The 71,431-nt window shown below is 50.9% G+C and overlaps 2 protein-coding genes across 2 annotated transcripts; both read right to left on the reverse strand.

The window, feature by feature from the left end:
- Window positions 1-16,389: 16,389 nt before the first annotated feature.
- LOC136116254 (olfactory receptor 14J1-like) lies at window positions 16,390-17,361 on the reverse strand. Its single transcript, XM_065862452.1, has one exon. The coding sequence runs from the start codon at window positions 17,359-17,361 to the stop codon at window positions 16,390-16,392; it is 972 nt and encodes a 323-aa protein (XP_065718524.1).
- Window positions 17,362-29,778: 12,417 nt separating this feature from the next.
- Window positions 29,779-30,723, reverse strand: LOC136116270 (olfactory receptor 14J1-like). The gene has a single exon (XM_065862467.1). The coding sequence runs from the start codon at window positions 30,721-30,723 to the stop codon at window positions 29,779-29,781; it is 945 nt and encodes a 314-aa protein (XP_065718539.1).
- Window positions 30,724-71,431: the final 40,708 nt, after the last annotated feature.

Raw genomic sequence — 71,431 nt, forward strand, 5'->3', positions numbered from 1 at the left:
GCTCCATATTTATACAGCCAGTGGGTTGAGAAGGAAAAGCAGACAGTGAGTTAGAAAGGGGATGAAAAATATAAAAGGATTTATTAAAAAATAACCACTAACACCACACACACACACAGATCTGGGCCTCTAATAAGGTCCATTAAAACTGTTATCCATTAAAGAGAAGATGATGAAAACTTTATTATTTTTTAAATGCATCCCGCCATTAGTTTCCTCAGGGCATACTTGAGCTCCTTGTTCCTCATGCTGTAGATGAGAGGGTTCAATGTTGGAGGTATCAACGAGTATAGAACAGACACCAGCAGATCCAGGATGGGGGAGGAGATGGAGGGGAGTTTCAGGTGGGCAAACATGGCAGTGCTGACAAACAGGGAGACCACGACCAGGTAAGGGAGGCAGGTGGAAAAGGCTTTGTGCCGTCCCTGCTCAGAGGGGATCCTCAGCACGGCCCTGAAGATCTGCACATAGGACACCACGATTAACACAAAACATCCCTCAAAAAAAAAACAACTAAACATGAGAAGTCCAAGTTCCCTGAGGTAGGAGTGTGAGCAGGAGAGCTTGAGGATCTGGGGGATTTCAAAGAAGAACTGGCCCAGGGCATTGCCCTTGCACAGTGGCACTGAAAATGTATTGACCGTGTGCAGCAGAGCACTGAGAAACCCAGTGGCCCAGGCAGCTGCAGCCATGTGGACACAAGCTCTGCTGCCCAGGAGGGTCCCGTAGTGCAGGGGTTTGCAGATGGCAACGTAGCGGTCGTAGGACATGACGGTGAGGAGAAAAAATTCTACTGCAGCACAGAACAAGAGAAAAAAGAGTTGGGCAGCACATCCTGTGTAGGAAATGGCCCTGGTGTCCCAGAGGGAATTGGCCATGGACTTGGGTAAAGTAGTGGAGATGGAGCACAGGTCAAGGAGGGAGAGGTTGAGCAGGAAGAAGTACATGGGGGTATGGAGGTGCTGGTCCCAGGCTATGGTGGTGATGATGAGGCCGTTGCCCAGGAGGGCAGCCAGGTAGATGCCCAGGAAGAGCCAGAAATGCAAGAGCTGCAGCTCCCGTGTGTCTGTGAACGGCAGGAGAAGGAACTGAGTGATGGAGCTGCTGTTGGACATTTGCACACTGGACATAGGGCACTGTCACAAGAAGTAAAGACAGTGACAAAATAGGGGAGATTTGTCTGAGTAATATCAAAGCCATTACATAGACTCCTACTGTTCCACACCCCCTTGTTCTTTTCCAGACCTTCCTCCATCTCCGTGTCTGAGCCCTGGGTGGTGCTGGCTGGAGGTGCCATGAGGAGCAGGGCCTGTGCTCGCTGGCTGCCGAGGAGTCAGCCCTGCTCTGCAGCAGGAGATCAATGGAACAGGAGACAGGGGACAGTCCTGGGGTTCAGCTTTCTCATATAGAACAAGGACATGTCATAGCCTTTCCTGAGGTCTCAGCACCCCACGTTTAGCCCAGGACACACACAGCTTGTTTCACAAACCCAACAGCAGTTTTATCTGTCACAGCATCTCTGCACTTCTCCATGGGACTTTCAGATAACACACAGATGCTGTAGGACAGGTTTGCATCCTGGAGGGGAGTTCAGAGCTTGAAAGGAAACCCTCAGGAGATATCCAAGTGTCCTAATGATGACATTTGATTAAGGGAGACTCAGCTCATTCCCCAGCCCCACAGACTGCAGTGCACACAGCCCCACAGGTCAGAGCAAAGCTGGGACACGTGTTCCCACGGACACACCTGCAGGAAAGGACCCACAAGATCAGGCTGTGACTCTGCAGCTGAAACTCCCATCCCCAGAGAGCCTGACAGCAAGAACAAGATCCCAACAGCAGTGACCCAGAGCAGGGGAGCAAGAAGGACAATGCGGTGAGGGTGGGTGTGAGAGAGGCCAGGGCAGAGGCAGCCGGGCACTCAGACAGCGTCACCCTTCCCCAGCTGTGCAGCCACCTCCCAGACACCAACATTGCCGGGCAGCTGCTCTCAGCCCCTGTGCTCTGCAGAGGAACTGGAGCTCTGGCTGCACAGGAGCTGCTCCATGCCTTGGAGCCCCCGGCCCTGAGGGCAGAGGCTTTGCTGGGTGGGACAGGAGGCCAGGGGGCTGCTCACAGGAGGGATCTGCACTGCAGGGGATCACAGGGGCTTTTCTCTCTTCTCCCTCCCATAACAATTCTGGGTTTAGTTTCCTCTCATTTCTGATCATTTCCCTGGTGCCTGGAGATTTTCCTCCTGGGAGGTGTTTCCCTGTCCATGTCTCTTCCCTGTCAGTGCTCACAAACCCCATCCCACCCTCTGTGCCCTCCCCCTGGCCCTACAGATCCTGCCTGTTCACAGGGCACTGCCTGGGGGCATCTTCCTGTTTGCAGGCTGGAAAACAGGACAGGTCAGACTAGGCTGAGGGGTCCAGCCAAGGTGATGCAGGTGCTGTGCACAGGCAGAGGGGTGGTGAAGGGATGTTATGAGCCTTCTGGGAGATGTACTGATCACTCAGAGTTGCAGTTCAGGAGTCTCAGTGACTTGTTTAAGCCTGAGAGCACATTTTCATTTTATCCTTTCCTGCATCCCCCACCCCTTGGGATAGGAAACTGAAAAGACAGGCGCAGGAAACTTCTTATCTGTCTGGTAATTCTCGCATTGATCTTGTCCTTGAGGCATCCCCTTGGAAAAATGTTGGGGGTGATCTGGAGCTGTGAGTAGTGCTGACCCACACCGCACCCTCTCCACAGCAGAAGCACCTTTCCTGCCCTGATAGGGTTTGCTTCTTCCACCCACAGCTTCTCCCCACAGCACCGTGGGGGAGATCCCAGGTAGGCTGAGCGCTGACCCTGGCAGGCGGCAGAGTCCCTGCCCTGGCACAGCCCTGGGGTGCAGGGACCCTGCTCTACAGGACAGCCCTGGGCACCCCTGCCTGCACATTTACATTTACACCCCACAACCATCCTTGGGAGAACACAGCATTCATGTCTTGTCCCTCTGACAGTGCAGAAGGCAACCCCTACTCTGCAGTACATCCTCTCCTCTGCATCAGAGAATCTCTGAGAGTTCTATTCACATCTCTCGCAGGCTCTGTGATGTGACAGCTTTCCGACGTCCTAACATGATTTGCAGATGCAATGCCCTGCAGCCACAGGCTTCAGATCTGAGAGGATTTCATTTCCAGCAATCTCTCAGCATCCTCCCACGCAGACTGCATTTTCCTCTCTCTGCCTGGCTCCTGTGCCCTCGGTGCTGCAGGCAGAGCCCTCAGCCCTGCTGCGTGTGCAGAGGAGCTGCTCCTGGGCAGAGCTGTCTCTCTGCAGCGCTGCCGCTTGCCATGAGCTCCCTCTGTCCCAGGAGCCCAGCCCAGCTCAGCAGCATAGGAACAGCCCATGATGTCCCTTTCTCTGTCCCCTCTGGGTTCCCTCGTGGTGTGCTTGGGGCTCTAGGGGCACATCCTTTGAAAGAAGCTCAAGTAATCAGTGATGTTAGTTGTGCCTGCTTTGCAGAAATACTTCTTGCCAGCATTGTATTCTTGCTAGTAAAAAATAAACTGGTATGAGAATCATCTTTTCTCGTCCATTCATTGAGGTCACCCCTCAGTTTCCTCTTCTCCAGCTCCAGAACCCCAGCTCCCTCAGCCTTTCCTCACACGGGAAATGCTCCACTCCCTTCAGCATCTTGGTGGCTGCGCTGGACTCTCTCCCGCAGTTCCCTGTCCTTCTGGAACTGAGGGGCCACAACTGGACACAATATTCCAGGTGTGGTCTCCCCAGGGCAGAGTAGAGGGGCAGGAGAACCTCTCTGACCTACTGACCACCCCCTTCTAACCCACCCCAGGTACCATTGGCCTTCCTGGCCACAAGGGCCCAGTGCTGGCTCATGGTCACCCTGCTGTCCCCAGCACCCCCAAAGCCCTTTCCCCTACACTACTCTCTAGCAGGCTGTTCCCCAACTTATGCTGGAACCTGGGGTTGTTCCTGCCCAGATTCAAGACTCTACACTTGCCCTTGTTATATTTTATTAAAATTTCCCCTGCTCAACTCTCCAGCCTGTCCAGGTCTCTGGATGGACAGCTTCCAGTGTCAGCCACTCCTACCAGCTTGGTGTCACCAGCAAACTTGCTGACAGTCACTCTATTCCCTCGTCCAAATCACTGATGAATATATTGAATAATACCGGCCCCAGTACTGACCCCTGAGGCACTGCACTGGATCCAGGCCTCAACTGGACTCTGCCCATTGACCACGACTCTCTGACTTCTTCCCTTCAGCCAGTTCACAGTCCACCTCACTACCCGCTCATCCAGACCGCACTCCCTCAGTTTAGCTGTGAGGATGCTGTGGGAAACTGTGCCAAATATCTTAGTCAAGTCAATGTAGACCACATCCACTGCTTTGTCATCATCTATCCATCTTGTTTTGTCTTCATATAAGTCTATGAGGTTGGTCAAGCACGACTTCCCCTTGGTGAAGCCATGCTGACTGCCCCTAATGACCCTCTCATCCCTGATCTGCCTTGAGATGGCACCAAGGAGAAGTCGTTCCATCAGTTTCCCAGGGATGGAGGTGAGGCTGACCGGTCTATAGTTACCCGGGTCCTCCTTCTTGCCCTTTTTGCAGACTGGAGTGACATTCGCTTTCCTCCACTCCTCAGGCACCTCTCCTGTTTCCAAAGACTTGGCAAAGATGATGGAGAATGGTCCAGCAATAACCTCAGCCAGCTCCCTTAGCACCCGCGGGTGCATCCCATCCGGACCCATGGATTTATGGATGTCCAGATTGCCCAACTGCTCCCTAACCCAGGCCTCATCAACCCAGGCAAACTCCTCCATTGTCCTGCCTTCCCCATGGGCCTCACTGGTACGGGGCTCCTCAGGACAGCCCCTGGCAGAGCAGGCAGAGACAAAGAAGCATTCAGTAACTCTGCCTTCTCTGGATCTTCTGTCACCAGGGCACCCACCTCGTTCATTAGTGGGCCTACATTGCCTCTGCTGTTAGTTTTATCTGCCACCTATTGGAAAAAGCTCTTCCTGTTGTCCTTGACCCCTCTCGCCAGGTTTAATTCTAAGGAGGCCTTAGCTTTCCTAGTTGCCTCCCTACACCCTCTGACAACAGCCTGATATTCTCCCCAAGTGGCCAGACCCTCCTTCCATAATCTATAAACTCTCCTCTTCCACTTGAGCATCCCCAGCATCTCCCTGTTTAACCACGCAGTTCTCCTGGCTCCCTTCTTTCACTTCCTACGTGTCGGGATGCTCTGATCTTGTGCCCGGTACAAACAGTCCCTGAACACTGACCAACTATCTTGGGCCCCTTTACCTTCAAGCAGCCTTGCCCAGGGGATTTCCCCCTGCAATTGCCTGAAAAGGCCAAAGTTTGCCCTGCTCAAGTCCAGGGTTGCAATTCTGCTTGCTATCCTGCTCCTGCCACAGGAGATCCTGAACTGCACCATCTCATGGTCGCTGCAAACAAGGCAGCTCTCAACCTTTACCGCTTCAACCAGCCCCTCCTTGTTAGTGAGGATGAGGTCCAGCAGCTCCTCTCCCAGTCGGCTCCTCCACCCTTTGCATCAGGAAGTTCTCATGGATGCACTTGGTGAACCTCCTGGACTGTGTCTGGCTGAGTCGTCCTTCCAGAAACACAGGGGAGTTCAAACCCCCACGGCAACCAGGGCCTGTGACTGAGGCCGCTCTCAGCTGCTGGAGAGGCCTCGGCAACATGCTCACCCTGAGCTGGTGGATTGTGATAGACACCCACAGCAGTATCACCCTCATGCTCCCAGTGCTCCCAGTAACCCTCCCACTAACCACTCCAGTGCACCCAATAACCCCCAGTAACCCCTCCAGTGTTCCCAGTAACCCCCAACTAACCTTTCCAGTGATCCCAGCAGCCTCCATTGTTCCCAGTAATCCTCCAAGAGCTCCCAGTAAACCCCCAGTACTCCCAGTATCCCTCCCCATGCTCCCAGTAACCACGTAGTGTTCCCATTAACCCCCCACTAATCATCCTACTGTTCCCAGTAACCCTCCCAGTAAACCTCCCAGTGCTCCCACCAACCTCTCTCAGTGCTCACAGTGAGCCTCAGCAACGCCCCATTGCTCCCAGTGATCCCCCACTAGCCCTCCCAGTGATCCCAGTAACCACCTAGTGCTTTCATGTGAGCCCCAGCAATGCCCAGTGTTCTGAGTAACCCTGCCACTGCTCCCAGCAAAACCCCCAGTAACCCTCCCAGTCATTCCAGTAACCCTCCCAGTGCTCCCAAAAATCCTCTTAGTGCTCCCAGTAACCCACCCACTGTTCCCAGTACCCACCCAGTGTTCCCAGTAACTTTCCCAGTAATCCTCCAGTAACTCCTAATGAACCCAAATGCTCCCAGTAGCCCTCCCAGTGCTCCCATCAAGCCCCCACAGTGCTTCCAGTAACAACCTAGTGCTCCCAGTAAGGCCCCACCAACTGCCCATGTTCCCAGTAATCCTCCCCATACTCCCAGCAACCCCCATTGTTCCCAGTAATCCTGCAAGTACTCCCAGTAAACCCCCAGTGCTCCCAGTGACCCTCTCACTGTTCCCAGAAACCCTCCTCTAATTCTCCTGGTGTTCCCAGTAACCCTCCCTGTAACCTTACCAGTGCTCCCAGTAACCACCTAGTGCTCCCAGTAACTCCCCAGCAAACCCCAGTGTTCCCAATAACCCTCCCAGTGTTCCCAGCAACCCCCCCAGTGCAGCCAGTGACTCCCAGAAGCCCCCCCATTGCTCCCAGTAATCCCCCACTAACACTCCCAGTGCTCCCAGTAACCACCATTGTTCCCAGTAATCCTCCAGTAACTCCCAGTAAACCCCCAGTGCTCCCAGTAATGACCCCAGAGACTGACCCAGTGGTTCCAATAACCCACCCAGTGTTACCCAGTAATCCTTGTAGTGTTCCCAGTGAGCCTCCCAGTAACCCTCCCAGTAACCCTCTCAGTAACCCTCCCAGTAACCACCTAGTGATATAAGTACTCCTCAGCAATTCCCAGTATTTCCAGCAACCCTCCCAGTTCTCCCAGTAACACCCACTAATCCTCCTAGTGCTCCCAGTACCCTCCCAGCAATACCCAGTATTCCCAGAAACCCTCCCAGTGCTCCCAGCAACACCCACTAATCCTCCTAGTGCTCCCAGTACCCTCGCAGCAATACCCAGTATTCCCAGCAATCCTTCCAGTGCTCCCAGTAACACCCACTAATCCTCCTAGTGCTCCCAGTACCCCTCTCAGCAATCCCCAAAGTTCCCACTAACCCCTCCCAGTGCTCCCAGTAACCCCCCACTAACCCCTCCAGTGATCCCAGCAACCCCCATTGTTCCCAGTAATCCTGCAAGAAGTCCCAGTAAACCCCCAGTGCTCCCAGTAAACCTCCCAGGGTTCCCAATATTCCCTCACAAATCCTCTTAGTGTTCCCAGTAACCATCCCAGCTGCCCCCCCCAGTGATTCCAGCAACCCCACCAGTGTTCCCAGCAACCCCTCACTAATCACAGAATCCCAGGATGTCAGGGGTTGAAGGGCCCTGGAAAGCTCATCCAGTGCAATCTCCCCATGGAGCAGGAACACCCAGCTGAGGTTCCACAGGAAGGTGTCCAGGCGGGTTTGAATGTCTGCAGAGAAGGAGACTCCACAACCTCCCTGGGCAGCCTGGGCCAGTGTTTTATCACCCTCACTGAGAAGAAGTTTTTTCTCAAATTTAAGCAGACCCTTTTGTGTTCCAGTTTGTACCCATTGCTCCTTGTCCTGTCACTGGTTGTCACCCAGAAGAGCCTGGCTCCATCCTCCTGACACTGCCCCTTTCCATATTGATCCCCAGGAATGAGTCCCCCCTCAGTCTCCTCTTCTCCAGCTCCAGAGCCCCAGCTCCCTCAGCCTTTCCTCACACGGGAGATGCTCCACTCCCTTCAGCATCTTGGTGGTTGCACTGGGCTCTCTCCAGCAGTTCCCTGTCCTTCTGGAGCTGAGGGGCCACAACTGGACACAATATTCCAGGTGTGGTCTTACCAGGGAAGAAAGGAGAACAAGGGAGTGACCCCCAAGCTGCCTTAAAATAGTGGTGCCAGAATCACCTCAGGGCTCAAAATGGCACCAGAATCACCTCCTCACATGGGACATGCTCCACTCCATCATCTTCATGACATGCAGCTCTCCCTGGCTTTCTGAGGGGGCATCCACTTCACAGCATCCCCATCCTGGGGGCTCTGGGCAGTATCCTCTGGGCACTGTGGGGCAGGGGCAGGGTTGGTTGTACAGAAGTGGTTCAGCTCACCACTCGGGCGTGGAGAGCTGCTGGGTGAAGCTGCCAACTTGGCTCACGCAAGCCAGACAAGACCTTTTCCAGCAATCAAGCATTGATACATCCAGTCTTTCCTGTCACTGAATCCTAGAATCACAAAATAGTTTGAGTTGGAAGTGACATTCACAGCCCATCTGGTCCAACTTCCTTTGGTGATCAGGGACATCTTCACCAGCTCAGGTTGCTCAGAGCCCCATCCAAACTGGCCTGGGATGTCTCCAGGGATGGTTCATCCACCACCTCTCTGGGAAACCTGTCCCAGTGTTTTACCACCCTCAGTGTAAAACATCTCTTCCTCATTTCACTCCTTGACTCTCTCCTATTCTAGTTTAAACCATCACCGCTTGTCCTATCACAACAGGCCCTGCTCAAAAGTCTGTCCCCATCGTTCTTATCGGCCCCTTTTCAGTCCAGAAAGGCTGCAATAAGGTCTCCCAGGAGCCTCTCTTCTCCAGCTGAACGCCCCAAGTCTTAAACTGGCAAACTCGTGACATTTTAATTTTTCAATACACTACTGTCACAAAAACATGAGCACATCCTTTTATACAGCATTTTATACAGCATCTGTAGACCCCATAGAGCCCAAATGTCAAAAGTGGTAGAAGTGCCCCATAGACCAGTTACCAGTGGAATCCCTCAGGGACCAGCACTTTGGCCAACACTGTTGAACGTCTTTATTTTCCCCTCTTTGATGTGACGGAGCGAACCTTCAATTCCTTTGTGGATGGTGCAAAGCTGGGCAGAGGCCTTGGACAACCTCACCTGGTTCACCCTGCCCTGAGCGGGACAGTGAGACAAGATGATGTTCACACCTGAGTTGCTCGTGATTTAAGGAATCTTTCCTTTGGAAGGGTTTTGGAAGAAGGAACAGGTGGAGGAACAAGAAAATTAAAAAAAAAAAAAAGAAAAAGATAAAAAAATAATAATAATTAAAAAAAGAGAGGCAGCATAGGAGTCATAAAAGGTGTCAAATAAACAGAGCAGTTCCTCTGAAGAATGCTTCTCTACTCAAATTGTTAGCAGGAAATCTATAATCAGCTCCCCAAACTCCCTGTTCTGCTCATTGGCCCTGGGATTTACAGCACATTTCTTTACATCAGACTCTGCACTGAAGTTTGCACTGATTGTTACAGCTTCTTTGCAGGAATTGCTTCATGTTTCCTTAGAGGACTGGATGTAAACAGGCACCGGGGAATTTTTAATTAGAGGAAACAAAAAAGGAGGAAAAAAAAAGAAAACACAGTAGAAATTAATAGTCTTTCTCAGTTTTATGGTTAAATTAAGTAGTGTAAGGCGAGGTCCACTGCCATAATTGAAGAGTTACCTACAGGGAGTACGAGAGCAACTGCTGAAAGACTTTACCTGCCTGAAGCTCAAAGCAGAGTGAGAGCTGAGAGGCTCTGAATGAGCAAAGAGTGAGAGGTGAAAAACCTCTGGGGAGCGATGCAAAGTGCAAATGTCCAGACAGGCTTCTGAAGAGATGAGTTCAGACATGGTGAGCTGGATAAGGACAGGGAGAAACTCCTGGATGTGCAGGGGATTAAATACACATCATGATAGACAGAGTTCTGGCAATGCAAGCACAGGGAAAGGCCTATGTTTCATCTCCCACAGTTCATACACATTCTGAAAATTCATATTTGAGCCGGATAGCAATTTCACAGACAATTTATTGAAAATATTGAATTATTTCATCTGATTTAAAAAGTGTGGGTTTCCTGTCCTTGTTGTTGTTGCTTTGGTTTAGTTTGGTTGGGTTTGGTTTTTCAGTTTCGAGGGGAGTTCTCATGTTTTCGGGCTGAGCTCCATGGTCTCACTATAAGCACCCAGTGCAAACCTCAAGAGGTCCCCATGTACCTGAGACAGACTGATAGAGCAAAGGTGTTTTCATCATTTACAATTAGTATTCAACACTTCTGCATCTAATTAGTTAAGTTTCAGGACTGTAGGTGAAGAGGCAGATATGTGAAGAGCACTTAGAAGATGTGATTGAAGAATATTCCAGTTGATAACATAGAATCATAGAATTATTTCTGTTGGAAAAGACCCTCAGGATCATTGAGTCCAACCACAATCTAAATCTAGAACTAAACCATGTCCCTAAGAACCTCGTCTAAACATCTCATAAACCCCTGCAGGAATGGTGACTCCCCCACTGCCCTGGGCAGCCTGTTCCAGTGCCTGACAGCCCTTTCCAGGAGGAATTTTTTTTCCCAATAGCCAACCTGAACCTTCCCTGGCACAATTTGAGGCCATTTCCTCTCATCCTATCACTTGCTACTTGGGAGAAGAGACCAACCCCCTCCTCCTCCTCTCAGGCAGTTGTAGACAGAGATAAGGTCTCCCCTCAGCCTCCTGTTCTCCCGTCTGAACCCACCAGTTCCCTCAACCGCTCCTCATCACACTTGTGCTCCAGCCCCTCACCAGCTCCCTTCCCTCCTCTGCACTCTCTCTGGTGCCTCAATGTCCTTCTTATGATGAGGGGCCCAAAACTGAACACAGGATTCAAGCTGCAGCCTCACCAGTTCCAAGTACAGTGGCACAGTCACTCTAGTCCTGCTGGCCACAGCATTCCTGATACAAGCCAGGATGCTGGTGGCCCTTTTGGCCAACTGGGCACACACAGGCTCATGTTCAGCTGCTGTCGATCAACACCCCAGATCCCTTTCCACCAGGCAATTTTCCAGCCACTCTTCCCCGAGCCTGTAGCGCTGCCTGGGGCTGTTGTGACCCACGTGCAGGACCTGGCACTTGGACTTGTTAAACCTCAGACAATTGGCCTCAGCCCAACAATCCAGATGGTCCAGATCCCTCTGTATGGCCTTCCCATGCTCCAGCATATCAACACTCACACCCAACTTGGTGTGATCTGCAAACTTACTGAGGGTGCAGTCGATCCCCTTTTCCAGATCACTGATAAAGAGATCAAACAGAACTGGCTCCAATACTGAGCCCTGGGGACACCACTCCTGACCGGCCACCAATCAGACTTGGTTCTATTCACCACAACTCTTTGGGTCTGGCCTTCCAGCCAGTTCTTTACCCATCGCAGATACACCATCCAGGCCATGAGCTGCAGCTTCTCCAGGACATGCTGTGGGATACGGTGTAAAAGGCTTTACTGCAGTCTAAGGACACAACACCCACAGCCTGTGTGGTGGATTCAGACTTTCCCTCATCTGCTCAGCCGGTCACCTTGTCATAGAAGGAGATCAGGCTGGTCAAGCAGGACCTACCTTTCACAAAGCCATGCTGATTGGGCCCGATTGCTCGTCTGGTATGGGTGACCTCACAGTCCTTTCCCAGCCATGTTCCTGCTGTTGGCCTGTCCCCTGCAGAGGCAAAAGTGACCTCACAGTGCCCTGCACAGCCATTGGCTTCCTACTGACCTCATAATACCACACCCATCCATCCCCGTCCTTAGCACCCAGGACCTGACCAAGACTGAAGCGTGTTCTACACGGTCCTACACCTGCCCCTCTTTCACTGCAGGCTGCAGACACCCATCTCCCTTCCTCTCTGTGTTCAAATTTGTCAAATATATTTTCTACTAACAATGTGAGTGAAAAGCACTCCTCACTGGAACTGCTGTATTGATGTTAATGCCTTCTAGTAATCCCCTTTTACTTTTCTCCATTTTTTTTTTTTTTTTTTTTTTTTTTTTTACTATTTTTCCACCTATTCTCTCTCCAGAAACCTCTCCAAGGCAAAAATTCTGTCAAATCAGAGAAAACCTCAGGTTTGCAGAGAGCTCTCGTCTCACTCATCTTGTCTCACTGTCCTGCTCACGGCAGGGTGAACCAGGTGAGGTTGCTCAAGGCCTCCACACAGGTTTGCATCATCCTCAAAGGCACTGAAAGTGCACTGTGTTACATCCCAGAAGGGGAAAATAAAGATGTTCAACAGTGTTGTCCCAAGTGCTGGTCACTGAGAGATGACACCAGTAACTGGCTGCACGGAGGACTTTGTACCACTGATGACGTTTGGGCTTGATGGTTCAGCCAACTTCCCACCCAGCATCCACTTCTTGAGCCCCATCAGCACCACTCTGACCAGAAGGAGACCATGGCTGAGCCTTGCAAACGCCCTGTACACAACATGCCTTTCTTTCCCCCATCTATTTGGGTTCAGCAATCCCTTCCTTGTCTTTCACATTCCTGGAAATGGCTGCAGGAGGACGTGTCCCATTCCCTTCCCAAGATGGGAGGTAGGGTGGCCAGCCTGTCATTCTCACAGTTCCTATTCCTGCTCATCTTGAAGATGGGTTTGAGGTCTGAGATTTCTAAGGACCCAAAAACCATTCTGGTTTCTATGGCCCTTTTGACATCACAACCTGGAATCACAAGAAAGGGTGACAGAGCAGACTGGAGCATTTGAAAAGATCCTGTCCAAGGCAGCTGAGATGAATCTCACTGATCCAGTGGGGTTTGTTCCTGGAGTCACACACAGAAATGTCAGGGTTCTGTCAGGTGTCCACATCTGAGCTGGCCTCTTGGACTCCTTCTGCACCCAGGGATGCTCAGAGACGGAGTCTCTCCCTTTTACACATAGAGGCCATAGTCTCAGTTTCTCTCTGGCCTCCTGTTGCTACTCCAAAGGGATGGCAGACACCTCAGCCCTGTGGTTGTCACCCTGCTCTGCACTGAGCTGAGATGTCCCACGTCATGTGGAATGGACACGGGGACCTCAGTTTAAGGAAGAAGATCCCATTGGGTGGTTTCCCATGGGCTGTTCCTCCCAACGTGAAGTGATATTGAGACACTGTCTGTCCCACAGGCCTTCATGGAACCCCCAGGGTTCAAGAAGTCCAAAGTCTTCTGAGACTACCCTAGGAAGATCACTGTTCTTTATAGAAGTACTGTTACAAAGGCCAGCTGTGTGACACAAGTGCCCATTGCCTGTCCCTGCCTGCGCTCACAGCACTGACACACAGCAGGACGGGGACCAAGCTGCCAGAGCACTCAGGCCTTGCACCAACACAAGGGATGAGAAGGAGAGAGGGGGAGTGGAACCAGAACAGCTCTGGAAGACCAAGTGCTGGTGCTCCCTTCCAGCTCTTTTTCCCTCCTCCCATGCACACAGGAACTGCCTCTGCAGCTCCAAAAAGGCCTTCGTGAAAGGATCCCATGATAAAGAGTCAGTACAGGGCTCTTTATTTTGTTTAAAGACACAAAGAGCATGGTCAGTGATTATAAAAGAAAAGCAGAAAAGCATTATCACAATTTAATGGCAGCATTATCACAATTTAAAAAACACCACCAAGAAAATATAGAGATGACAGGCAGCACCTATAATTAGTTTCATTAAAACTCCTATATAGAAGCAGATGGGCAGTTTGTTGCTTCATAACAGACTAAGATAAGACTTTCCAGAGGGCATCCTTGAGCTGCTGATTGTTGTTGTTGTTTGTTGTTGTTGTTGTTTTTCTGCAGATATTCCATCTTCAAAAACATGTCCAGGGGAAAGATTCATTGAATCAGAGAGTCAGGCAGGTTTGAAGAGAGCCCTGAGCATCATCTTGTTTCACCCTCTTTCCCAAAGCAGGGTGACCAGGTGAGGTTGTTCAAGGTCTCCGCTCAGCTTTGTGTCATCTGCATCACAGCACAGAAGGGAGAATAAAGACCTTCAGCAGTTTTGGCCCAAATGCTGGTCACTGAGGGATGACACAAGTAACTGCACAGAGGACACTGCATCACAGATTATATTTGGGCTTGATATTTCAGTCAACTTCCCACCAAGCATCCAGTTCTTCAGCCCAGACAGCACCAATCCGGCTATAAGGACACCACAAGAGACCATGTCCAAGGCCTGGCACAATTTCACACACACAACATGCGTTTCTTTCCCCTGCCCATTTTGTTTCACAAGTCCCTTTCTTTCTTTTCACGTGCCTGCAGATGGCTGCAGGAGGACTTGTCCCATCCCCTTCGCAGGGACAGAGGCAGGCTGACCATCCTGTGACTCTCCCAACTCTCCTTCCTGCCTTTCTTGAAGATGGGTTTGATGGATGCCAGGACCTCCTCGGTTGCACTGTCATTTTGAAAACACACTCCAGAATCACAGGCAAGGGTGACATAACAGACAGGAAACCTCCCCTGGTGCAAATTGCGGCCATTACCTCCTCCCATATCACTTCCTACTTGGGAGAAGAGACAACAACGTCCATGTTCCAACCTCCTTTCAGGCAATTGTGGACAGTGAGAAGGTCTCCCCTCAGCCTCCTGTTCTCCAGGCTGAGCAGCCCCAGCTCCCTCAACCACACCGCATCACATTTGTGCTCCAGCCCCTCAGCAGCTTTGTCACCTCCTCTGCACTCTGCACTGAACGTCCTTCTTGAAATAAGGGACCCAAAACTGAACACGGGATTCAAGATGGGGGCTCACCAGTGCCAAGAACAGTGGGGCAATCACTTCTCTAGTCCTGCTGCCCACATTATTCCTGATACAAGCCAGGATGCTGTTGGCCTTTTTGGCCAGCTGGGCACACACTGGCTCATGTTCAGCCGCTGTCAATCAACACCTCCAGATCCCTTTCCACAAGGCAGCTTTCCAGCCACTCTCCCCTGAGCCTGTAGCGTTCATGTGGTTCTTGTGACCCAAGTGCAGAACCCAGCATTTGGCCTTGTTAAGCCTCAGACAATTGGTCTCAGCCCCATGATCCAGCAGGTCCAGATCCCTCTGTGCGGCCATCCTCATGTCCCACGTCATGAGGAATGGACATGGGGACCTGAGTTTAAGGAAGCACATCCCAGTACTGCATTCAGTTCGTCTCCCATGGGATGTTACTGGCAACATGAAGTGACCTTGTGACTGATTGTCCCACAGGCCTTCATGGAACCGGCAGGAATAGTTGATGGTGTTTGTACTGAGTCGGGTTCATCTTATGTACATGATATGCATGCTCATATCTCATCCGTACAATGGAAACACTGGATTCTGACCAGGTGTCCTTGTGTTGAGGGATGAACAACCTCTCTCAGCTGGGGTGAAGGGCCAGTGCAGGAAATGGTGGTTTTGAGGGGCTGGTCTGTGATGACTGGGGAAGCTGCCCCAGGACAGTCCCATGAACATGGGCACACACCAGACCCTGCTCTGCTGGTCCTTCAGGGCTCTCCCAGGAGGCCTGGTTGGGAGAGGACACTGCTGTGTGCCAGCCCTGCACACTCACACACTTCAGTTCTTCACTGGTGTTTTCTTCTCTGGGGCATTTGCCAGTTCAGCCCTCCCACCCCCTCCTGAATTTTGCCACCCCCCTGCCCTCTCCCCAGCCCAGCCCGGCAGAGCAGCCACACTGGAACTGGTTCCACAGCAGTGGGGACCAGTGAGAATGAAGGACAGTGAGAATGTTCATCCAGCCAGCACGCTGAGAGGATCTCCAGCCCAGGCAGCTTGCAGACCCAGCTCCAGACTTGCTACCCAGGACAGCATGAGACATTTGGCCTAGTGGATCCTCAGGAAGGTCCTGCTGCCACAGTGTCAGGGCCACCTGCCCCAAGCTGCCACCTGCAGCAAAGAGTTTCTCTTTTTGTGTCTTTTCTGCATACATACAGTGCCCCACTCTTCTCCTGGAACATCCCATCTGCCCTTTCCCAAGAGAGCTGATCTGTGCTGACCTGGCCAGCCATTCCTGCACCCCCTTCCCATGTTCCACACAGCCTCAAGCTGGAGGTGCTGCTCTGCAGAGCAAGTGGGCTGTGGTGGCCAGGGCCATGGGGTGAGTCCACAGATTCACGTTGGTCAGGATGGGAGGAAGACCCAGCTCAGGGTGGCTCCTGCTCACTCCCCCTCAGCACACAGACATGGTTCCTGCAGCTCCAGAGATCTCAGAGAGAAGATTCTGGGCAAACAAGGCAGTGCAGGGTCCTTTATTTCATTTTTACACAAAGAGGGTACAGCTCCTTTTTTAGAAAAAGACAACGGGTCACACCAGACAGGTAGATACAGACATATATATAAGACGACAAATAATTTTGCTTGTGAGAAGCATTAATACAACAAAGAAAAGCTAAAAGAAAAGAAAAAAAAAATGTACAAAACTCAGGTTGAACTAGTAATGTCTTATATTACAAGTGACAGGCAGAAGAAGGAGGTCAGTTCATGACTGCTTTTGAAAAGCAAATACTCATCACTTTTGTTATAGACTCCTTGAGTTCGCTGTTCCTCATGCTGTAGATGAGGGGGTTCAGTGCTGGAGGCACTACCGAGTACATAACAGACACCACCAGATCCAGGGATGGGGAGGAAATGGAAGGGGGTTTCAGGTAGGCAAACACACCAGTGCTGATGAACAGGGAGACCACGGCCAGGTGAGGGAGGCAGGTGGAAAAGGCTTTGTGCCGTCCCTGCTCAGAGGGGATCCTCAGCACGGCCCTGAAGATCTGCACATAGGATACCACGATGAATACAAAACAGTCAAATACTATTAACATACAAACCGCAAGAAACCCAGCTTCCCTGAGGTAGGAGTGTGAGCAGGAGAGCTTGAGTATCTGTGGGATTTCACAGAAGAACTGGCCCTGGGCATTGCCCTTGCACAGGGGCAGTGAAAATGTATTGGCCGTGTGCAGCAGAGCATTGAGAAACCCAGCGGCCCAGGCAGCTGCTGCCATGTGGACACAAGCTCTGCTGCCCAGGAGGGTCCCGTAGTGCAGGGGCTTGCAGATGGCAACGTAGTGGTCGTAGGACATGATGGTGAGGAGAGAATACTCTGCACCAAACAGGAAACATACAAAGAAGACCTGGGCAGCACATCCTGCATAGGAAATGACCCTGGTATCCCACAGACAGTTGGCCATGAATTTGGGGACAGTCGTGGAGATGGTGCCCAGGTCGAGGAGGGTGAGGTTGAGCAGGAAGAAGTACATGGGGGTGTGGAGATGCTGGTCCCAGGCTATGGTGGTGATGATGAGGCCGTTGCCCAGCAGGGCAGCCAGGTAGATGCCCAGGAAGAGCCAGAAGTGCAAGAGCTGCAGCTCTCGTGTGTCTGTGAACGGCAGGAGGAGGAACTGGGTGATGGAGCTGCTGTTGGACATTTGCTTTTCCTGAGCATGGGGCACTGTCATGAGAAAAAAAAGACAGTGATAAGCCAGGGAAGAGTTCTCAGACAAAAACAAAACAACTCCCATAGACCTGTCACACACCCTGAGGGCAGAGGCTTTGCTGTGTGGGAGAGGAGGTGAGAGGGCTGCTCACAGGAAGGATCTGCACTGCAGGGGATCATAGCGAGTGTTTTCTCTTCGCCCTCCCATAACAATTCTGGGTTTAGTTTCATTTCTGATCATTTCCCTGCTGCCTGGAGATTCTCCCCCTGGGAGGTGTTTCCCTGTCCATGTCTCTTCCCTGTCAGTGCTCACAGACCCCATCCCACCCTCTGTGCCCTCCCCCTGGCCCTACAGATCCTGCCTGTTCACAGGGCACTGCCTGGGGGCATCTTCCTGTTTGCAGGCTGGAAAACAGGACAGGTCAGACTAGTCTGATGGGTCCAGCCAAGGTGATGCAGGTGCTGTGCACAGGCAGAGGGGTGGTGAAGGGATGTTATGAGCCTTCTGGCAGCTGTACTGATCACTCAGAGTTGCGGCTCAGGAGTCTCAGTGACTTGTTTAAGCAACCTTAGGATGTCTCCAGTCAATGAGCAGGTTCCTATGGAGAACTGTAATTACCCTGACACTCACTGGCCAGGAGGTGATCTTGGGCCGACTTCTTAACATGTCTGCCTGGTGGGCCAATAGGGGTGATGTTCACCTGGATCTATTCCTGATCAAGAAGGAAGAGCTGGTGAGGGATGTGAACGTCAGTGTCCACCTTGGCTGTTGTGACCAGGACACAGTGGGGTCCCAGGCACCAGAGGGGAGGGAGGAAGGCCAGCAGCAGAGCACAGGCTGGTGGGCTCCAGAGGAGAAGACTTTCACATAACTGGGTGTCTGATACAGGTGGTGCCATGGGCAGCAGTTCATAAGGGTGAAGGAGCTCAGAAAATCTGATCAGCGTTACAGGACAGCCTGCTCCAAGCACAAGAATGATCTCTCCACGTACCCATGAGAAGAACCATTTATCTCGTGAGGCTGCTTCTCTGAACTGATGGAGCTCCAGGGCACAAAGGCAGCACACAGGAGGTGGAAGCAGGGGAAGCTGTAAAGGAGGAATTTAGAAACCTTGTCCATGGATGTGGGGATGATGCCAAAGCTGCCCTGGACTTGGTACCTGCAGGAGAGTCTGAGGGCAGCAAGATGAGCTGACACTGCTTCATTTCCAGTAAAAGAACAGACAGGTTGAATGTGGAACTGCGGATGAACTTCATAAGGGTAGAATCAGACAGGACTGAGGTTCTTCATGGCTTCTTTGCCTCCATATTCACCAGCAAGGTCTCCTGGGACTTTGTTCCTGAAGGCAGGAGTCTGGAGAACACCCAGCAGTGGATGGGGCTCAAGTCAGGGGTGACCTGAGCAAACTCAGACAGCATTACAGAACAGGAGATGGGTCACTTGACCAGCTCCATGAACACAAGTATGGCTGTGCTGTGGCACCTGAGATTCCCAGGAACACCCACCTCTTGGTCCAGAGTTGTGTGATTCCTCTTGAGGTGTCCTGGCTTGTCTCCTCAGTCAAGTGATCCTTTAGGCACCCACTTCTCTGACACATTCAGTCGTTCTCAGGAGATTCTCTAGATCAATATTCATTGGAGATTGTTGATACCAGCTGTTCTGGAAATGAGGGTTTTGGGAGGGGGACGGAAATATTAGAGATTTGGCTTTATTACCCTTTATTATGGAAATGCTCACTGTTTGGCTACAATTCTGAAATCTCTGAAATCATCCACACAGGACTTGGAGCCTTCAGCAAAGTGCTGCAGAGAGCATTGTCTTGTAAGGGCATTTTGGATGTTAGTGAGCCCTCTGCTGCCACGATCCTGAACTGCAGGTACTGAAAGAATGAACAAACCTGTCATGAACTGAAGGGCAGAAACAAACCCCAAGTTTCTGAGGGTGTTTGGACCCCATGAAGGGCCAGTGCTGACACAAGCAGTCCCTGTCCCTGGAGACAATGGTCATAGGTGGTAAAGGCGATGTGGAGGTGGCTCTGGTGCCACATCAGCCCTTGACGTTTGTTCATCATCAGAATGGCCAAGCCCTGACCCCAGGACCAGAAAAAGGAGACCCTTTCAGTCAAATGCTTCTCAGGCTCTGCCTGTGGTCACTTTGAGTGTTTTGTGTTTTGGGGGTGGGTTTGGTGCCAAGTGCTGTTGCTTTAACCACAAGGCTCTGGTTTTCTGAGGACTTGGCAATGCCTGTGAAGTCCCCCAAACCCATTCAACTTCTTTCATACAACTGGCAATGGTCACCAATCACCTGAGCTGTCCCAGTCCCAAACTTGCTTGAATCCTCAATTTGGATCCATGCCCTAGTACTGAACTGCACACGTTCCTTCTTCTGTTGTCGTAAAATAAAAGGAAAAATCAATCTATTTTACATTGGCATGACCAGACCATGGTCTTTAGGTGTTCTTCTTTAACACTCTTACTGCTACATGTAGACCACTCTCTTCCTGCACTCCCATGTGTCTCACAAACCTTTCACTCTTGTCCTCCAGTAATGGGCCAACATTCCAGGATCTGGTGCTTCCTCCAGGCTCATGGATGATTCCTGAGGTCCATCCAAGTGTGGGCAGTGTAAGAGAGGAGCAGAGCAGGGTCAGCTCATGGGCCATGACTGAGCACAAACACCCCAGCAGCAGCCATTCCCCATCTCCCAGGCACAGCCAAGCCCACAGCATGCAAATGGCACTGCCATATATCCTTAGTCCAAAAAAGCCTACCTTCTTTCCAAAATCAACATTCTACCATTCCCCTTCGACCCCCAGATATCAGCCGCATTCCACTTGTTGTTCAGACATAGTTGTAATAATTTGCTGACGTCATCAGCCATCACCCTTTTCTACCCCACATCTCCTGACCCTCTCCCACACCACACACGGCCGGTCACTGCTGCTCAGGGCCTCGCGCTCTACAGAAGAGGCCTTGAGCTTCTTGGCTCTTCCTGGTGCTTGTTATAATCTTCCTCACTCCCTCCAGATCTCACGGTGAGATTTCTTGTTCATGACAGGGCCTTTGTAACCAACTCTTATGAAATGGTTGTCCTTCTGTGATCATCTGTGCAGAAGAAGTGATCACAGAAAAGCACCAAATATGTCAAATCTGATGCCGAGTGAAATGCAATAAAACCTTGTTGAGCCAGCCCCGTAGCTGTGTCTTTCCAGCAAGGAGTTTCTCCTGAGAAAGGGATCCAACCTCTGCCACTCTCTGCAGAGGCACATGAGCAGCATCCATGCACCTGGGGACACAAAGGGTGACGTTTGCCAGACCACCCTTCATCTGAACCACTTAGATATGTACCTATGGATGGGGTATCAAGCCTTATAGTGCAGCAGTGCAGAACCTGGGTGGGGAAAATGAAAAGGGATGCACAAGATGTGGTCAGGACTGTTTGCGGGCACTTGTAAAGCAGCCCTGCAGCTCATGTGAAATATTCCTGTGGTCAGAGAGAACCTGAGAGAATTGTCTGATTTTAGAACATGAAGGGGAAGGAAGGACAGCATCATTCAGGCTCAAAGGGAACTTGGGAGGTGTATTGACCAACTTCCTGCTCAAAGCAGGGTCAGACCAGATTACTCAGAGCTTGATCCAAACAGATCTTGGTCACTTTCTGGGACAGAGTGAGTGCGCACTCCTGGGACACATCTTCCAGTGCTTGACTGTCCTCAGGACTGGAAAGTTTCTCCCTTTCTACAGCACCTTTCCAAGCCCAAACATCTAGATGGCTTTTTACTCATCTACTTACACACTGACACAGACCATAATATACTGCCTTGGGCACAAGAATATTGTGGGGGATGATGCTGAATGCCTTGCTGACTTCCAGGTAACAGATCACCAGTGTTCTCCCCACGTCCACAGCCCTGTCCTTTCCTCACAGAAAGCAAAGAGGATGGACAGGCACAACCTGCCCTGGGTAAACCCCATCACCTTCTCTTCCAGACACCCAGAAATGGGGTCCCAGTGGACATGTTCTGGGGCACAGCCCTTAGTTCCCCTGCTCACCCATTGGCCATTTTGAAAAGTGCACACACTGTGTGAGAGCTGCCAGTGGTCAGGGAGTCCCCCCAGTCTCCATGAGCTTTCCAAGATGGTGGAGAGTGGCCTCCCTGTGACATCGTCCTGCTGTCTCAGCTCCTGGGATGCTGCTGTCCCATAGACTGCAGAGGGTTGTGTTAGTTCAAGTGACCCCTGACTTGATCCTCATCCACTGCTGGTTGTTCTCCACATTCCTGTCTCCAGTCACAGAGGCTTGGGAGGCAGCAGTTTCTCGGAAGAGAGATTCTTCCTTTGAGAGTGCTGGTAGGAAATGTATTTTGCTGAGTAAATGGACACAATTATGTATTTTCCTATATATTTACCAACACATATATATATTTATTTTTCCTTATGATCACATAGAAAGACAGGTAACAGAGATCTGTTGAGATCACTGTCAATATGGCCATCTAAAAAGAGAACACTCCAATTAACCTTTTTCTCCTTCTTTCCTCCATCAGGCCAGAGTGGTCCACAGCTTCCAGCATGACTCACTGTGTGCCAAGGGTAAAAAGTGGCACTGACAGTCCATGGCAGTGGGTTGTTTGGTGCCTTCGACTCTGTACAAGACACAGGGATTGTCTTTCTTAATGCTGGAGGCTTTGGTAGGAGAGAAATCTAGAGAACATTAAAAAAAAATGAGAGAAAAACCAAATGGAAGATGTAGAGTGAAGGGAATGTATTCTTGCAACATGAGGTATGAAATGTTGTTGGTGTTTTAATTCTCCTTTCTTTGTTTTGAATACTTTAAATACCAGTGTTTTCAAAAGAGAGAAAACAGAGACTTTTCAGGATGTGCATTAAGAACAAGAGGAGAACTTCTGATCTTCGACAACATTTCCCTTCTCTGCACTCTCTCTGCTATCTGCACACAAGCACTTGCGATTGCTCTCTGGGTTTTCCTTCCTCTTACTGTTTGATCACTCAGGCACCTGTCAACAACCCAGTTGCTGCTTTCAGCTTCAAGGAGTTAAAAGCTTCCTTGTCATTCAGTAGTCTGTCTAATTCTGTCTTTAGCCAACTCTTTTATTGTGTTTATTTTATAATTTCCTTCCTGTCTACAACATTTCTTTCATGGTTCTGCCTTGGAGAAGGTGAACCTCAGTGGTGACAGTTTGTCCTTGGTGTGCAGTTGAGGAGTGTGTTTTCTTTAAATCACAACTCTCATCAGTTGTATTTTGTTTGTTCAAAGGTAAAACAAAGTCCCTGTTTGCTGTGTGCAGCCAGGTCTCCAAGGAGAGCAGGTGGGAGCTGGTGCAAAGGAGCTCGCACATCCAGCTGCAGACTGCAGTGAAGTCTGGTGTAAGGAAAACAGATGCAAGGCCCAGGGGGCCAATGACAGAAACGATGGGGTTGGGGAGGTGAGGAGCAAGGTTGTGCACTCGGTGTGAGAGCTCAAGGGACAGCTTCTCCAGCCAGTCCAGACCTGCTTAGGAGAGACCCTGGATCAACATCAGATAATGCTGCAATCACCTCCTCTCCACACAGAAAAAGTAATAAAATACACCCTTTACAATACAACGACATTTTTATTAAAAGGTTTTTTGAAATCTTTCTCCATAATTACACCAAGAAAACTCTCGAATTCACTGTACAATACTAGAAGGTGATTACAAGAAGAGACAAGGTTTGTAAGAGCTCTCTACTGTGTAACGAGCCCCATGGTGCATTTGGTGCTCAGTCCATGAACGTTACTCAGGTGCTGAGAGGACATTGCACAAACCTTTCCAGAAGTCAAAGCCAGAAGAAAAAAGTACTACGTACCTTGAAGTATTAATGAGTTCCACTGAGGGCAAGAACCAGCAAAGCCTCCCCAGGGACTCGTTAGAGCAGAGGATTGGAGGCCATGATGGCAGATAAACAAAGGGAAATGTGCAGGCAGCTGAGGTGCTGAGAAAAGCCTGGTTTTGTTGGGTGAAGCAGAGAGGCCAAGGCCTGACCCCCAGCCCCTGGGAAGGCAGATCCTGTCCCTCACACATTGCTCAGGGCTCTTCCTGGGCCAGGGGGATGTGGGCTGTGTGATGCTGAGTGAAGGACAATGGTGTGGCAGCTCCCAGCCTTCCTGGGGGTGTGCAAGGAGGTCATGAGGTGCCCCAGTGCCTGAGGACAACATGTCTCCTCACAGGCCTTGGTGGCAGAGGCCATTGCCATAGCCAAGGGGACAAAGACTTGGGTCGTCTTGGTGACATGCAGCCTTGCCAGTGCCCTTTGCCATCTCCACCACAGGTTGTCCTACACTGTCCCACAGCTGCTTCTGTTTCCTGCAGGCTGTAGACACCCATCTCGCTTCCTCCCCTTGCTCTCACCCTTGTATTTCCATACATTAACTGATGTGTCTCCACTCTCATGCTCTGTTCCTGGAAACAAAGGAGATGGACTGATCTCATCCTCCTTCTGGATGATTTCTTGTACCACAGCACTAGCCTTTGAGTGACATTTCTTCCTCCTCATGTCCAGTCTCCACCTTCTAATCTAGAACTGTGTGGCAGTGTTTCTCTCCTCTGCTGTAGAAAGGAGGACCCTGAAAACTACCAACCTGTCAGCCTCTTACCTGTGCCCGGGAAGATCATGGAACAGATCCTCCTAGAAGCTGTGCTAAGGCACAAGGAGGACAGGGAGGTGATTTGAGATCACCAGCACGGCTCCACCAAGGGCAAATCCTGCCTGACTAAACTAGTGGTCTTCTACAATGGAGTAACTACATCAGTGGACAAAGGAAGGGCTATGGATGTCATCTATCTGGACTTCTGCAAGACCTTTGACATGGTCCCTCACAACATCCTTCTCTCTACATTGGAGAGATATGGATTTGATGACTGGACTGTTCAGAGGGTGAGGAACTGGCTCAGTGGTTGCACCCAGAGAGTGGTGGTCAATGCACAATGTCTGGATGGACACTGGTGACAAGTGGTGTCCCTCAGGTGTCCATACTGGGATCAGTACTGTTTAATATCTTCACCAATGACATAGTGGTATCACGTGTATCCTCAGCAAGTTTGCAGATGACACCAAACTGAGTGGTGTGGCTGACACACCTGAGGGACAGAAGGTCATCCAGAGGAACCTGGATAAGCTCGAGATGTGGACACATGTGAATCTCCTGAGTTTCAACAAGGCCAAACTCACGGTCCTGCACCTGGGTTGGACCAACCCCCGGTATCAGTACAGCCTGGGGGATGAAGGGGTTGAGAGCAGCTCTGATGAGAAAGACTTGGGGATACTGGTGGGTGAAAGACTGGACTGGAGCTGGCAATGTGCACTTGCAGTCCAGAAGGCCAAACATATCTTGGGCTGCATCCAAAGGAGCATGACCAGCAGGTCAAGGGAGGGGATTCTGCCCCATTCTGGTGAGACCCCACCTGGAGTCCTGCATCCAGCTCTGGAGCCCTCAGTACAGGAAAGACATGGACCTGTTGGAGAGGGGCCAGAGCAGGGTGACCAAGATGATCAGAGGGATGGAACAGCTCTGCTGAGAGGACAGACTGGGAGAGTTGGTGCAGTTCAGCCTGGAGAAGAGAAGGCTGCGAGGACACCTTATTGCAGCCTTTGTGTACTTAAAAGAGGTCAATAAACAAGATGGGGACAGACTTCATAGCAGGGCCTGTTGTGATAGAACAAGGGGTGATGGTTTGGAACTAGAAGAGGGGAGATTCAGGCCAGACACTTGGTTACAATGTGGGAGATTAAACACGAGAACTGGTTGCCCAGAGAGACGGTGGGTGCGTCATCCCTGGAGACACCCCGGGCCAGGCTGGGTGGGACTCTAAGCAACCTGAGCTGGTTGAAGATGTCTCTGCTCATGGCAGGGCGGTTGGACTAGACGACCTTCCAGGCTCCCTTCCAACACTCTCTCGGATTCTATGATTCCTACCTCCAAGGAAAGCTCCACAGTCTGGGAAATAACCCTTCAAGCCTAGAGTCATAGAATCATAGAATCATTTGAGTTGGAAGAGACCAGTGAGATCTTTGAGTCCAACCATAACTCTAGCACTAAACCATGTCCCTAAGAACCTCATCTATATATATTTTAGAAACCTCCAGGTGTTTAAAGCACTGAAGCACTTCCCTGGGCAGCCTGTTCCGCTGCTTCACAACCTTTTCCAGGAAGAAATGTTTCCTAATATCAATACTGAACCTTCTCTCGAACAAACTGAGGCCATTTCCTCTCATCCTATCACTTGCTACTCAGGAGAAGACCAACACCCTCCATGCAACAACCTCTTTTCAGATAGTTGTAGAGAGTAAAAAGATCTCGCCTCCAGCCAGTTCTTTACCCATTACAGATACACCATCCAGGCCAAGAGCTGCAGCTTCTCCAGGAGATGCTGTGGGATATGGTGTCAAAGGCTTTACTGCAGTCTAAGGACACAACACCCACAGCCTGTGTGGCGGATTCACTCCCCACGACAGACTTTCCCTCATCTGCTCAGCCGGTCACCTTGTCATAGAAGGAGATCAGGCTGGTCAAGCAGGACCTGCCTTTCACAAAGCCATGCTGATTGGGCCCGATTGCTCGTCTGGTATGAGTGACATCACAGTCCTTTCCCAACCATGTTCCTGCTGTTGGCCTATCCCCTGCAGAGGCAGAAGTGACCTCACAGTGCCCTGCACAGCCATTGGCTTCCTACTGGACTATGAGTTCCTGAGACACAAGTGACCACATGGCATCGTACCCAGCCATCACCCTCCTTGTGGTCCAGTGTGTGAGCAGATCAAACTCAGCTGCTTTCATCAAATTTATCCAATAGATTTCCTATCAAGGGTTTGAGTGGAGAAACGTTCCTCAGAGGAGCTGCTGTATTTACACTGCTTCTGACTCTGTTTTTTTCTTCATCTTCCTTTGTCTCTTCTGACATGAAAGAGCTCTCCAAGGAAAAGATTCATAGAATCCTAGAATAATGCAGGTTGGAAGAGACCCCTGAACACCATCTCTGTCCCACTGACCTTTATGGCACCCCAAGGAATAGCTGACAGCATCAGTGCTCCCTTGGGTTCATCTCACCACATGCACACAGTGGACATGCACATGATGTGTATGGTTACATCTCATCTGTGCAATGAAAACATGGACTTTTGACCTATTATTTCATAGAATCACAGAATGTCCGGAGTTGGAAGGGACCCACAAAGATCATCGAGTCCAACTCTTGTCCCTGCACAGGACACCCCACAGGTCACACCGTGTGTCTGAGGACATTGTCCAGTCTCTTCTTGAACACTGTCAGGTTGGGGCCGTGACACCTCCCTGGGAGCCAGTTCAGTGTCCAGCACCTCTGGGTGAAGAATCTTTTCCTCATGTCCAACCTAAGCCTCCCGTGGCACATCTTCCTGCCATTCACTCGGGTTCTGTCACTTGCCACCAGAGAGAATAGATCTGTACCTACCATTCCTTCTCCCCTTGTGAGGAAGCTGTAACCACCATGAGGTCTCCTTTTAGTCTTTTCTTCAGCTCTGATGCTGAGAAACCCCTTGGTTTGCTTTCTGAAGCAGAAAGGAGAAGCCATGACCTCCAGGCAATGGGAAGGGGGATCCAGTCCCTCACACATGTCTCAGGGCTCTTCCTGGGACCATGGGATGTGGGTGTGCAAGGCCAAGGGAAGATCAGCACTCTCACTGGCTGCTCTTTGGAACACAAACCATGGGCTGATCCAGCTCCTTCTGGGTGACCTTTTGCACCACAGCACTGCCCTTCCACTGACATTTCTTCCTCCTGCTATCCAGTCTCCATCATTCAAGTTGCATTTTGTGACTTTTTTTTTCTTTTCTTCTACTAAGGAAAACTCAACCATCTCTAAAAATTGTTCTTCATGCAGGGAACCCAACCTGTTAGTCTTCTTGTGGTCTTTTTCCTGACCCGAGAGAGGTCACTACACCATGATCTCCTAAATCCCATTATTGCTACTGGCTTTTCAGCTTCTCTGGCAGACACGACCATGTTCCTGCTGCTGTCCCGTCGTATTCTCAGGTGGGATGGACATGACAACCCGTCTCCAAGGCCTTTTCCTGGGTAGTGCCTGTGGGCACTTTGGCAGAGGTTCTTTCCCAGCCATGTCCCTGCTGCCTGGCTGTCACCTCCAGAGACAGGACTGACCTCACCGTCCCCTTCACAGCCACATCATTCTGACTGGATTATGAGTGTCTGAGACACAACTGAACTCATAACACCCCACACCCATCCATCCCTCTCCTTATGGCCCAGGATCTGACCTCATAAACATATGTTTGTTTATCAAATTCATGTAATTTATTTCCTGCTACTGTTTTGAGCAGAGAAATATTCTTCACAGGAAGTACTGTATTTATGTTGAAAACTTTTAGATTTCCTCCTCTGCTTCTTTAAATTCTTTTTTTCTTCTACCGCTACCTACTCTTTCTTCAAAGACTTATCCAAGACAAAGACTCGTTGACTCACAGAATAACTCATCTCATTCTCGTGCTCAAGGAATGGTGAACCAGGTGAGGTTGGTCAAGGTGTCTGCCCAACTTTGTATCATCCACGAAGGAGCTGAAAGTGCACTGCGTCACATCATAGAGGGGGAGAATGAAGACATTTGTCAAAGTGCTGGTCATTGAGCGTTGTCACTAGTAAATGGCTGCACAGAGGACTTTGTACCACTGGTGACATGTGGGCTTGATTGTTCAGCCAGCTTCCCACCCAGCGTCCACTTCAGCCCAGACAGCACCGATCTGCCTATAAGGACATCACAGGAGACCATGTCTGAGGCCTTGAAAAATTCCATGTCCACAACATGCCTTTCTTTCCCCTGCCCATTTGGGTTCAGCAATCCCTTTCCTGTCCTTCAAGAGCGTGGGCAATGGCTACAGGAGGACGTGTCCCATCCCTTTTCCAGGGATCAGCCCGTAATTCTCCCAATTCTCATTCCTGTCTTTTCAAAGAAGGGTTTCACATCTACCTTTGCCATGGACCCCAGGACCTCTCTGATTGTTGTGGAACTTACAGAGCACAATCCTGAATCGTGGGCACAGGTGATGTAACAGACAGGACCACTTGCAATGAGCCTGTCCAAAGCAGCTGAGATGAATCTCACTGGGACAGTGGTGCTTTTCTGGAGTCACACACAGAAATGTCAGGGTTGTGTCAGGTGTCCCCATCTGAGCTGGCCTTGTTGTCTGCTTATGCACCCATGATGTTCAGAGACAAAGACATTCATTTTGTCTAAAACGGAGAGGCAGGAGTCACAGTGTGTCTCTGGCCTGCTTTTGCCACTCCCAGAGGAGGGGAAGCACCTCAGCCCTATAGTGGGTCACCCTGCTCTGCACTCATGTGAGGTGCTCCACGTCATGAGGAATGGACAGAAGCACTTCCCAGTGCTGCATTCAGTGAGTTTCTCATGGGATTTTACTACCAACATTAAGTGATCTCAAGACATTTTCTGTCCCACAGGCTTTCATGGAACCCCAAGGAAGAGTTGATGGCGTTTGCTCTCATTCAGGCTTATTTCACCTCACGTACACAACACGCCTGCTTAAAGCTCATCTGTACAGTAGAGTCATGGACTACTGACCTACTCTTTCAGTGCATTTCCATGGAGAGACAAAGAACATCTGCAAGCTGGGGCAGAGGCCAGTGCTGGAACTGGTGGTTGTGAGGGGCTGGTCCACGATGGGTGACCTGGGGCAGAACCTGCGGGGTGTCCAGTGCACACCTGACCCTGCTCTGCTGGTCCTGCAGGTCTCTGGCAGGAGGCCTGGCTGTGAGAGGACACTGCTGTGTGCCAGCCCTGCACACACACACTGTTCAGATGTACACCAGTGTTTCAATATGTGGGCCACTTTCTTAAGCATGTCCTTGAGAGAAGTTTTGGAAGAAGACCTAGGCCTTCATGCACAGCCCTGAGGAGATAGCAACTATTCTGAAGGCCACTTCAGTCACAGAGCGTCCATTGCCTGTCCCTGTCTGCGCTCACAGCACTGACACAGCAGGACGGTGACCAAGCTGCCAGAGCACTCAGGCCTTGCACCAACACAAAGGATGAGAAAGAAAGTGTGGAAGTGAAAATACAGAAGGTCTAGAAGACCAAGTGCTGGTGCTCCTTGGCAATGCTTCCGTTCTGGACTCTTTTCCCCTCCTCCCACGCACACAGGAATTGTCTCTGCAGCCCCAAAAAAGTCCTAGAAGAATCTCAGAACAAAAATGTCAATGCAAGGCCACTCACACAGAGTAAGCACAGCTCCTTATTTACACAGGAAAAAAAAAAAACAAACAAAAAAAAGATTTAATTAGAAATGGAACGACCACATTTATCACAATTCAAAACCAATAACAACAAAAACAAATACAGAAGACAGACAAGGCCTCTAATGAGTTACACTATAACTGCTGTCCAGAAAGTCATGGGCAGTTTATAACTTGAGGAGAACATCGAGTCATCAGCTTCCAGACAGCAGCTTTGAGCTCCTGGTTCCTCATGCTGTAGATGAGGGGGTTCACTGCTGGAGGCACCACCGAGTACAGAACAGACACCATCAGGTCCAGGGATGGGGAGGAGATGGAGTTGAAATTCAGGTAGGCAAACATGGCAGTGCTGACAAACAGGGAGACCACGGCCAGGTGAGGGAGGCAGGTGGAAAAGGCTTTGTGCCGTCCCTGCTCAGAGGGGATCCTCAGCACGGCCCTGAAGATCTGCACATAGGACACCACAATGAACACAAAACACCCAAATGCTACTAAAAGACTAACCACAATAAACCCGACTTCCTTGATGTAGGTGTTGGAGCATGAGAGCTTGAGGATCTGGGGGATTTCACAGAAGAACTGGCCCAGGGCATTGCCCTTGCACAGTGGCAGTGAAAATGTATTGGCCGTGTGCAGCAGAGCATTGAGAAACCCAGTGGCCCAGGCAGCTGCTGCCATGTGGACACAAGCTCTGCTGCCCAGGAGGGTCCCGTAGTGCAGGGGTTTGCAAATGGCAACGTAGCGGTCGTAGGACATGATGGTGAGAAGATAAAATTCTGCTGAAATGAAAAACAAAAACAGATAGAGTTGGGCAGCACATCCTGTGTAGGAGATGGCTCTGGTGTCCCATGTGGAACTGGCCATGGACTTGGGGACAATGCTGGAGATGGTGCCTAGGTCAAGGAGGGCGAGGTTGAGCAGGAAGAAGTACATGGGGGTGTGGAGGTGCTGGTCCCAGGCTATGGTGGTGATGATGAGGCCGTTGCCCAGGAGGGCAGCCAGGTAGATGCCCAGGAAGAGCCAGAAGTGCAAGAGCTGCAGCTCCCGTGTGTCTGTGAACGGCAGGAGGAGGAACTGGGTGATGGAGCTGCTGTTGGACATTTGCTGCCTGTGAGCATGAGGACCTGTGTGAGAAGGAAAGACAGTTTCGTGTTAGGGGCACGTTCTCTGTGGAAAACAAATGTACTGTTTCTCATGGAAAAACTCCTCCCTGATGGAAGGATGTTTCAGTCAATTATGTTTCTACCAATTGAAAAAACAGTACATCACTGCTTAAAATAAAGCTTGGTCATCTAGATTCCATGAACACACCTCTGGGGCAAGACCTCTGAGTTATTGTCAGACCAAAAACTGACCCACACTCCCACCCCAACCCCAGAGAGCAAGAGCTCCAGGGACAGGTGGAGAAACAGGGAAGAACACTGCAGTGCTACCAGAAAATAAAGCAAGGACAGAAAGGCAGACGGGCATGCTGTGGAACCTTCTCCTTACCCGGCTGTGCTGCTGCCACTCACATAATGACACTGTAGGGCAAGTACTTTTAGCACCTCTTTTGTGTTCCACATTCCAGGAACCCTTCCCCTGGAGATCCAGCTGCTGAGGTGGAGACTCATGACCTGGACCCCATGGCTTTGGGGCAGAGGCTCTGCTGGGGAGGAGAAGAGACCAGGGGTTGCACTGGGAAATGTGTCTTTGCTGCAGAGGATTTGAGAGAGGTTCCGAAATCCCATCCCCAGCATTTCTGGTAGCAGTTAACTCCTCCTGCCCATGTCTATGTGGCCTGTAGTTGTGTCTCTGTCCCTGGGTCTGCTCCCTGTCAGTGTCACAGACCCCGTCCCACCCGCTGTGTGCTCAGCTCTGTCCTGCTCACACCTCCTGGCACTGCCCAGGGGCAGCTCTGTGTGTGCAGGGGCTCAGGAGCAACTGAGACAAGTCCTAATGAGAACTGGGGTCTCAGTGTCTTCTCCAAAGAGAGAAATAAATCCCCATCTCCCACTGCACACCCAGACAACCAAGAGTGGAAAACTGAAAGCACAGACTCACCCCCTTGCAGCTGTTGCTGTCTTGATGTCCTTGTTCAGAAGGACCCTCTGCCATGTCTGTGGGGTTGATCTGGAGCTGTGAGCAGCCCTGACCCACACAGCACCCTTCAACCCCACAAGCTCCCTGCCTGCCCTGCCGGGGGTCGCTCCTTCCACCTACAGCTGCTGCCATGGGATCTCCCTGGGCAGGCTGAGCGCTGACCCTGGCAGGCGGCAGAGTCCCTGCCCCAGCACAGCCCTGGGGTACAGGGACCCTGCTCTGCAGGACAGCTCTGGGCACCCCTGGGAGCTCACCCGGCTTCACAGCTGTTCAACACTGCCTGACAAGAGCCCCCTCCTTACAGATCCCACCAGCTGTGCCTGTGCCAGTTTTAGGAGATGCCTCCAGGAGCTACAGCTGCACTGCCCTGCACCCAGAGACTTACCATGGCAAGGGCTGCAAAGGTTTCTCCTCCAGTGAGCTCTCAGTCATCCTCCCAGTCCTGACCACCTTTAATCTCTCTCTGCCTTGCTCATCTCCCTGAGATCCCCAGGCAGAGCCCTCAGCCCTGCTGCGCTGTGCAGAGGAGCTGCTCCTGGGCAGAGCTGTCTCTCTGCAGCGCTGCCGCTTGCCAGGAGCTCCCTCTGTCCCAGGAGCCCAGCCCAGCTCAGCAGCACAGGAGCAGCCCAAGGCGCTTTAATAACCCCTCTGGTGGGTTTGGTGCTAAGTCTGTGAACCTCAGACACAAAGAGGAAGGTTAAGAAACCTCTCAGGAAGTCAGATGCAAACTCCAAAGTTTCTTGTAATATTAATGAGTCCCACTGAGGGACACTACTAAGGAAATGACCCCAGGGTCTCGTTAGAGAAGAAAACTGAAGGCAGTCATGACAGGTCAGGAAAAGAAAGGTGAAGGTCTCTCTAATGATTGGTAAACTTGGATGTGTTTTATTAACCAAAAGGCCAAGCCGAGACCTCCAGCCCTGGGAAGTCAGATCCTGTTCCTCCCACGTTCCCCATGGCCCTTCCTGGACAGTGTGATGTGGGGCTGTGCAAGGCCAAGGGCAGGACTATGGTCCCACACCTCCCAGGCTCCTGGCTGGGGACAAGGAGGCCATGAGGCCCTTGTGCTGGAAGGACAAGGTGTCTCCTCACAGGCATCAGAGGTGCAGACAACAGCCATAGCCAAGGGGAGAAGGAGCTCATGTCTGCTGGGGCTTTCAGCCTCTTTACATCCCTTGATCATCTCCACCACAGCCTGTCCTGTGCTGTGGCATCCCCTTGTCATATAAACCAGCACAGGGTGACAGTGCTTTGGGTGTTATAAAATGCTGGATTATGGAGAAGTAGTGGAAAAGATCTTCTGTCAGCAACCTGAAGAAGTCACCAGTTGATGAGCAGTATCCTATCAGGAACTGTAATTGACTGACATTCAGTGGCCTGGCAAAGTTGCAGGTGCCAGCAGTCCAGAGGATCTTGGGCCAACTACTTAACATGTCCGCTTGGTGGGCAACAAGGGTGATTCTCACCTGGATCTGGAACTGGAAAACAAAAAGAGCTGGTGAGGGATGTGAACATCAGTGTCCACTTTGGCTGTTGTGACCTGGAAGCAGTGGGTTTGCAGGCACCAGAGGGGAGGGAGGAAGGCCAGCAGAAGAGCACAGGCTGGTGGGCTCCAGCAGAGAAGACTTTGACATACTGGGGGATGGCGGGCAACGTGGTGACATGAAAGTAGGTCTGGGTAGGATGAAGGAGCTCAAGAAATCTGATCAGTCTTACAAGACAGCCTGCTCCAAGAACAAAATGTTTTCTCCAAGTACTATGTAAAGAAGTATTTGTCTTATGAGGCTGCTCGTCTGAACTGACATAGCTCCAGGACAAAAAGGCAGCACACAGGAGGTGGAAGCAGGGGAAGCTGCAAAGGAGGAATTTAGAAACCTTGTCCACGGATGTGGGGATGATGCCAAAGCTGCCCTGACCTTGATACCTGAAGGGGAGTGTAAGGGCAGCAAGATGAACTGATTCATCTTCCTTACAGCAGAAGAATAGACAAGGGTAACATGGGCCTGCTGCTGAATTCGTAAGAGTAGAATCAGACAGGACTGAGGTTCTTCATGGCTTCTTTGCCTCCATCTTCACCAGCAAGGTCTCCCGGGACTTGGTTCCTGAAGGCAGGAGTCTGGAGAACACCCAGCAGTGGATGGGCTCAAGTCAGGGGTGACCTGAGCAAACTCAGACACCATTACAGAACAGGAGATGGGTCACTTGACCAGCTCCCTGAACACAAGTATCACTGTGCTGTGACACCTGAGATTCCCAGGAACACCCACCTCTTGGTCCAGAGGAGTGTGATTCCTCTTAAGGTGTCCTGGCCTGTCTCCTCACTCACATGGTGATTTAGGCACCCACTTTTCTGACATATTTTCTCTTTTTCAGGAGATGCACCACATCAATATGAACTGGAGGCTGCTGATACCACCTGTTTTGGAAAGGGAGGGAAGGGCGAGCAGGGAAGGAAATAGAAGAAATTTGGCTTCGTTGCTCTTTATTATGGAAATGCTTTTTGTTTGACTATTCCTGAAACCTCCCTAATCATCCACACCAGACTTGAAGCCTTTAGGAAAATGCTGCACAGAGCCTTGGCTTGTAAGAGCATTTTCGATGTTAATGAGCCCTCTGCTGCCATGATCCTGAACTGCAGCTACTGAAACAATGAACAAACCTCTAGTAAATTGAAAGGCAGAAGCAAACCCCAAGTTTCTGAGGGTGTGTGGGACCCTATGAAGGGCCATCACTGACACAGCTGTGAAGGAAACAACCAGTGCAGGTCCCTGTCCCTGGAGGCTGGTCAAGGAAAGACTTGGAAACACTGGTTACAGGTGGTGAGGGCCATGTGGAGGTGGCTCTGATGCCATGTCAGTCCTTGATGCTTGTTCATCACCAGAATGGCTGAGCCCTGATCCCTGGAACCTGGTAGACTTTTCTCCAATGTTTTTCAAGGCTTTTCCTGTGGTCAGTGTGAGTGTTTTGTTTTTTGGGGGTGGGTTTTATGTCAAGTGCTGTTGCTTTAACTGCAAGGGTCTGGTTTTCTGTGGAGTTGGAAATGCCTGCGAGTTCCTCACAACTCATCCAGCTTCTTTCATACACCTGGCAATGGTCACCAGTCACCTCAGTGTCCCAGTCCCAAATTTGCTTGTGAGGCGCAGAATGACCTTACAACCCTTGAGGTTATAAAGAGGGTATGCATTTATTTACGACGCCGGACACACAGGGAATCATTTCACCTAATGCGTGTGTAAAATTACAGTAGCTGTGAACTTGGTTAAATGCAGTAAAGTGTTACATATTCATGAAAGTTTTAGGAACACCTATACATATTCATAACCTGTCCCCAAGAGGGCGGTTCTTATTACAATGAGTTCCGGGAGACCATTTCCAGAGTCTCCACCTCCGGCTCCTCCTGGTTACAGCTGAGCAGTGATCATGAACCCGGGTCTTCTTTCTCTGTATACGGTCACCTTTGGTCCAGTGTGATGAGTTGGTTGGGTCTCAGACTGCTGAGTCGGTTAAAACTGGCATATCTCCTGTCCTCTGCCCAAGACTCTGTAATCTGGTTCACCAAAGGATGCACCAAGGATTATTATCTTTGCAAGGTGTCAGTGAACTCCTGTTTTTCGTACAATAAGTTACACGGAGTTAAGCAAGGCTGGGCAAGAGTGATGTGGGTTAAAGGGTCAGCTCTCTAAGTGTCTTTAGTGATGTGGGGTAGGGTTAGTTCCTTAAGTGTCAAGTGTTAGTTTTTCAGTGTTAATTATTTAAAACAAACTATAAATACTTCAGCAAAAAAAGGAGGGCTAAGGAGAAACTTCATCCTTCATTGGATGCACACGGAAATATATTGACAAAAGAACAGGGAAAGGTTGAGGTACTAGAAGCCTCCTTTGACTCAGTCATTAATAGTCAGAACAGTTGTGCTCCAGGTATCCAGCCCCCTGAGATAGAAGACAGGGATGAGGAGAAGAATGAAGTCCAAACAATCCAAGTGGAAATGGTTGGTGACCTGCTACACCACTTGACATCCACAGGTCTATGTGGCCAGATACACCCACGGGTGCTGAGGGAGCAGGCAGAGGTGATCCCTGAGCCTCTTTCCATTATCTACCAGCAATCATGGCTGAGTGGGGTTGTCCCAGTTGACTGAAAGTTGGTGAATGTGACACCCATCTACAAGACGGGACATAAGAAGGATCTAGGGAACTACAGTCCTGTGAACCTGACCTCAGTCCCAGGGAATAGTATGGATCATATCATCCTGAGTGCCATTATGTGGCAGACACAGGACAACCAGGTGATCAGTCCTAGGCAGCATGGGTTTAAGAAAGGCAGGTCCTGCTTGACAAACCTGACCTCCTCTATGAAAAGGCACCCTGTATAGGGGATCAGGGAAGCTTTAGCAAGACTTTGACACAGTTTCCCACAGCATCTCCTGGAGAAGCTGCAGCTCATGGCCTGGATGGTGTATCTGCGATGGATAAAGAACTGGCTGGAGGGTTGGGCCCAAGGAGTTGTGGTGAACAGAGCCAAATCCAGTTGGTGGCCGGTCATGAGTGGTGTCCCCAGGGCTCAGTATTGGTTCCAGTTCTGTTTAATTTCTTTATCAAGGATTTAGACAAGGGGATCACGTGCACCCTCAATAAGTTTGCAGATGACACCAAGTCTGTTGGGAGTGTTGACCTGCTAGAGGGTAGGAAGTCTCTACAGAGAGATCTGGATCAGGTGGATCGATGGGCTGAGCCCAATTGTATGAGGTTCAACAGGGCCAAATGCTGGGTTCTGCACTTGGGTCACAACAACCCCAGGCAGCGCTACAGGCTGAGGGAAGAACGGCTAGAAATTTGTTGAGGACGGAAAGGACCTGGGGCTGTTGTTGACAGTGGTTGAACCTAAGCCAGCATGTGCCCAGGTGGCCAAATAGGGCCAGTGGTATCCTGGTTGGATCAGCAATAGTGTGGCCAGCAGGACTAGGGCAGTGATTGTTCTCATGTACTGAGGACTGGTGAGCCTGCACCTCGAGTCCTGGGGTCAGCTTTGAGCCCCTTATGACAAGAAAAACCTCGAGGTTCTGGAGCAAGTTCAGAGAAGGGAACGGAGTTGGTGAGGGGCTGAAGAGCAAGTGTGATGAGGAGCCGTTGAGGGAACTGGAGCTGTTTAACCTCGAGAACAGGAGGCTGAGGGGAGACCTTATCACTGTCTACAACTACCTGAAAAGAGGTTGGAGTATGGAGGGCGTTGGTCTCTTCTCCCAAGTACCGAGGGATAGGACAAGAGGGAATGGCCTCAAGTTGTGCCAGGGGAGGTTTAAATTGGATATTAGGAAACATTTCTTCATGGAAAAGGTTGTGAAGCCGTGAACAGGCTGCCCAGGGAAGTGGTTGAGTCACCATTCCTGGGGGTGTCTAAAAGATGTATGGAGAAGGTTCTCTGGGAAATGGTTTAGTGCTAGAGTTAGGTTATGGTTGGACTCCATGGTCTCTTCCAAATCAAATGATTCTATGACTCTATGATCCTGTGTTTCTATGCTTGAAGAGTTATTTCCCAGATGGCGGAACTTTCCTTGGAGGTATGAATCATAGAAGCATAGAGAGTGTTGGAAGGGAGTTTCAAAGGTCATCTAGTCCAACTCCCCTGCCATGAGCAGGGACATCTTCAAGCAAATCAGGCTGCTCAGAGTCCCCTCCAGCCTGGCCTGGGAATTCTTCAGGGATAGGGCATCCATCACCTCTCTGGGCAACCAGTGGTTGTGTTTCATCACCTGCGTTGTAAAAAATTGTAAAAATGTCTTCCACTTGTGTGGTCTCAATCTCCCCTCTTCTAGTTCAAAATCATCACCCCTTGTCCTATCACAACAAGCCCTGCTAAAAAGTCTGTCCCCATCATTCTTATCGACCTCTTTTGAGTACAGAAACCTGTCAATAAGGTGTCCCTGCAGCCTTCCCTTCTCCAGGCTGAACTGCACCAACTCTCCCAGCCTGTCCTCCCAGCAGAGCTGTTCCATCCCTTTGATCATCTTGGTGACCCTGCTCTGGACCGTCTCCAACAGGTCCACGCCTTTCCTGTACTGAGGGCTCCAGAGCTGGATGCAGGACTCCAGGTGGGGTCTCACCAGACTGGGGCAGAATCCCCTCCCTTGACTGTGATACTGTGACCTGCTGGTCATGCTCCTTTGGATGCAGCCCAAGATACGTCTGACCTTCTGGGCTGCAAGTGGACATTGACGGCTACAGTCCAGTCTTTCACCCACCAGTCCCCCCAAGTCTTTTGCGTCAGGGTTGCTCTCCATCCCTTCATCCCCCAGGCTGTACTGATACACAGGGTTGCCCCAGAAGAGATGCAGGACCTTGCTTTTGGTCTTGTTGAAGCTCAGGAAACTCACATGAACCCACTTCTCCAGCTTATCCAGGTCCCTCTGAATGCCCTACTGTCCCTCAGGTTTGTCAGCAACACCGCTCACTTTGGTGTCATCTGCAAACTTGTTGAAGGTGCACTTGATCCCACTATGTCATTGATGAAGATATTAAATGGTACTGATCCGAGTATGGACCCCTGAGGGACACCACTTGTCACCAGTGACCATCCAGACATTGCGTCATTGACCACCACTCTCTGGGTATCACAATATCACAGTATGTTTGGGATTGAAAGGGACCTCAAAAGATCATCTAGTCCAATCCCCCTGCTGGAGCAGGAACACCTAGGTGAAGTCTCACAGGAACATGTCCAGGCGGGTTTTGAAAGTCTCCAGGGAAGGAGACTCCACAACCCCCCCGGGCAGCCTGTTCCAGTGCTCTGTCACTCTCACTGAGAAGAAGTTTTTTCTCAAGTTTAAGTGGAACCTCTTGTGTTCCAGCTTGATCCCATTACCCCTTGTCCTATCATTGTTTACCACTGAGAAGAGCCTGGCTCCATCCTCGTGGCACTCACCCTTTATATATTTATAAACATTAATAAGGTCACCCCTCAGTTTCCTCTTCTCCAAACTAAAGAGACGCAGCTCCCTCAGCCTTTCCTCACACGGGAGATGCTCCACTCCCTTCAGCATCTTTGTTGCCCTATGCTGGACCCTCTCCAGCGGTTCCCTGTCCTTCTGGAACTGAGGGACCACAACTGGGCACAATATTCCAGGTGTGGTCTAACCAGGGTGGAGCAGAGAGGATGGAGGTCCTCTCTGATCTACTGACCACCTCTCTTCTAATACACCCCAGGTACCATTGGCCTTCCTGGCCACAAGGGCACAGTGCTGGCTCATGGTCACCCTGTTGTCCACCAGGACCCCCAGGTCCCTTTCCCCTTCACGGCTCTCTAATATGTAATTTCCCAACCTATACTGGACCCTGGGGTTGTTCCTGCCCAGGTGCAGGACTCTACACTTTCCCTTGTTAAATTTCATCAGGTTATTCCCTGCCCAACTCTCCAGTCTGTCCAGGTCTCTGATGGCAGCACAGCTTCCAGTGTCAGCCACTCCTCCCATCTTACTGTCATCAGCAAACTTGCTCACAGTACACTCAATTCCGTTGTCCAAATCGTTAATGAATATATTGAATAATATTGGCAGCAGTACTGACCCCTGAGGCACTCCACTAGATAATGGCCTCCAACTGGACTCCATACCATTGACTACCACTCTCTGGCTTCTCTCTTTAAGCCAGTTTGCAACCCACCTCACTACTCTATTGTCTAGACCACAGCTGCAACTTAGCTGTGAGGATGCTGTGTGAGACTGTGTCAAAGGCTTTACTGAAGTCAAGGTAGATCACGTCCACCGCTCTGCCATCATCCATCCACCTTGTTACATTCTCATAAAAGGCTATGAGGTTGGTCAAGCATGACTTACCCTTGGTAAAGCCATGCTGACTGCCCCTAATGACCCTCTTATCCCTGATGTGCCTTGAGATGACACCAAGGATAAGCTGTTCCATTACTTTCTCAGGGACAGAGGTGAGGCTGACCGGTCTAGAGTTACCCGGGTCCTCCTTCTTGCCCTTTTTGAAGACTGGACTGACATTTGCTTTCCTCCAATCCTTGGGCACCTCTCCCGTTTCCCAAGACTTGGCAAAGATGATGGAGAGTGGTCCAGGAATGACTTCAGCCAGCTCCCTCAGCACCCATGGATGCATCCCATCTGGACCCATGGATTTATGGATGTCCAGACTATTTAATTGTTCCGTGTGACTGGAGTTACATGAGGGATTGCACTGAGTATATTTTCTTAATTTAATTTATATATTTCTATTTAATTTACGTGGACTATTTTCAGTGAAACCAAGGACTTCTCTGGAATCCAGATGCAGGTGCAAATTGGCAGGAGGGGACACAGACAGAATAACACTTTGATTGACATCCAGGTCAATCAATGAGCTATTCTCTACCATTAGCATCATGCTCCATATAAAGCTGGAGATGCGTTTTCCAGTCTGTTAGCTTTGGTTTTCCAGTTACTTTGGTTGGCTCTGTTCGGAAGTTCCATTCTATTGGGAGTTCAGTGTTAGTTCAGTTTTATGATGTTTTGCTGTTTTTCAGTTGACCCTTGGGCCTCTCTGCCTTTTGTACTCTAACTTTCTCTTGCTGGGATCAGCTGTTCAGGACCAGGGTGCTCTCTTCTTTTGGGCTGTCTGTTCAGCACAACTGGAGTTAAGTGGGAAATTGCACTGAGTGTAATATATTTTACTTTATGTGTATTTTAGTATAGCATATTAGTAGTAGCAATGTATTATTTTCATTTTTTTTTTATATTTTGTCTAAACCCACAAGTTTCCCCTTCCCTTTCTATTCTCTCCCTTATCCCACTTGGAGACTGGGAGCAGGATGTGAGCAGCTCTCATGGTCTTGGTTGGTGGTTGTGGTAAAACCATGACAAGAAAGGGTAGTAGTAGCTTCAGGAATCTTGAAAATCTCTTTACAAGATGGTAGAGGAAAATAGCATGAGAAAGGAAAACCATCAGAAACTGCAGCTCTGGAGGTCCACAGTGGAGCTCGGGATAAAAAAATGTCATTCTGAGCACAGTGCTGTGGTCATTCAGAAGGACTCTGGATCAGCCATGGCTTTGTGTTTCCAGGAACAGCTGGTGAGGATGGAGAGACAGTAGCACAGGTGGGGACACATTGGGGTGAGAACAAGGTGGGGAAGCACATGGGGTGTCTGCAGCCTGTGGGGAAACAGCCACAGGCCTGGGACAGTGTAGGATGGACTGTGGTGGAGATGGACAAGAGTGAGGCTGGATGTCCCTGCAAGAGCCAAGGTCTTTGTCCCCCTGGCTGTGGCTGATGTCCCTGAAAGAGCCAAGATCTTTGTCCTCTTGGCTGTGACTGATGTCCCTGACAGCGAGGCCTAAGAGGAGACACATGGTTGTCATGGCCATGGCACTCCATTGCCTCCTTGCACCCCCCATGGAGGCCAGAAGGTGTCACACCATTGTCCTGCACTGGGCATCACACTCCCCACAGCCCAAGAAGAGCCAGGAAGAGCCTGAGCCACACGTGAGGGACAGGATCTCCCTTCCTAGGGGCAGGGGCTCAAGGCTTGGCCATTGTCCTTCATCAAACAAACCAAGGGTTTTCTCAGCATCAGAGCTGCTGCACTTTGCCTTTACCTGATGCAATCACAGCCTCCAATTATCTGCTCTAACGAGCCCCTGGGGAGGCTTTGTCAGTAACAGCCCTCAGTGGGGCCCATTAATGCTTCAAGGTACTTTGGAGTTTTCTCTGACTTGGACTTCTTGAGCAGATTCTTCAGTCTGTGCTTGGTATCTGATGTTCATGGACTCAGCACCAAATACGCCATGGGGCTCATTAAAACACAGAAAGCCCTAACGAGCCGTGTTTCTTTTGGTAATTTCATTCAAATCTTCAAGACTTGTAGAACTAACTGGAGAGGTTTCAATGGGACACTTGCTGATGAAGATTTCACAGATTTCATAAAGGAGGGTTTTTTCTTTCCAGGGTATTTTCTGTCATTGTTCAGTGTATAGAAGAAGTGACAGCAGCATTCTACACTGGACATTGATCCAGAGGGTCTCCTGAAGACATCTGCACAGGCAGGAGAACAGTCCCTTGAGGCTGGACACTGTATGGACAACCTCGCTCCTCACCCCCCACCCCCATCTGCCGGTTCCCTCATTGGCCACCAGAGACTTGCACCACTTCTCCTCACATCAGACTTCTCCACTGAGCTCTGCAGGAGATGCTGCAGCTCCTGTGCACCAGCTCCACCTGCTCTGCTGTGTCAACACTGCACAGTTTAATAAACAGTAAAACACTTTCCTCAGCTCTGTGTGTAAGCTGGATCTGATGAGGTCCTCCATCCACAAGGGACCTCCACACAAGAACTGATTTAGACAGAGAGATAGGAAAGGATAGAAATAAACACAATGAACGTGTTGACCGCCATATTAATTAGAACTCTGAAGAATGTCTGAAGTTTGTAACTCCCTCAAGCTCGAAGCAGAAACCAGACAGTTGAGAGGAACTGAATGACCAAAGAGCAAGTGGAGGAGATTCTTGAGAGCACTGGGAAGGGAAATGTCCAGACAGTCTGCTGGAAAGTTGTCTTTTGACATGGACATTTAATCAGAAGGAATGACGAGGGAGATGAAATAATTGTGTTGGTAATAGAAGTACAGGGGAAGACCAGTATATCTTCTCCTATCCTTAGTACACTTACCGGTAATTCACTTTTGTAGTTTTTCTTTTTTCTTTTGTTTGTTTTAATAAGTAAGAAACAAACAAACAAACAAACAAACAAAACAAACAAAAAAACTCACCAAGACCAGCAATCACACCAAAAAAACACACCAAAAAAACCAAAAAAACACAGCAACCACAAAAAACACACACAGAAAAACAAACGAACACAGCCCCACAAAAAATCCACAAAACCAAAAAACAACAACAAAGAAGTGCACCTTTCCAGGCAGACATCAGTCATCAGTTGTGTCACCATGAACAGCCAGTGCCATTTTAGGGCCCCACTGTACCTGAGGTGCTGGCCTGGGATTGGCATCTAGCACACAGGACCTGGGGAGACCAGAGCACCTTGCAATGCAGGTGGAGCCTGGGCAGGGCTTCCCAGGGCATCTACACTGGTACCAAGTGTTTGTGTCCCTGGAGCTGAAGACATTTGTGTCCTAAATCCATGCCCAGTTCTGGAAAACTCTTTCCTTTTCAAACAACAGAAACTCCCCCCAAAGAAAAATGAAGTGTGTTGACACCTTCCTTTGTTTTGGATCTTTGTCTTCAGTTCTTCTTATTTTAATATTCATTGACATTAACTGACATCTGATGGGTCTGCAGGCATGAAGCCAAGATCATTTTGTGTCTTGCATAGCACCCCATGCCCTCTGAACCTTCCCTGCTCAGGACTCCTCACACTTTGCCCAGAGCGAGTCACACTGAGGTGTTGGCTGGTTCACTGGCTGAGATGTTGGTTTAGATGGTCACCTACAGCACAGGTGGATCCTGCCCCATCATCGTCTGCTCTGACCAGTTAGAAACAGAGCCCAACATCACCATGGGATCATAAGAGAACTGAGGTTGAAGGGACCTCAGGAGTCTGCAGTCCAACCTGTCAGAAACTGGGTCACACCAAGGTGTTCAAGCCTTGATTCAATCAGAGCTTTAGCAGGACTAGAGAAGTGATCATCCCTTTGTAGTGGGCACTGGTGAGGCTGCACCTTGAATCCCGGGGTCAGTTTTAGACCCCTCATGGCAAGGAAGACATTGAGGTGCTGGAGAGTTCAGAGGACGGCGACAAGGCTGGTGAAGGGTCTGGAGCACCAGTCTTATGAAGAGCAGTTGAGGGAGCTGGGGCTGTTCAGCCTTGAGAAAAGGAGGCTGAGGGGAGACCTTGTCACTGTGAACAACAACGTGAAAGGAGGTTTTATCATGGTGGGCGTTGGTCTCTTCTCCCAAATAACAAGTGATAGGACAAGAGGAAATGGCCTCAAGTTGCACACAGGGAGGTTTAGATTCTTCAGGGAAAGGGTTTTGAAGCAACAGAACAGACTGCCTAGTGAGGTTGTGGAGTCCCCATCACTGAAGGTGTTTAAAAGACAGATAGATGGGGCTCTTAGGGACATGGTTTAGTGCCAGATTTAGGTTATGGTTGAACTCGATGATCTTAAGGGTCTCTTCCAACCACAATTATTCTATGATTCCATGATAAGTCATTTTGGATATTTTCTTTCTCAGAGGACCATGCAACCTCCCTGAGAGCCAGGACTTTTCTGAGGTGTTGGAGAGATGTCTCACGGTCACACCAGCCAGTTCCACCAGCACCTGTCTGTCCCTTCCCAGACCAAACCTTTTCTCCATATCCCAACCTTCCAGGCGAGTTTCTGGGACACAGCAAATGCTGCCCAGGACTTCTGGGCCTGTTCAGAAGAGAGTAGCAGGCCAACATGTTGATGGGCTCTCTGTGCACCTCAAAGCCTTCCTGACCATTTTTGTCAATGCTCCACTTACACCCAGCCTTTCTGGTCCTTAAGCTGTGGATGAGGGGATTGAGCAGGGATGTGGGGATGGTGTTGAAAAAAGGCTTTGTCAAACCGTCTCGGGAGGGCTGTTCTGGGCATCCCACAGTCAAGGATGAAGGTGCTGTAGAAAACAGTGGCATTGATGAGAGGTTCAGGTGGAGAAGACTTTGTGCTTGTCCACACTGGGGTAGAGAGCAGTGATGTATTCATGGGATGCCCATATGAACAGGAAGGGAACAAATGGCTCCAGGGGGACAAAATGCCTTCCAGCCAGTTCTTTACCCATCGCAGATGCACCATCCAGGCCATGAGCTGCAGCTTCTCCCGGAGATGCTGTGGGACACGGTGTCAAAGGCTTTATTGCAGTCTAAGGACACAACACTCACAGCCTGTGTGGCAGATTCACTCCCCATGACAGACTTTCCCTCATCTGCTCAGCCTGTCACCTTGTCATAGAAGGAGATCAGTGTGGTCAAGCAGGACCTGCCTTTCACAAAGCCATGCTGATTGGGCCCGATTGCTCGTCTGGTATGTGTGACATCACAGTCCTTTCCCAGCCATGTTCCTGCTGTTGGCCTATCCCCTGCAGAGGCAGAAGTGACCTCACAGTGCCCTGCACAGCCATTGGCTTCCTGCTGGACCACGAGTTCCTGAGACACAAGTGACCACATGGCATCGTACCCAGCCATCACCCTCCTTGTGGTCCAGTGTGTGAGCAGATCAAACTCAGCTGCTTTCATCAAATGTATCCAATAGATTTCCTATCAAGGGTTTGAGTGCAGAAACCTTCCTCAGAGGAGCTGCTGTATTTACTCTGGGGCATTTTACATCTCTGCTTCTGCCTTTTTTTCTTCTTCCTCTGTCTATTCTGTATTGAAAGAGCTCTCCAAGGAAAAGATTAATGGAATCCTACAATAGCGCAGGTTGGAAGAGACCCCTGAACATCATCTCTGTCCCACTGACCTTTATGGCACCCCAAGGAATAGCTGACAGCATTTGTCCTCCCTTGGGTTCATCTCACCACATGCACACAGTGGACATGTACATGATGTGTGTGTTTACATCTCATTTGTACAATGAAAAAAAGGACATTTGACCTCGTAATTTAATAGAATCATAGAATGTCCAGAGCTGGAAGGACCCACGAGGATCATCGAATCCAACTCCTGTCCCTGCACAGGACACCCCACAGGTCACACTGTGTGTCTGAGGACATTGTCCAGTCTCTTCTTGAACACTGTCAGGTTGGGGCTGTGACACCTCCCTGGGAGCCTGTTCAGTGTCCAACACCTCTGGGTGAAGAACCTTTTCCTCATGTCCAACCGAAACCTCCCGTGGCACATCTTCCTGCCATTCACTCGTTTTCTGTCACTGGCCACCTTCCCTTCCCTCTCCCCTTGTGAGGAAGCTGTAGCCACCATGAGGTCTCCTTTCAGTCTTTTCTTCAGCTCTGATGCTGAGAAACCCCTTGGTTTGCTTTCTGAAGCAGAAAGGAGAAGTCATGACCTCCAGGCAATGGGAAGGGGGATCCTGTCCCTCACACACGGCTCAGGGCTCTTCCTGGGACCGTGGGATGTGGGTGTGCAAGGCCCAGGGAAGGACAACACGTGGACAACAACTTCCAGCTTCCCCATGGGGCTGCAAGGAGGCAGCGAGGCCCCAGTGCCATGAGGACAACATGGCTTCTCCTGGGCCTCAGTGGCAGAGACAACTGACATGGCCAAGGGGACAGAGACCTGGGTTCTGTGGGTCCCTTCCAGCCTTGCCAGCGCCCTTTGCCATCTCCACCACAGGCTGTTCTACACGGTCCTACCCCTGCCCCTCTTTCCCTGCAGGCTGCAGACACCCATCTCGCTTCCCCACCTACTCTCACCCCAGCATTTCTGCACCTTCACTGCTGTGTCTGCACCCTCACTGGCTGCTCTTTGAAACACAAACCATGGGCTGATCCAGCTCCCTCTGGGTGACCTCTTGCACCACAGCACTGCCCTTCCATTGACATTTCCTCCTCCTCATATCCAGTCTTCACTTTCCAATCACATTTGGTGGATTTTTTTTTTTCTCTGTTGTTTTTTCCTACTACTTGGGAAACGTTTACCACCTCATAAACTGCCCATCAAGCAGGGATCCCAACCTCTTAGTCTTCTTGTGGTCTTGCTCTTGACCAGAGAGAAGTAGCCTCACCATGATCTCCTAAATCCCAGGACTTCTGCTGGCCTTTCAGCTCCTCTGACAGACACCACCATGTCCCTGCTGCTGTCCCGTCATGTTCTCAGGTGGGCTGGACATGACAACTCGTCTCCAAGGCATCCTCCTGTGTAAGGTCTGTGGGTACCTTGGCAGAGGTTCTTCCCAGCCACGTCCCTGTTCCTGGGCTATCACCTCTAGAGGCAGAACTGACCCCACAGTTCCCTTCACAGCCACATGATTCTGACTGGATTGTGAGTGTCTGAGACACAACTGAACTCATAATACCATAACTATCCATCACCTTTTTATGGTCCAGGACATGATCAGATAAAAGTATGCTTGTTTTATCAAATGTATCAAATATATTCCCTACGGAGATTTGAGTGAAAAACATTCTTCAGAGTAACTGTTGTATTTCTGTTGAAAACTTTATGAACTCCTTTTCTGTCTTTTATTCTTCTTATTCTTCCTCTGCCTATTTTGTCTTCTAAATCCTCTCCAAGGGAAAGATTCATTGAATCACAGAATAACTTCAGGTTTGAAGAGAGCCCTTGTCTCACTGTCCTGCTCCAGGCAGGGTGAACCAGGTGAGGTTGTTCAAGGGTTCCTCACAACTGTGCGTCATCCACAGAGGAGCTGAAAGTGCACTCGTGACATCATACAGGGGGAGAATAAAGATGTGTCACAGTGTTTGTCCAAGTGCTGGTCACTGAGAGATGACACCAGTAACTGGCTGCATGGAGGGCTTTGTACCACTGATGACATTTGGCTTGATTGTCCAGCCAACTTCCCACCCAGCTTCCATTTCTCCAGCCCAGAGTTCCCTGATCTGGCTACTAGGACACCATGGAACATCATGTCTGTGACCCTGCAAAATTCCGGGTATGGTGGCAGGTTGACCAGCCATTAATTCTCCTTCGTGCTTTTCACGCAGATGGGTTCAATATCTGCCTTTTCCAAAGACCTCAGAACCCCTCTTACCACTTTGTCACTTTTGAGAGCACAATCCAGAATCACGGGCAAGGGTGACAGAACAGACTGGAGCATTTGCAATGAGCCTGTCCAGGGCAGCTGAGATGAATCTCACTGGGCCACTGAGGTTTGTTCCTGGAGTCACACACAGAAATGCCAGCGTTCCGTCAGGCATCCATGTCTGAGCTACTCTGAGGACTCCTTATGCCCCCAGGGGTGCTCAGAGATAGAGTCTGTCCCTTTTACACACAGAGGCAGGAGTCACCGTGTCCCTCTGGCCTCCTGTTGCCACTCCCAAAGGGACAGGAGGCACCTCAGCGCTGTGGTGTGTCACCCTGCTCTGCACTGAACTCAGATGTCCCACATCATGAGGAATGGACCCGGGGAGCTCAGTTAAGGAAGCACAACGCAGTGCTGCATTCAGGTGATTTCCCATGGGGTGTTACTTCCAAAATGAAGTGACCACAGGACCTTGTGTGTGCCACAGGTCTTCATGGAACCCCAAGGAATAGTTGACAGTTTTTGTGGTCACTTGTGTTCATGTCACCTCACGTACATGATGTGCATGATCGGATCTCATCTGTACAAAGCAAACACAGACTGTTGAATACTCATTCAGTGTCCATCCATGGAGGGAAGAACAGATTCTCTGGGTGAGAGGCCAGGGCTGGAAATGGTGGTTGTGAGTGGCCAGTCCATGATGATTGACCTGAGGCTCCTTCCATGGGGTGTCCAGTGCACAGGGGCACAGCCCAGCCCCTGCTCTGCTGGTCCTGCAGGTCTCTGGCAGGAGGCCTGGCTGTGAGAGGACACTGCTGTGTGCCAGCCCCGCACACACACACTGTTCAGATGTACACTCGTGTCTCATCTGTGGCCACTTTCTTGGGCATGTTCTTGACAGAAACTTCAGGAAGACCTAAGTCTTCTGACACTGGCCTAGGAAGATGACCTGTCTTTATAGAAGTACTTTCACAAAGACCAGCTCTGTCACAGCAGTGCCCATTGCCTGTCCCTGCCTGCGCTCACAGCACTGACACACAGCAGGACGGGGACCAAGCTGCCAGAGCACTCAGGCCTTGTACCAACACAAGGGATGAGAAGGAGAGTGTGGGAGTGGAACCAGAACAGCTCTGGAAGAACAAGCGCTGGTGCTCCCTGGCAGGGCTGCCATGCTGGACATTTTTCGCCCTTCTCCCACACACAGTAACTGTCCCTGCAGCTCCAGAAAATCCTTGGAGGAACAATATCAGAGAAAAACATCACTGCAAAGCCCTTTATTTCGTTTAAGTACACAGAGAGCATGGCTCCATATTCATACAGCCAGTGGGTTGAAACGGAAAAGCAGACAGTGAGTTAGAAAGTGGTTGACAAAAATAAAAGGATTTATGAAAATATAACCACCACCACCACCACACACACACAGAGGTCTGGGCCTCTAATAAGTTCCATTAAAACTGTTATCCATTAAAGAGAGGATGCTGAACACTTTATTATTTTTGAAATGCATCCCGCCATTAGTTTCCTCAGGGCATCCTTGAGCTCCGTGTTCCTCATGCTGTAGATGAGGAGCTTCAATGTTGGAGGTACCAGCGAGTACAGAACAGACACCACCAGATCCAGGATGGGGGAGGAGATGGAGGGGGGCTTCAGGTAGGCAAATATGCCAGTGCTGACAAACAGTGAGACCACAGCCAGGTGAGGGAGGCAGGTGGAAAAGGCTTTGTGCTGTCCCTGCTCAGAGGGGATCCTCTAGCACGGCCCTGAAGATCTGCACATAGGACACCACAATGAAGAGAAAACACCCAAATCCTATTAATAGACTAAACACAATAAGCCCAAGTTCCCTGAGGTAGGAGTGTGAGCAGGAGAGCTTGAGGATGTGGGGGATTTCACAGAAGAAGTGGCCCAGGACATTGCCCTTGCACAGGGGCAGTGAAAATGTATTGGTCGTGTGCAGCAGAGCATTGGGAAACCCAGTGGCCCAGGCAGCTGCTGCCATGTGGACACAAGCTCTGCTGCCCAGGAGGGTCCCGTAGTGCAGGGGTTTGCAGATGGCAACGTAGCGGTCGTAGGACATGGTGGTGAGAAGATAAAATTCTGGTAAAATGAAAAACAAAAACAGGCAGAGTTGGGTAGCACATCCTGTGTAGGAGATGGTTCTGGTGTCCCAGAGGCAATTGGCCATGGACTTGGGGACAACGGTGGACATGCAGCCGAGGTCGAGGAGGGAGAGGTTGAGGAGGAAGAAGTACATGGGAGTATGGAGGTGCTGGTTCCAGGCTATGGTGGTGATGATGAGGCCGTTGCCCAGGAGGGCAGCCAGGTAGATGCCCAGGAAGAGCCAGAAGTGCAAGAGCTGCAGCTCCCGTGTGTCTGTGAACGGCAGGAGGAGGAACTGGGTGATGCAGCTGCTGTTGGACATTTGCTTTTCCTGAGCATTGGGGCGCTGTCATGAGAAAAAAAAATGCAGTGAAATGCCAGGGGAGAGTTCTCCGAAAAAGAAAACCAACTCCCTTAGATCCTCCCCTGTCACACACAGACACCCTTTTCTTTTTCTAGGAGAACTTTCTCTAGCACTGTGGTTGGAGCCCTGCTTGGTGCTGAAAAATGTGCAACCGAGAGCAGGGCCTGTGCCCATGGGCTCTCAGTAAGTGAGCCCAGCTATGCAGAAGAGCGGCCACGGGAACGGTGGGGAATGTCCTGGTTCTGCTGATGCAGAAGGGCTGTCAGCACTTGCTTTCCCAGTGATAAGGAACAGAGATGGTGAAGGCAGTTTAAGAGTTCCAGGATTCTTTACATCTCCCCACATATTCACTGCAGAGTGTTGTTGGGTGTCAGAAACCCTCAGCATTTCTGGTGCATTCAGTGAGAACAGAGCGAGTCCTGTGAGACCAGAGGATGCCTGTGGGTCAGTGCAGAGCTAGGGCAGCTGCTCTGTCCCTCTGTCTGGCTCCAGCTGCCCTGGACTGGCACCTTTGTGAGATGGAGTCTGATCACACTCCCATGTTACCTTGAAAAGCCACCAGGCACTGCTGAGAGCAGAAGGACCCACCTCAGACCATGACATGTCTCAGCCTTTCCTAAGGTCTCAGCACCCCACATTTAGCCCAGGACACGCATGACTTCTTTTCACAAAGCAAACAGGATTTCCTCTGTTGCTTCATTTCTGTGCTTCTACACGGGGATTCAGAACACACACAGATGCTGGAGGACCGGTTTGCATCCTGCAGGGAAGCTCACAGATTGGAAGGAAACCTTAGTGAGACAGCCAAGGGTCCTAATGATGGCATTTGATTCAAGGAGACTCAGATCATTCCCCAGCCCCACAGACTGCATTGCCCATAGCCCCACAGGGCAGAGCAAAGCTGGGACACGTGTTCCCATGGACACACCTGCAGGAAAGGACCCACAAGATCAGGCTGTGACTCTGCAGCTGAAACTGCCACCCCAGAGAGCCTGACAGCAAGAACAAGATCCCAACAGCAGTGACCCAGAGCAGGGGAGCAAGAAGGACAATGCGGTGAGGGTGGGTGTGAGAGAGGCCAGGGCAGAGGCAGCCGGGCACTCAGAGAGCGTCACCCTTCCCCAGCTGTGCAGCCACCTCCCAGACACCAACATTGCCGGGCAGCTGCTCTCAGCCCCTGTGCTCTGCAGAGGAACTGGAGCTCTGGCTGCACAGGAGCTGCTTCATGCCTTGGAGCCCCCGGCCCTGAGGGCAGAGGCTTTTCTGGGTGGGACAGGAGGCCAGGGGGCTGCTCACAGGAGGGATCTGCACTGCAGGGGATCACAGGGACTTTTCTCTGTTCTCCCTCTCATAACAATTCCGAGTTTAGTTTCCTCTCATTTCTGATCATTTCCCTGCTGCGTGGAGATTCTCCCCCTGGGAGGTGTTTCCCTGTCCATGTCTCCTCCCTGTCAGTGCTCACAGATCCCATCCCACCCTCTGTGCCCTCCCCCTGGCCCTACAGATCCTGCCTGTTCCCAGGGCACTGCCTGGGGGCATCTTCCTGTTTGCAGGCTGGAAAACAGGACAGGTCAGACTAGTCTGATGGGTCCAGCAAAGGTGATGCAGGTGCTGTGCACAGGCAGAGGGGTGGTGAAGGGATGTTATGAGCCTTCTGGCAGATGTGCTGATCCCTCAGAGTTGCAGTTCAGGAGTCTCAGTGACTTGTTTAAGCATGAGAGCTCATTTTCATTTTATCCTTTCCTGCATCCCCCACCCCTTGGGATAGGAAACTGAAAAGACAGGCTCCGGAAAGATCCTTATGTGTCTGGTAATTCTCGCATTGATCTTGTCCTTAAGGCATCCCCTTGGAAAAATGTTGGGGGTGATCTGGACCTGTGAGCAGTGCTGACCCACACAGCATCCTCTCCACAGCAGAAGCACCTTTCCTGCCCTGATAGGGTTTGCGTCTTCCACCCACAGCTTCTCCCCACAGCACCGTGGGGGAGATCCCAGGTAGTCTGAGCGCTAACCCTGGCAGGCGGCAGAGTCCCTGCCCTGGCACAGCCCTGGGGTGCAGGGACCCTGCTCTGCAGGACAGCCTGGGCACCCCTGCCTGCACATTTACATTTACACCCCACAGCCACCCTTGGGAGAACGCAGCATTCACGTCTTGTCCCTCTGACAGTGCAGAAGGCAATCCCTGCTCTGGAGCACATCCTCTCCTCTGCATCAGAGAATCTCTGAGAGTTTTACTCACATGTATCGCAGGCTCTGCAGTTTGACAGCTTTCTGAGATCCTAACATGATTTGCAGATGCAATGCCCTGCAGCCACAGGCTTCAGATCTGAGAGGATTTCATTTCCAGTGATCTCTCAGCATCCTCCCATCCCAGACTGCGTTTCCCTCTCTCTGCCTGGCTCCTGTGCCCTCGGTGCTGCAGGCAGAGCCCTCAGCCCTGCTGCGTGTGCAGAGGAGCTGCTCCTGGGCAGAGCTGTCTCTCTGCAGCGCTGCTGCTCCCATGAGCTCCTTCTGTCCCAGGAGCCCAGCCCAGCTCAGCAGCACAGGAGCAGCCCATGATGTCTCTTTCTCTGTCCCCTCTGGGCTCGCTCCAGGTGTCCCTGGGACTCCAGAGGAACATCTTGTGAAGGAACCTCAAGTAATCAGTGATGTTAGTTGTGCCTGCTTTGCAGAAATACTTCTTGCCAGCATTGTATTCTTGCAAGTAAAAAATAAATTGGTATGAGAATCATCTTTTCTTGTCCATTCATGAGGTCACCCCTCAGTCTCCCCTTCTCCAGCTCCAGAGCCCCAGCTCCCTCAGCCTTTCCTCACACAGAAGATGCTCCACTCCCTTCAGCATCTTGGTGGCTGCGCTGGACTCTCTCCAGCAGTTCCCTGTCCTTCTGGAACTGAGGGGCCACAACTGGACACAATATTCCAGCTGTGGTCTCCCCAGGGCAGAGCAGAGGGGCAGGAGAACCTCTCTGACCTACTGACCACCCCCTTCTAACCCACCCCAGGTACCATTGGCTTCCTGGCCACAAGGGCCCAGTGCTGGCTCATGGTCACCCTGCTGGCCCCAGGACCCCCAGATCCCTTTCCCCTACACTGCTCTCCAACAGCTCATTCTCAGCTTACACTGGAACCTGGTGTTGTTCTTGCCCAGATTCAAGACTGTACACTTGCCCTTGTTCTAGTTCAGTAAATTTTTCCCTGCCCAACTCTCCAGCCTGTCCAGGTCTCTGATGGCAGCACAGCTTCCAGTGTCAGCCACTCCTCCCAGCTTGGTGTCACCAGCAAACTTGCTGACAGTCACTCTATTCCCTCGTGCAAATCATTGATGAATATATTGAATAATATCGGCCCCAGTACTGACCCCTGAGGCACTGCACTGGATCCAGGCCTCAACTGGACTCCGCCCCATTGACCACGACTCTCTGGCTTCTTCCCTTCAGCCAGTTCCCAGTCCACCTCACTACCCGCTCATCCAGACCGCACTCCCTCAGTTTAGCTGTGAGGATGCTGTGGGAAACTGTGTCAAATGCCTTACTCAAGTCAATGTAGACCACATCCACTGCTTTGTCATCATCTATCCACCTTGTTTTGTCTTCATATAAGTCTATGAGGTTGGTCAAGCACGACTTCCCCTTGGTGAAGCCATACTGACTGCCCCTAATGACCCTCTTCTCCCTGATATGCCTTGAGATGGCACCAAGGAGAAGTCGTTCCATCAGGTTCCCAGGAATGGAGGTGAGGCTGACCGGCCTACAGTTACCCGAGTTCTCCTTCTTGCCCTTTTTGCCGACTGGAGTGACATTTGCTTTCCTCCAGTCCTCAGGCACCTCTCCCATTACCCAAGACTTGGCAAAGATGATGAAGAATGGTCCAGCAATAACCTCAGCAAGCTCCCTCAGCACCCGCGGGTGCATCCCATCCGGACCCATGGATTTATGGATGTCCAGATTGCCCAACTGCTCCCTAACCCAGGCCTCATCAACCCAGGCAAACTCCTCCATTGTCCTGCCTTCCCCATGGGCCTCACTGGTACGGGGCTCCTCAGGACAGCCACAGCAGAGCAGACAGAGACAAAGAAGCATTCAGTAACTCTGCCTTCTCTGGATCTTCTGTCACCAGGGCACCCACCTCATTCATCAGTGGGCCTACATTGCCTCTGCTGTTAGTTTTATCTGCCACCTATTGGAAAAAGCTCTTCCTGTTGTCCTTGACCCCTCTCGCCAGGTTTAATTCTAAGGAGGCCTCAGCTTTCCTAGTTGCCTCCCTACACCCTCTGACAACAGCCTGATATTCTCCCCAAGTGGCCAGACCCTCCTTCCATGATCTATAAACTCTCCTCTTCCACTTGAGCATCCCCAGCATCTCCCTGTTTAACCACGCAGGTCTCCTGGCTCCCTTCCTTCACTTCCTACGTGTCGGGATGCTCTGATCTTGTGCCCGGTACAAACAGTCCCTGAACACTGACCAACTATCTTGGGCCCCTTTACCTTCAAGCAGCCTTGCCCAGGGGATTTCCCCCTGCAATTGCCTGAAAAGGCCAAAGTTTGCCCTGCTCAAGTCCAGGGTTGCAATTCTGCTTGCTATCCTGCTCCTGCCACAGGAGATCCTGAACTGCACCATCTCATGGTCGCTGCAAACAAGGCAGCTCTCAACCTTTACCGCTTCAACCAGTCCCTCCTTGTTAGTGAGGATGAGGTCCAGCAGCTCCTCTTCCAGTCGGCTCCTCCACCCTTTGCATCAGGAAGTTCTCATGGATGCACTTGGTGAACCTCCTGGACTGTGTCTGGGTGAGTCGTCCTTCCAGAAACACAGGGGAGTTCAAACCCCCACGGCAACCAGGGCCTGTGACTGAGGCCGCTCTCAGCTGCTGGAGAGGCCTCGGCAACGTGCTCACCCTGAGCTGGTGGATTGTGATAGACACCCACAGCAGTATCACCCTCATGCTCCCAGTGCTCCCAGTAACCCTCCCACTAACCACTCCAGTGCACCCAATAACCCCCAGTAACCCCTCCAGTGTTCCCAGTAACCCCCAACTAACCTTTCCAGTGATCCCAGCAGCCTCCATTGTTCCCAGTAATCCTCCAAGAGCTCCCAGTAAACCCCCAGTACTCCCAGTATCCCTCCCCATGCTCCCAGTAACCACGTAGTGTTCCCATTAATCCCCCACTAATCATCCTACTGTTCCCAGTAACCCTCCCAGTAAACCTCCCAGTGCTCCCACCAGCCTCTCTCAGTGCTCACAGTGAGCCTCAGCAACGCCCCATTGCTCCCAGTGATCCCCCACTAGCCCTCCCAGTGATCCCAGTAACCACCTAGTGCTTTCATGTGAGCCCCAGCAATGCCCAGTGTTCTGAGTAACCCTGCCACTGCTCCCAGCAAAACCCCCAGTAACCCTCCCAGTCATCCCAGTAACCCTCCCAGTGCTCCCAAAAATCCTCTTAGTGCTCCCAGTAACCCACCCACTGTTCCCAGTACCCACCCAGTGTTCCCAGTAACTTTCCCAGTAATCCTCCAGTAACTCCTAATGAACCCAAATGCTCCCAGTAGCCCTCCCAGTGCTCCCATCAAGCCCCCACAGTGCTTCCAGTAACAACCTAGTGCTCCCAGTAAGGCCCCACCAACTGCCCATGTTCCCAGTAATCCTCCCCATACTCCCAGCAACCCCCATTGTTCCCAGTAATCCTGCAAGTACTCCCAGTAAACCCCCAGTGCTCCCAGTGACCCTCTCACTGTTCCCAGAAACCCTCCTCTAATTCTCCTGGTGTTCCCAGTAACCCTCCCTGTAACCTTACCAGTGCTCCCAGTAACCACCTAGCGCTCCCAGTAACTCCCCAGCAAACCCCAGTGTTCCCAATAACCCTCCCAGTGTTCCCAGCAACCCCCCCAGTGCAGCCAGTGACTCCCAGAAGCCCCCCCATTGCTCCCAGTAATCCCCCACTAACACTCCCAGTGCTCCCAGTAACCACCATTGTTCCCAGTAATCCTCCAGTAACTCCCAGTAAACCCCCAGTGCTCCCAGTAATGACCCCAGAGACTGACCCAGTGGTTCCAATAACCCACCCAGTGTTACCCAGTAATCCTTGTAGTGTTCCCAGTGAGCCTCCCAGTAACCCTCCCAGTAACCCTCTCAGTAACCCTCCCAGTAACCACCTAGTGATATAAGTACTCCTCAGCAATTCCCAGTATTTCCAGCAACCCTCCCAGTTCTCCCAGTAACACCCACTAATCCTCCTAGTGCTCCCAGTACCCTCCCAGCAAAACCCAGTATTCCCAGCAATCCTTCCAGTGCTCCCAGTAACACCCACTAATCCTCCTAGTGCTCCCAGTACCCCTCTCAGCAATCCCCAAAGTTCCCACTAACCCCTCCCAGTGCTCCCAGTAACCCCCCACTAACCCCTCCAGTGATCCCAGCAACCCCCATTGTTCCCAGTAATCCTGCAAGAAGTCCCAGTAAATCCCCAGTGCTCCCAGTAAACCTCCCAGGGTTCCCAATATTCCCTCACAAATCCTCTTAGTGTTCCCAGTAACCATCCCAGCTGCCCCCCCCAGTGATTCCAGCAACCCCACCAGTGTTCCCAGCAACCCCTCACTAATCACAGAATCCCAGGATGTCAGGGGTTGAAGGGCCCTGGAAAGCTCATCCAGTGCAATCTCCCCATGGAGCAGGAACACCCAGCTGAGGTTCCACAGGAAGGTGTCCAGGCGGGTTTGAATGTCTGCAGAGATGGAGACTCCACAACCTCCCTGGGCAGCCTGGGCCAGTGTTTTATCACCCTCACTGAGAAGAAATTTCTTCTCAAATTTAAGCGGAACCTTTTGTGTTCCAGTTTGTACCCATTGCTCCTTGTCCTGTCACCGGTTGTCACCCAGAAGAGCCTGGCTCCATCCTCCTGACACTGCCCCTTTCCATATTGATCCCCAGGAATGAGTCCCCCCTCAGTCTCCTCTTCTCCAGCTCCAGAGCCCCAGCTCCCTCAGCCTTTCCTCACACGGGAGATGCTCCACTCCCTTCAGCATCTTGGTGGTTGCACTGGGCTCTCTCCAGCAGTTCCCTGTCCTTCTGGAGCTGAGGGGCCACAACTGGACACAATATTCCAGGTGTGGTCTTACCAGGGAAGAAAGAAGAACAAGGGAGTGACCCCCAAGCTGCCTTAAAATAGTGGTGCCAGAATCACCTCAGGGCTCAAAATGGCACCAGAATCACCTCCTCACATGGGACATGCTCCACTCCATCATCTTCATGACATGCAGCTCTCCCTGGCTTTCTGAGGGGGCATCCACTTCACAGCATCCCCATCCTGGGGGCTCTGGGCAGCATCCTCTGGGCACTGTGGGGCAGGAGCAGGGTTGGTTGTACAGAAGTGGTTCAGATCTCCACTCAGGCGTGGAGAGCTGCTGGGTGAAGCTGCCAACTTGGTTCACGCAAGCCAGACAAGACCTTTTCCAGCAATCAAGCATTGACGCATCCAGTCTTTCCTGTCACTGAATCCTAGAATCACAAAGTAGTTTGAGTTGGAAGTGACATTCACAGCCCATCTGGTCCAACTCCCTTCGGTGATCAGGGACATCTTCACCAGCTCAGGGTGCTCAGAGCCCCATCCAACCTGGCCTGGGATGTCTCCAGGGATGGTTCATCCACCACCTCTCTGGGAAACCTGTCCCAGTGTTTTACCACCCTCAGTGTAAAACATCTCTTCCTCATTTCACTCCTTGACTCTCTCCTATTCTAGTTTAAACCATCACCCTTTGTCCTACACAACAGGCCCTGCTCAAAAGTCTGTCCCCATCGTTCTTATCGGCCCCTTTTTGGTCCAGAAAGGCTGCAATAACGTCTCCCAGGAGCCTCTCTTCTCCAGCTGAACACCCCAACTCTTAAACTGGCAAACTCATGACATTTTAATTTTTCAATACACTACTGCCACAAAAACATGAGCACATCCTTTTACACAGCATTTTATATAGCATCTGTAGACCCCATAGAGCCCAAATGTCACCAGTGGTAAAAGTGCCCCATAGACCAGTTACCAGAGGAATCCCTCAGGGACCAGCACTTGGGCCAACACTGTTGAATGTCTTTATTCTCCCCTGTATGATGTGACGCAGTGAACCTTCAGCTCCTTTGTGGATGGTGCAAAGCTGGGCAGAGGCCTTGGAGAACCTCACCTGGTTCACCCTGCCCTGAGCAGGACAGTGAGACAAGATGATGTTCAACCTGAGTTACTGTGTGATTCAAGGAACCTTTCCCTTGGAAAGGTTTTGGAAGAAGGAACAGGTGGAGGAACAAGAAAATAAAAAATACAGGCAGAGGAGGAGACCTAAAAGGTGTCAAATAAACAGAGCAGTTCCTGTGAAGAATGTTTCTCTACTCAGATTGTTAGCAGGAAATCTATATTCAGCTCCCCAAACTCCCTGTTCTGCTCATTGGCCCTCCTGGGATTTACAGCACATTTCTTTACATCAGATTCCGCACTGAAGTTTGCACCTCATTGTTACAGCTTCTTTGCAGGAATTATTTCATATTTCCTCAGAGAACTGCAAGTAAACAGGCACCGGGGGAATTTTTAATTAGAGGAAACAAAACAAAAAACGCAACAGAACTTACTGATGTTTCTCAGTTCTATGGTTAAATTAAGCAGTTTCCAGCGAGGTCCATTGCCATAATTGAAGAGTTGCCTGTAGGGAGTACGAGAGCAACTGCTGAACGACTTTACCTGACTGAAGCTCAAAGCAGAGTGAGAGCTGAGAGGTTCTGAATGAGCAAAGAGTGAGAGGTGAAGAACCTCTGGGGAGCGATGGAAAGTGCAAATGTCCAGACAGGCTTCTGAAGAGATGAGTTCAGACATGGTGAGCTGGATAAGGACAGGCAGAAACTCCTGGATGTTCAGGGGATTAAATACACATTGTGATGGACAGAATTCTGGCAATGCAAGCACAGGGAAAGGTCAATGTTTCATCTCCCACAGTTCATACACATACTGAAAATTCATAGTTTGACAGAACAGAACTTCCATGGATATTTTAATGGAAATATTGAATTATTTAATCTGATGAAAAAAAGAGCGTGGGGCTTTTTGTTCTTTTTGTTGTTGTTGGTTTTGTTTTTCAGTTTTGAGGGGAGTTCTCAGGTTTTCGGGCTGAGCTCCATGGTCTCACTATAAGCACCCCGTGCAAACCTCGAGAGGCCCCCGTGTACCTGAGGTGTTTGCCTGGGACTGGCAGGGATCGGACCAGACTGATAGAGCCGTGGTGCTTTCATCATTTACATCTCCTATTCAAGATTGTGTGCTTATTTAGAGAAGTTTCAGGACTATAGGTAAAGAGGCAGGTGTGTGAAGAGCACTTTGAAGAAGAGATAGAAAAATTTTCCATTTGGTAACAGAGAATCATAGCACTATTTCAGTTCAAAGAGACTCTCAGTATAATTGAGTCCAACCATAAAATAAATCTAGCACTAAACCATGTCCCTAAGAACCTCATCTAAACACCTTTTAAACCCTTCCAGGTATGGCAACTCCACTACTGCCCTGGGCAGACTGTTCCATTGCCTGACAACCCTTTCCAGGAAGAATTTTTTCCTAATATCCAATCTAAACCTCCCCTGGCACAATTTGAGGCCATTTCCTCTTGTCCAGTCACTTGCTACTTCATAGAAGAGACCAACACCCTCCGTATTCCAACCTCCCTTCAGGCAGTTGTGGACAGCGAGGTCTCCCCTTAGTGATACAAGGCAGGATGCTGGTGGCCTTTTTGGCCACCTGGGCACATGCAGGTTCATGTTCAGCCGCGGTTGATCAACACCCCCAGATCCCTTTCTGTCAGGCAGTTTTCCAGCCTCTCTTCCCCAAGCCTGTAGCGCTGCCTGGGGTTGTTGTGACCCTATCCAGGACCCAGTGCCCTCAGGCAATTGGCCTCAGCACAACAATCCAGCTGGTCCAGATCTCTCTGTGTGGCCTTCCCACCCACCAGCAAATCAACACTCCCACCCAACCTGGTGTCATTTGCAAACTTACTGAGGCTGCACTCCATCCCCTCATCAAGATTATTGATAAAGGTTAAATAGAACTGAGCCAAATACTGAGCCCTGGGGACACCACTTGGGACTGGAGGCCAAGTGGATTTCGCTCCGTTCACCACAACTCTTTGGGCCCAGCCCTCCAGCCAGTTCTTTACCCATCACAGCTACACCATCCAGGCCATGAGCTGCAGCTTCTCCAGGAGATGCTGTGGGATACGGTGTCAAAGGCTTTACTGCAGTCTAAGGACACAACACCCACAGCCTGTGTGGCGGATTCACTCCCCACGACAGACTTTCCCTCATCTGCTCAGCCGGTCACCTTGTCATAGAAGGAGATCAGGCTGGTCAAGCAGGACCTGCCTTTCACAAAACCACGCTGATTGGGCCCGATTGCTCGTCTGGTATGTGTGACCTCACAGTCCTTTCCCAGCCATGTTCCTGCTGTTGGCCTATCCCCTGCAGAGGCAGAAGTGACCTCACAGTGCCCTGCACAGCCATTGGCTTCCTACTGGACCATGAGTTCCTGAGACACAAGTGACCACATGGCATCGTACCCAGCCATCACCCTCCTTGTGCTCCAGTGTGTGAGCAGATAGAACTGAGCTGCTTTCATCAAATGTATCCAACAGATTTCCTATCAAGGGTTTGAGTGCAGAAACGTTCCTCAGAGGACCTGCTGTATTTACTCTGGGGCATTATATATCTCTCTGGATAGAGCTCTCCAAGGAAAAAATTCATGGAATCCTACAATACTGCAGGTTGGAAGAGACCCCTGAACACCATCTCTGTCCCACTGACCTTTATGGCACCCCAAGGTTCATTTGTGCTCCCTTGGGCTCATCTCATCATGTGCACACATTGGACATGCACATGATGTGTATGGTTACAACTCATCTGTACAATGAAAACATGGACTTTTCACCTAGTATTTCATAGAATTGTAGAATGTCCTGAGTTGGAAGGGACCCACAAGGATCATTGAATCCAACTCCTGTCCCTGCACAGGACACCCCACAGGTCACCCCTTGTGTCTGAGGACATTGTCCAGTCTCTTCTTGAACACTGTCAGGTTGGGGCCGTGACACCTCCCTGGGAGCCTGTTCAGTGTCCAGCACCTCTGGGTGAAGAACCTTTTCCTCATGTCCAACTGACCCTCCCCTGGCACATCTTTCTTCCATTCCCTTGGGTTCTGTCAATGGTCACCACAGAGAAGAGATCAGTACCTACCCTTCCTTCTCCCCTTGTGAGGAAGCTGTAGCCACCATGAGGTCTCCTTTTAGTCTTCTCTTCAGCTCTGATGCTGAGAAACCCCTTGGATTGATTTCTGAAGCAGAAAGGAGAAGCCATGACCTCCAGGCAATGGGAAGGGGGATCCTGTCCCTCACACATGGCTCAGGGCTCTTCCTGGGACCATGGGATGTGGGTGTGCAAGGCCGAGGGAAGGGCAACACTGGTGCAACAACTTCCAGCTTCCCCAAGGGACTGCAAGGAGGCAACGAGGCCCCAGTGCCATGAGGACAACATGGTTTCTCCTGGGCCTCAGTGGCGGTGACAATTCCCATGGCCAAGGGGACAGACACCTGGGTTCTGTGGGTCCCTTCCAGCCTTGCCAGCGCCCTTTGCCATCTCCACCACAGGCTGTTCTACACGGTCCTACCCCTGCCCCTCTTTCCCTGCAGGCTGCAGACACCCATCTCGCTTCCCCACCTGCTCTCACCCCAGCATTTCTGCACCTTCACTGCTGTGTCTGCACCCTCACTGGCTGCTCTTTGGAACTCAAACCATGGGCTGATCCAGCTCCCTCTGGGTGACCTCTTGCACCACAGCACTGCCCTTCCACTGACATTTCTTCCTCCTCATATCCAATCCTCACCTTCCAAATTGCACTTTGCATTTTTTTTTTCTCTCTTCTGCTTTTCCAACTACCATGGAAAGCTCAGCCGCTTCAGAAACTGCCCTTCATGCAGGGAACCCAACCCATTAGGCTTCTTGTGGTCTTTTACCTGACCTCACCATGATTTTCTAAATCCCATGACTGCTACGGGCCGCTCAGCTTCTCTGACAGACACGACCATGTTCCTGCTGCTGTCCCGTCATGTTCTCGGGTGGGATGGACATGGTAACACATCTCTAAGGCATCTCCTACCCATCTCCTGGTTAGGGCCTGTGGGTACCTTGGCAGAGGTTCTTTCCCAGCCATGTCCCTGCTGCTGGGCTGTCACCTCCAGAGACAGAAGTGACCTCACTGTCCCCTTCACAGCCACAGGATTCTGATTGGATTATGAGTGTCTGAAACACAACTGACCTCATAATACCACACTCATCCATTCTCCTCCTTAGCACCCAGGACCTCCCAAGACTGAAGCGTGTTCTACTCAGTCCTATACCTGCCCCTCTTTCCCACAGGCTGCAGACACCCATCTCGCTTCCTCACCTTGTTCAAATTTGTCAAATATATTTCCCGCTAACACTGTGAGTGAAAAGCACTCCTCACTGGAACTGCTGTTTTTATGTTAACAACTTCTAGATCTCCTCTACAGCCTTATTTTTCATTTATTTATTTATTTTTATTGTTATTATTCTACCTATTCCCTCTCCAGAAACCTCTCCAAGGCAAAAATTCTGTGAAATCACAGAATAACTCAGGTTTGCAGAGAGCCCTTGTCTCACTCATCTTGTCTCACTCATCTTGTCTCACTCTCCTGCTTAGGGCAGGGTGAACCAGGTGAGGTTGCTCAAGGACTCCATCATCCTCAAAGGCACTGAAAGTTCACTCCATTACATCATAGGAGGGGAGAATAAAGATGTTCAACAGTGTTCCCCAAGTGCTGGTCACTGAGAGATGACACCAGTAACTGGCTGCATGGAGGACTTCGTACCACTGATGATATTTGGGCTTGACGGTTCAGCCAGCTTCCCACCCAGCATCCACTTCTTGAGCCCCATCAGCACCACTCTGGCCAGAAGGAGACCATGGCTGAGCCTTGCAAACGCCCTGTACACAACATGCCTTTCTTTCCCCTGTCCATTTGGGTTCAGCAGTCCCTTCCTTGTCCTTCACATTCCTGGAAACGGCTGCAGGAGGACGCGTCCCATCCCCTTCCCAGGGAGGGAGGTAGGGTGGCCACCCTGTTATTCTTGCAGTTCCTATTCCTGCTCTTCTTGAAGATGGGTTTGAGGTCTGCATTTTTTAAGGACTCCTGAACCATTCTGGTTCCTATGGCACTTTTGAGATCACAATCGGGAATCATGGGCAAGGGTGACAGAGCAGACAGGAGCACTTGCAATGATCCTGTCCAAGGCAGCTGAGATCAATCTCTCTGGGGCAGTGAGGTTTGTTCCTGGAGTCACACACACAAACGTCAGGGTCTGCCAGGCATCCATGTCTAAGCTGGCCTCATGGACTCCTTATGCACCCAGGGATGCTCAGAGACAGAGTCTGTCCCTTTTACAGAGGCAGGAGTCACAGTGTCCCTCTGGCCTACTGTTGACACTCACAAAGGACAGGAGGCACCTCATCCCTTTGGTGTGTCACCCTGCTCTGCACCCATCTGAGATGTCCCCTGGCAGGAAGAATGGACACAAGGCCCTTGGTTGAAGGAAGCACATCTCAGTGCTGCATTCAGGCAGTTAACAATGGGATGTTACTTCGATCATGATGTAATCTCAAGATCTTGTCTGAACTATAGGCGTTCATGGAACCCCAAAGAACAGTTGATGGTGTTTGTGCTCACTCGGGTTCATGTCACCTCACGTACATGGTGTGTGTGCTCACTGTACAATACAATCTGTACGATACAATCTTGGACTGCTGACCTACTCATTCAGTGTCCCTCCACGGAGGGAAGAACAGCCTGTGTGGGTGAGCCCTCAGTGCTGGAAATGGAGGTTGTGAGGGGCCAGTCCATGATGATTGACCTGAGGTTCCTTCTGAGGGGTGTCCAGTGCACAGGGGCACAACCCAGCCCCTGCTGTGCTGGTCCTGCAGGTCTCTGGCAGGAGGCCTGGCTGTGAGAGGACACTGCTGTGTGCCAGCCCTGCACACACACACTGACCAGCCGAACAATGGTGTTTCATCTGTGGGTAACTTTCTTGGGCGTGTTCGTGGGAGAAGCTTTGCAAGAAGACCTAAACCCTCAGGCCCTACCCATAGGAGATCACTTTTCTTTATAGAAGAACTGTTACAGAGGCCAGCTCTGTCACAGCAGTGCCCATTGCCTGTCCCTGCCTGCGCTCACAGCACTGACACACAGCAGGACGGGGACCAAGCTGCCAGAGCACTCAGGCCTTGCACCAACACAAGGGATGAGAAGGAGAGTGTGGGAGTGGAACCAGAACAGCTCTGGAAGACCAAGCGCTGGTGCTCCCTGGCAGTGCTGCCATGCTGGACTCTCTTCCCTTCTACCCATGCACATGGGAACTACCACTGCAGCTCCAGAAAGGTCTTGGAGAAAGAATGTCAGTGAAAAATACTGGTGAAGGATCCTTTATTTTGCTTAGACACAGAGAACACGATTCCACATTGACACAGCCACTCACTGAGAAAAGAAAAGCAGGCAGTGAATTACAAAGGGAATAAAAATATTATCATTAAAAAAAAAACAAACTCACAACTAGAGACAAAAAATACTACACACAGGATGAACCTGCAATGAGAATGTCTTCTTATGTAGAAGAAGACAGAGAGAGTTTATAGGTTCAGAAGAAATCCAGTCATCAGTTTCCACAGGGTATCCTTGAGCTCCTGGTTCCTCATGCTGTAGATGAGGGGGTTCACTGCTGGAGGCACCACCGAGTACAGAACAGACACCACCAGATCCAGGGATGGGGAGGAGGTGGAGTGGGGCTTCAGGTGGGCAAACATGGCAGTGCTGAGAAACAGGGAGACCACGGCCAGGTGAGGGAGGCAGGTGGAAAAGGCTTTGTGCTGTCCCTGCTCAGAGGGGATCCTCAGCACGGCCCTGAAGATCTGCACATAGGACACCACAATGAACACAAAACATCCAAAACCAATTAACAGACTAAACACAAGAAGCCAAACTTCTCTGAGGTAGGAGTGTGAGCAGGAGAGCTTGAGGATCCGGGGGATTTCACAGAAGAACTGGCCCAGGGCATTGCCCTTGCACAGGGGCAGTGAAAATGTATTGGCCGTGTGCAGCAGAGCATTGAGAAACCCAGTGGTCCAGGCAGCTGCTGCCATGTGGACACAAGCTCTGCTGCCCAGGAGGGTCCCGTAGTGCAGGGGTTTGCAGATGGCAACGTAGCGGTCATAGCACATGACAGTGAGAAGGTAAAATTCTGCTGAAGCTAAAAAGAAAAACAGAAAGAGTTGTGCAGCACAGCCTGCATAGGAAATGACCCTGGTATCCCACAGAGAGTTGGCCATGGATTTGGGGACAATGGTGGAGATGGAGCCCAGGTTGAGGAGGGCGAGGTTGAGCAGGAAGAAGTACATGGGGGTGTGGAGGTGCTGGTCCCAGGCTATGGTGGTGATGATGAGGCCGTTGCCCAGGAGGGCAGCCAGGTAGATGCCCAGGAAGAGCCAGAAGTGCAAGAGCTGCAGCTCCCGTGTGTCTCTGAACGCCAGGAGGAGGAACTGGGTGATGGAGCTGCTGTTGGACATTTGCTCCTTCCTGACATGGAGGTACTGGTCTAAAAAACGAAATGACAAATTAAAATGCAGGAAGACTCTTCTGAAAAGTCCACTACATTTTTTCATAGTAATCACTCCATTTGAAATGCATTTCTATCTTCTGGTTTGTGCTGGCTGAGTGTGCTGTGAGCAGCAGGACCTCTGCCCGTGTGCTGCCAAGCAGCCAGCTTTGCTCTGCTCCAGCGGGGACACGGGAGCTGGTTTGTGACAGATCCAGCATTCACAGGCAGTGTCAGGTGTAAACCACCATTGGTGGAAAAGTTCAGTATCTGCACTCATGTCTCTAAGAACGTGGGCTGCAGAAGGGAGCCTTAACATGTCTTCATAATAATATTGTCTGTGTTTTTTATTTTCCACCATCACATATGGGAAGGGAGAAAGTCTTCATTTTCATGACCAAAATGAGGAGAGTTGTGTGGCAGGACAGGTGATAGGGCTCACCTTCCTATGGCTTAGAACAGAGTCAGGAGAGTAGCAGTGTCTTTCCGTTTTTTTACCCATCACTTGAGAGATGTTGCTGGTGCTGCTTTGAAGATGAATTCACACACAAATAACTCTCTGAAAAAGCCAAACAACTGGACTCATATAGAAGTGGGCGAGCACTGTTTGAAAGGGCAGATCTGCAGACTCTTCCCTGCCCCAGCCCAGAGGTGGAGACGTGATGGAGAGAGCAGGACACGACCCCTCACTGAGAGAAGCAAAGGACTCTGAGAGGAGAGTGCGGACCCCAAGGAAAGGCTCAGCAGAGCAGAGTCAGGGCCCCTGAAGATCGGATGTGCTCAAGGAACCGTCGGATCATTGCCCAGCAGACAACACCCAGCACCATCTGCAGAGAAGGATCAAAAGAGCTGCTGAGCACCCCCTGCTCTGCTGCCTGGAGCTGTCCCTGCCTGCAGCTGTGTCTGTGTCCCCAGGTCTCCTCCTGTCAGTGTCACAGAGCCCATCCCACCCGCTGCGTGCTCAGCTCTGCGCTGCAGACCCCTCCCAGCAGCCGGCACTGCCCAGGGGCAGCTCTGTGCGGGCAGCTCTGATGGGAACAACAGACCAGCCTTGATGAGCCTGGAAAACTCATCCTGATGCTGTCTATAACCCAGGGTGTGTTTAGTTCTGATATTCCCAGGTTTATTCATCTTTAAGAGAAATGGATCTGGAATTTCAGGGCCTCATTCTGAACCAAGAAATTAGTTTCTATGCCCCAGCGCCCACCCCATCAACCCAGAGTAAATGACTAAATTATCAGGATCCTTCCCATTCAGGTAATCACTCCAGGAACTACAGCTGCATTGCCCTGCACCCAGAGACTTACCATGGCAAAGGCTGCAAAGGTTTCTCCTCCAGTGAGCTCTCAGTCATCCTCCCAGTCCTGACCACCTGTAATCTCTCTCTGCTTTGCTCGTCTCCCTGAGATCCCCAGGCAGAGCCCTCAGCCCTGCTGCGCTGTGCAGAGGAGCTGCTCCTGGGCAGAGCTGTCTCTCTGCAGCGCTGCCGCTTGCCAGGAGCTCCCTCTGTCCCAGGAGCCCAGCCCAGCTCAGCAGCACAGGAGCAGTCCAAGGTGCTTTAATGACCCCTCTGATGGGTTTGGTGCTGAGTCCATGGACCTCAGACCCTGAGGTGGAGTTGATACAACTTCTCAAGAAGTCAAACGCAGATTCAAACTCCAAAGTTTCTTGTAATACTAATGGGTCCCACTGAGGGGCACAACTGAGAAACCATCCCCAGGGTCTGGTTAGAGCAGAAAAATGGAGGCAGAGATGACAGCTCAGGAAAAGCAAAGTACAGGTCTCTCTGATGCTGAGTAAACCTGGATGTGTTTCATTAACCAACGGGCCAAGCCTTGACCCCCAGCCCTGGGGAGTCAGATCCTGTCCCTCCCACATTGCCCAGGGCCCTTCCTGGGACAGTGTGATGTGGGGCTGTGCAAGGCCAAGGGCAGGACTATGGTCCCACAGCTCCCAGGTTCCTGGCTGGGGACAAGGAGGCCATGAGGCCCCTGTGCTGGAAGGACAAGGTGTCTCCTCACAGGCATCAGAGGTGCAGACAACAGCCATAACCAAGGGGAGAAGGAGCTCATGTCTGGTGGGGGCTTTCAGCCTCTTTACATCCCTTGATCATCTCCACCACAGCCTGTCCTGTGCTGTGGCATCCCCTGCACCTCTTTCCCTGCAGGCTGCAGACATCCCCCCTGCTGCCCCACCTTGCTCTTGTCTGAGCATCTTCTTTCCTTGCTGAGATCTCTGCATCCTCCCCAGCTGTTCCTTGAAGCACAAAGCCTTGGGCTGATGCAGACTCCCTCTGCTGACCTGCTCCACCACAGCACTGCCCTTCCAGTCACATTCCTTGCTGCTCATCTCCAGCCTGGACCTCCCCAGCTGCTCTTTTTGCCATTATTTATTTCTCATACAATTTTTCACTATTTAGAAAACCTCCACCACCTCTGAAACCACCTCTGAAGCACTCTCAGGCGACTTCTGCACTGCTGCAGCGTCCCCAGCGCTGCTGGGCCAAAGCAACCCAGGTCCCTCAGCATCCCACACCATGTGCACAAGGTGCTGAACCTGCCTTGGCAGAGCCCTGCACTCTCCAGTTCCTCCCTGCTTCTCCAAACTGGGAAGCCGCACACTGGCACACCCCCGTGTGTGTGGGGTCACACCAGTGCTGAACCGAATGGGATGAGAACTCCAGGTGTCTGGGTCCCCACGCTCCTCCTCATGCAGCCCCGTGTGCAGCTGCCTTGTTCATGGTGAGCGTGCACCACGGGCTGGTGTGGGGACCTTGGAGTGCCCAGGCCCTTCTCCTCAGGGTCACTGCTCAGCGTGTCAGGTCCTGCTCTGTCCTGATGGATGGGTTTGTTCTCCTGCCCCTGGATAGAACTGGTCACTTCCTCTTATCAAACCCGAACCTGAGTGAACACCAGATTTTCTCAAAGTTGCTGCTCTCCCTGAACTGAAGCTCCATTTACTCAGCTATTGATGTTTTCATGCAGATGGTTTAACCTGATTAGGGTGTCTCTCCCAAGACAACAGGATAAGGAGCTGCAGGGCACTACAAACACCATCTCCTGGAGAAAGTGTGGGCTATTGGGGGTCTGGTACTTATAATACCAGAGGTCTGGATTCAAAGGGGTAGTTTTTCTTCATGTGGAAAAGCAGCAGGAATGTGTGGAGCTCTGCCTGGGGACAGACAATGTCAGCTGAAGGTTGAGTAGTCAGCAAGAGAGGGCAGAACAACATGGGCAATGTTGTGGTGACTGGACATCAGCTACAGACTCACTGATCAGGCAGAGAAATTAGATGAGGCCTCCTTCAGACAAATGAAAGAAGCCCCATGTTTCCAGGGCGGTGGCCTCGTGGCAGACCTGAGATATCCCAATATCTGCAAGGTACCAACCATCCAGGAGGGGCTGGAGCTCATTGACAACATCTTCCTGACACGGGTGACTGAGAAGTCAGTGGGGTGAGGTGCCCTGTGGGACTTCACACTTACAAACCAGGAAGAGTTGGTCAGGATGGAACAGTCAGGGATCTGAAAGTGAAGCTGAGGCTCCTGAGAGATGATCACAAGGCCAAGAGCAGGATTTCAGGAGAGCAAGCTTTGGCCTGCTGAGGGATCTGCTTGGGTCCTATGGGATATGACCTTGGTGTTTGCAGTGCTTTTCTCTCACATCTCCTCCCTCCTCTCTCCCACCTGCTGTTGTGCAGCGTTTTTTACCCTTTCTCAAATACAATATCCCAGAGGTGCTGCCAGCATCACTGAGTGGCTCAGATTTGGCAAGGAGTGGGTCCATTTGGAGCCAGCTGAAATCAGCTGTCTGATGTCAGTCGAACACCTGTTGTCTTCTCAGAGAGGTGACAACTGTAGCACAACCACACTCACCCCCAGTTCCAAGACTTTGCCATGTAAACCCAGTACAGGGTGACAGCGCGTTGAGTTTTGCAAACTGCTGGATCATGGAAAAGATCTTCTGTCAGCAACCTTTTGAAGTCTTCAGTCAATGAGCAGGTTCCTGTGGGGAACTGTAATTGCCCTGACATTCACTGGCCAGGCAAACCAGCATGTGCCAACAGTCCAAAGGATCCCGGGCCAACTGCTTAACATGTCTGCTGGTGGGTCAACAAGGGTGATGCTCACCTGGATCTGGTAAGAAAGAAAAGCTGGTGAGGGATGTGAACATCAGTGTCCACCTTGGCTGTTGCGACCAGGAAACAGTGGGGTCCCAGGCACCAGAGGGGAGGGAGGAAGGCCAGCAGAAGAGCTCAGGCTGGTGGGCTCCAGACTTTCACATACCGGGGGACAGCGGCCGATAGAGGTGGGGACATAGAAGTAGGTCTGAAGTGTGAAGGAGCTCAGGAAATCTGATCAGCCTTACAGGACAGCCTGCTCCAAGCACAAGAATGATCTGAGTTCCCATGAAAAGAAGCATTTATCTCGTGAGGCTGCCCATTTGAACTGTTGGAGCTCCAGAGCAAAAAGGCAGCACACAGGAGGTGGAAGCAGGGGAAGCTGCAAAGGAAGAATTTAGAAAGCTTGTTCATGGATGTGGGGATGATGCCAAAGCTGCCCTGGATTTGATACCTGCGGGGAGGCTGAGGGCAGGAAGATGACCTGATATAGCTTCATTTGCAGTTAAATAGAGAGGGCGATTGTGGGCCTGCTGCTGCACTTCTTAAGAGTAGAATCAGACAGGACTGAGGTTCTTCATGGCTTCGTTGATTCCATCTTCAGCAGTAAGGTCTCCTGGGACTTTGTTCCTGAAGGCAGGAGTCTGGAGAACACCCAGCAGTGCATGGGGCTCAAGTCAGGGGTGACCTGAGCAAACTCAGACACCATTACAGAACAGGAGATGGGTCACTTGACCAGCTCCCTGAACACAAGTATCGCTGTGCTGTGGCACCTGAGATTCCCAAGAACTTCCAAGTATTGGTCCAGAGTTGTGTGCATCCTCTTGAGGTGTCCTGGCCTATCTCCTCACTCACATGGTGATTTAGGCACCCACGTTTCCAATACATTCAGTCTTATCCTGAGACGTTCCACATCAATATGAACAGGAAGCTGTCGATGCCACCTGTTCTGGAAAGGGAGGGAAGGGCGAGCAGGGAAGGAAATAGAAGAAATTTGGCTTTATTGCTGTTTCTTGTGGAAATGCTCTCTGCTTGGCTGTTCCTGAAATCTCCCTAATCATCCACACCAGACTTGAAGCCTTTAGGAAAATGATGCACAGTGGATTGGAATGGAAGAGCATTTTCTATGTGAATGAGCCCTCTGCTGCCATGATCCTGAACTGCAGCTACTGAAAGAATGAACAAACCTCTGATGAAGTGAAAGGCAGAAGCAAACTCCAGGTTTCTGAGGGTGTTTAGGACCCCATGAAGGGCCATCACTGACACAGCTGTGAAGGAAACAACCAGTGCAGGTCCCTGTCCCTGGAGGCTGGTGAAGGAAAGACTTGGAGACACTGATTACAGGTGGTGAGGGCCATGTGGAGGTGGCTCTGATGCCATGTTAGCCCTTGATGCTTGTTCATCATCACAATGGGTGAGCCCTGACCCCTGGGACCTGGTAGATTTTTCTCAAATGTTTTACAAGGCTTCTCCTGTGGTCACTGTGAGTGTTTCATGCTTTGGGGGTTGGTTTTATGTCAAGTGCTGTTGCTTTAACAGCAAGGCTCTGGTTTTCTGTGGAGCTGCAAATGCCTGTGAGTTCCTCACAACTCATCCAGCTTCTTTCATACACCTGGCAATGGTCACCAATCTCCTTAATGTCCCAGTCCCACACTTGCTTGAATCCTCTATTTGGATCCACACCCATCACTCCAGGAGGTTCATGCATCCACCAGGTTCATGGATGATATCTGAGGTCCATCCAAGCGTGGGCAGTGTGAGAGAGGAGCAGAGCAGAGCAGGGTCAGCCCTGACCCTCTCCCACACCTACACATGTCCAATCACCGCTGCTCAGGCCTCCTGCTCTTCAGAAGA

This window comes from Patagioenas fasciata, chromosome 6 (assembly GCF_037038585.1).
Source record: "Patagioenas fasciata isolate bPatFas1 chromosome 6, bPatFas1.hap1, whole genome shotgun sequence".
In the NCBI taxonomy this organism is placed as follows: Eukaryota; Metazoa; Chordata; class Aves; order Columbiformes; family Columbidae; genus Patagioenas; species Patagioenas fasciata.

Coding starts and splice junctions, on each gene's coding strand:
- LOC136116254 (XM_065862452.1), bottom strand. CDS start 17,361: ATGACAGTGCCCCATGCTCAGGAAAAGCAAATGTCCAACAGCAGCTCC.
- LOC136116270 (XM_065862467.1), bottom strand. CDS start 30,723: ATGTCCAACAGCAGCTCCATCACCCAGTTCCTCCTCCTGCCGTTCACA.